Below are 51088 nucleotides of genomic sequence, written 5' to 3'. Positions count from 1 at the left end.
TGATGATGGTAGTTGTAGTAGTAATGATGATGGTAGTTGTAGTAGTAGTCGTAGTAGTAGTAGTAGTTGTAGTAGTAGTCGTAGTAGTAGTTGTAGTAGTAATGATGATGGTAGTTGTAGTAGTAATGATGATGGTAGTTGTAGTAGTAGTGATGATGGTAGTTGTAGTAGTAATGATGATGGTAGTTGTAGTAGTAATGATGATGGTAGTTGTAGTAGTAGTCATAGTAGTAGTAGTAGTTGTAGTAGTAATGATGATGGTAGTTGTAGTAGTAGTGATGATGGTAGTTGTAGTAGTAGTGATGATGGTAGTTGTAGTAGTAATGATGATGGTAGTTGTAGTAGTAATGATGATGGTAGTTGTAGTAGTAATGATGATGGTAGTTGTAGTAGTAGTCGTAGTAGTAGTAGTAGTTGTAGTAGTAATGATGATGGTAGTGGTAGTAGTAGTAGTAGTAGTAGTAGTAGTAGTAATGATGATGGTAGTAGTAGTAGTAGTGATGGTGGTAGTTGTAGTAGTAATGATGGTGGTAGTAGTAGTAATGATGATGGTAGTTGTAGTAGTAATGATGATGGTAGTTGTAGTAGTAATGATGATGGTAGTTGTAGTAGTAGTAATGATGATGGTAGTAGTAGTAGTAGTAATGATGATGGTAGTAGTAGTAGTAGTAATGATGATGGTAGTAGTAGTAGTAGTAATGATGATGGTAGTAGTAGTAGTAGTAGTAGTAGTAGTAGTAGTAGTAGTAGTAGTAGTAGTAGTTGTAGTAGTAATGATGATGGTAGTTGTAGTAGTAGTCATAGTAGTAGTAGTAGTTGTAGTAGTAATGATGATGGTAGTTGTAGTAGTAGTAGTAGTAGTAGTAGTAGTAGTAGTTGTAGTAGTAATGATGATGGTAGTTGTAGTAGTAGTCATAGTAGTAGTAGTAGTTGTAGTAGTAATTATGATGGTAGTAGTAGTAGTAGTAGTAGTAGTAGTAGTAGTAGTAGTAGTAGTAGTAGTAGTAGTAGTAGTAGTAGTAGTAGTAATGATGATGGTAGTAGTAGTAGTAGTAGTAGTAGTAATGATGATGGTAGTTGTAGTGGTAGTCATAGTAGTAGTAGTAGTAGTAGTAGTAGTAGTAATGATGGTGGTAGTTGTAGTAGTAATGATGATGGTAGTTGTAGTAGTAATGATGATGGTAGTTGTAGTAGTAATGATGATGGTAGTTGTAGTAGTAATGATGATGGTAGTTGTAGTAGTAATGATGATGGTAGTTGTAGTAGTAGTCGTAGTAGTAGTAGTAGTTGTAGTAGTAGTCGTAGTAGTTGTAGTAGTAATGATGATGGTAGTTGTAGTAGTAATGATGATGGTAGTTGTAGTAGTAATGATGATGGTAGTTGTAGTAGTAGTCATGGTAGTTGTAGTAGTAGTCATAGTAGTAGTAGTAGTAATGATGATGGTAGTAGTAGTAGTGATGGTGGTAGTTGTAGTAGTAATGATGATGGTAGTTGTAGTAGTAATGATGATGGTAGTAGTAGTAGTGATGGTGGTAGTTGTAGTAGTAATGATGATGGTAGTTGTAGTAGTAGTCATAGTAGTAGTAGTAGTTGTAGTAGTAATGATGATGGTAGTTGTAGTAGTAGTAATGATGATGGTAGTTGTAGTAATGATGATGGTAGTAGTAGTAGTAGTAGTAGTAGTTGTAGTAGTAATGATGATGGTAGTTGTAGTAGTAGTCATAGTAGTAGTAGTAGTTGTAATGATGATGGTAGTTGTAGTAGTAGTAGTAGTAGTAGTAGTAGTAGTAGTAGTAGTAGTTGTAGTAGTAATGATGATGGTAGTTGTAGTAGTAGTAGTAGTAGTAGTAGTAGTAGTAGTAATGATGATGATGGTAGTAGTAGTAGTAGTAGTAGTAGTAGTAGTAATGATGATGGTAGTAGTAGTAGTAGTAGTAGTAGTAATGATGATGGTAGTTGTAGTAGTAGTCATAGTAGTAGTAGTAGTAGTAGTAGTAGTAATGATGGTGGTAGTTGTAGTAGTAATGATGATGGTAGTTGTAGTAGTAATGATGATGGTAGTTGTAGTAGTAATGATGATGGTAGTTGTAGTAGTAATGATGATGGTAGTTGTAGTAGTAATGATGATGGTAGTTGTAGTAGTAATGATGATGGTAGTTGTAGTAGTAATGATGATGGTAGTTGTAGTAGTAATGATGATGGTAGTTGTAGTAGTAATGATGATGGTAGTTGTAGTAGTAGTCGTAGTAGAAGTAGTAGTTGTAGTAGTAGTCGTAGTAGTAGTAGTAGTTGTAGTAGTAATGATGATGGTAGTTGTAGTAGTAATGATGATGGTAGTTGTAGTAGTAGTGATGATGGTAGTTGTAGTAGTAATGATGATGGTAGTTGTAGTAGTAATGATGATGGTAGTTGTAGTAGTAGTCATAGTAGTAGTAGTAGTTGTAGTAGTAATGATGATGGTAGTTGTAGTAGTAGTGATGATGGTAGTTGTAGTAGTAATGATGATGGTAGTTGTAGTAGTAATGATGGTAGTTGTAGTAGTAATGATGATGGTAGTTGTAGTAGTAGTCGTAGTAGTAGTAGTAGTTGTAGTAGTAATGATGATGGTAGTGGTAGTAGTAGTAGTAGTAGTAGTAGTAATGATGATGGTAGTAGTAGTAGTGATGGTGGTAGTTGTAGTAGTAGTAGTAGTCGTAGTAGTAGTAGTAGTAGTAGTAGTAGTAATGATGATGGTAGTGGTAGTAGTAGTAGTAGTAGTAGTAGTAGTAGTAGTAGTAATGATGATGGTAGTAGTAGTAGTGATGGTGGTAGTTGTAGTAGTAATGATGATGGTAGTTGTAGTAGTAATGATGATGGTAGTTGTAGTAGTAATGATGATGGTAGTTGTAGTAGTAGTAGTAATGATGATGGTAGTAGTAGTAGTAGTAGTAGTAGTTGTAGTAGTAATGATGATGGTAGTTGTAGTAGTAGTCATAGTAGTAGTAGTAGTTGTAGTAGTAATGATGATGGTAGTTGTAGTAGTAGTAGTAATGATGATGGTAGTAGTAGTAGTAGTGATGGTGGTAGTTGTAGTAGTAATGATGATGGTAGTTGTAGTAGTAATGATGATGGTAGTTGTAGTAGTAATGATGATGGTAGTTGTAGTAGTAATGATGATGGTAGTTGTAGTAGTAATGATGATGGTAGTAGTAGTAGTAATGATGATGGTAGTAGTAGTAGTAGTAGTGATGGTGGTAGTTGTCGTAGTAATGATGATGGTAGTTGTAGTAGTAATGATGATGGCAGTTGTAGTAGTAATGATGATGGTAGTAGTAGTAGTAATGATGATGGTAGTTGTAGTAGTAGTCGTAGTAGTAGTAGTAGTTGTAGTAGTAATGATGATGGTAGTGGTAGTAGTAGTAGTAGTAGTAGTAGTAGTAGTAATGATGATGGTAGTTGTAGTAGTAGTCGTAGTAGTAGTAGTAATGATGGTGGTAGTTGTAGTAGTAGTAGTAGTAGTAGATGATGTGGTAGTTGTAGTAGTAATGATGATGGTAGTTGTAGTAGGAATGATGATGGTAGTTGTAGTTGTAGTAGTAGTAGTAGTAGTAGTAGTAGTAGTAGTAGTAGTAGTAGTGATGGTGGTAGTTGTAGTAGTAATGATGATGGTAGTAGTAGTAGTAGTAGTGATGATGGTAGTAGTAGTAGTAGTGATGGTGGTAGTTGTAGTAGTAATGATGATGGTAGTAGTTGTAGTAGTAATGATGATGGTAGTTGTAGTAGTAATGATGATGGTAGTTGTAGTACTGATGTAATGGTGAAGATGACAGTTATTTAGTTATAAGTTAGTTATAGATTCATTTTCCATGTTCAGCCTTTTATATTTATTACATTTCTAATATATTGTTGTTATTTTTGTATTTAATTTTGTATCATTATTTACTACCATTTTATATTATTATTTGTTATTGTTAATCATTTTATTACAATGTATATTGTATACAATGTTGCCTTGTTCATGCCAATAAAGCAGATTGAATTTGAGACACCAGTTTATAGTGTGGCGTTGCGTCGTGCCTGAAAACAACCTTAAGACGTTGGCCATATACCACAACCCCTCGTGTCTTTTTGCTTAATTATAAACTGGTTACAGTAGTTAGTGGTTAACCCCAGACGCTACACTATAAAATAATTCTGTCCGTCAACACATCCAGTATGTTCAGCGATGAAGACACAGACACCTCAAAACAGAGGAGGGGGAGGATTTTAAGAGAGCACCCATTAGGAGGAAAGAGACTGTTGGAGGAGGAGACTTACAAGCACACAGCCACCAGGCAGACGGCCGGGTTGGGGTTCCACGCCACGCTCTTCACAGCTCCGCCCACCTCCAGAGTCTTCATGCAGCGCCCTGTGTTGACCTCCCAGAAGCGCACCGTGAAATCGTCTGAGCCTGGAGGGAGAGAGAGGGTCAAAGGTCAGACTACAGGGTTAACATGGGGCCCTTAACAGCACTGTGTGTGTGTGATTGTGTGAGGGAATGTGTGTGTGAGGGAATGTGTATGCGAGCGTGCGTAAGTGTGTGTGCCTGTGTGCATGTGCTCATACATGCATCACAGTCACACTTACGCCAGTCAGTAAGATGGTCAGCTCAGCCCCAGCAGCAGCAGGTGTGGTCTCCGGACACCGCGCGTCATTGAGTTACCACAGCGTGAAAGTCTTAAAGGGGCTCATAAATAAACTGGGAAAGCTCTGAGCTAGCAGGCAGACTAACTGACTGTGCTGCTGCTCCAGTTTCAACTGTTCTGCCTTATTATTATTCGACCATGCTGGTCATTTATGAACATTTGAACATCTTGACCATGTTTTGTTATAATCTCCACCCGGCACAGCCAGAAGAGGACTGGCCACCCCACATAGCCTGGTTCCTCTCTAGGTTTCTTCCTAGGTTTTGGCCTTTCTAGGGAGTTTTTCCTAGCCACCGTGCTTCTACACCTGCATTGCTTGCTGTTTGGGGTTTTAGGCTGGGTTTCTGTACAGCACTTTGAGATATCAGCTGATGTACGAAGGGCTATATAAATAAATTTGATTTGATTTGATTTGACTAACCTCAATGAGAGGGGAGCAGAAACTAAATGGTGGTAGGACGGAGGAGAGTAGAGGAGGAGTGTAGAGGAGGAGGAGAGTAGAGGAGGAGGAGAGTAGAGGAGGAGGAGAGTAGAACAGAGAGGAGAGTAGAACAGAGGAGGAGAGTAGAGGAGGAGGAGAGTAGAGGAGGAGAGTAGAGGATGAGTAGAGTAGAGTAGAGGAGAGGAGGAGAGTAGAGGAGGAGAGTAGAGGAGGAGGAGAGTAGAGGAGGAGAGTAGAACAGAGGAGGAGAGTAGAGGATGAGTAGAGTAGAGTAGAGGAGGAGGAGAGTAGAGGAGGAGAGTAGAGTAGAGGAGTAGAGGAGGAGGATAGTAGAGGAGGAGGAGAAGAGAGGAGGAGAGGGAGTAGAGGAAGAGAGGGAGTAGAGGAGGAGGGGAGTAGAGGAGGAGGGGAGTAGAGGAAGAGAGGGAGTAGAGGAAGAGAGGGAGTAGAGGAAGAGAGGGAGTAGAGGAAGAGGGGAGTAGAGGAGGAGGGGAGTAGAGGAAGAGAGGGAGTAGAGGAAGAGAGGGAGTAGAGGAAGAGAGGGAGTAGAGGAGGAGGGTCGAGGAGGAGGGTAGAGGAGGATGAGGAGAGTAGAGTAGAGGAGAAGGGTAGAGTAGAGGAGGAGGGGAGTAGAGGAGGGGAGTAGAGGAGGGAAGTAGAGGAGGAGGAGGGGAGGAGGAGGGGAGTAGAGGAGGGGAGTAGAGTAGAGGAGGAGGGAAGTAGAGGAGGAGGAGGGGAGTAGAGGAGGGGAGTAGAGGAGGGGAGTAGAGGAGGAGGAGAGTAGAGGAGGAGGAGGAGAAGGGTAGAGTAGAGGAGAAGGGTAGAGTAGAGGAGAAGGGTAGAGTAGAGGAGAAGGGTAGAGTACAGGAGGAGGGGAGTAGAGGAGGAGGGAGAGTAGAGGAGGAGAGTAGAGCAGGAGGGAAGTAGAGGAGGAGGGAAGTAGAGGAGGAGGGAAGTAGAGGAGGAGGGAAGTAGAGGAGGGAAGTAAAGGAGGAGGAGGGGAGTAGGAGAGTAGAGGAGGAGGGGAGTAGAGGAGTAGGAGAGTAGAGGAGGAGGGGAGTAGAGGAGGAGGAGGAAGAGAGTAGAGGAGGAGGAGGGGAGTAGAGGAGGAGGAGGGGAGTAGAGGAGGGGAGTAGAGGAGGAGGAGAGTAGAGGAGGAGGGAGAGTAGCGGAGGAGAGTAGAGCAGGAGGGAAGTAGAGGAGGGGAGTAGAGGAGGAGGGAAGTAGAGGAGGAGGGAAATAGAGGAGGAGGGAAGTAGAGGAGGAGGGAAGTAAAGGAGGAAGAGGGGAGTAGGAGAGTAGAGGAGGAGGGGAGTAGAGGAGTAGGAGGAAGAGAGTAGAGGAGGAGGAGGGGAGTAGAGGAGGGGGAGGAGGAGAGTAGAGGAGAGGAGGGAAGTAGAGGAGGGAAGTAGAGGAGGGGAGTAGAGCAGGAGGGAGGTAGAGCAGGAGGGAAGTAGAGCAGGAGGGAAGTAGAGCAGGAGGGAAGTAGAGCAGGAGGGAAGTAGAGCAGGAGGGGAGTAGAGCAGGAGGGGAGTAGAGCAGGAGGGGAGTAGAGCAGGAGGGGAGTAGAGCAGGAGGGGAGTAGAGCAGGAGGGGAGTAGAGCAGGAGGGAAGTAGAGCAGGAGGGGAGTAGAGCAGGAGGGAAGTAGAGCAGGAGGGAAGTAGAGCAGGAGGGGAGTAGAGCAGGAGGGGAGTAGAGCAGGAGGGAAGTAGAGGAGGAGGAGAGTAGAGAGGAGGAGGAGGGGGTAGAGGAGGGGAGTAGAGGAGGAGGAGAGTAGAGGAGGAGGAGGGGGTAGAGGAGGGGAGTAGAGGAGGAGGAGAGTAGATGAGGAGGGAAGTAGAGGAGGAGGGGAGTAGAGGAGGGGAGTGGAGGAGGGGAGTAGAGGAGGAGGAGAGTAGAGGAGGAGGAGAGTAGAGGAGGGGAGTAGAGGGGGGGAGAGTAGAGGAGGGGGAGAGTAGAGGAGGGGGAGAGTAGAGGAGGGGGAGAGTAGAGGAGGGGGAGAGTAGAGGGGGAGAGTAGAGGGGGAGAGTAGAGGAGGGGAGTAGAGGAGGGGAGTAAAGGAGGAGGGAAGTAGAGGAGGGGAGTAAGAGGAAGGGAGTAAGAGGAGGGGACTAAGAGGAGGGGAGTGGGTCTGGTTGGTGTCACTACTAGACAGGGTTAGTTGATGGGGAGGCTGTGTTGATGAATAATATTGTGATATACAGTAACAGTGGGAAAGAGCAGATAAAACCTAAAGGTAATGTAGCTTATCTTTATCTCTTAAAAAATAGAATATACACCTCTTCACTACATTATCAATACCATGCGTTAAAAGTTATCTGTGTGAGTGTGTATAATACACATCATAAGTAGCCAGACATGACGGGTCGGGACAGATTTCCTGGCCAGCCTACTGCTCATCAGCTGAGTGAAAACAGACGCTCTCTCTGCCTCTCCAACTGTCGGTCACAATGTGAGCATCCCCAAATGGCACCCTATTCCCTATATAGTGAACTAGTTTGGACCATAGGGCCTCGTGGGACACAGCCAATGACACATCACGGGCCTCTCTGCACACACTAACTCACTAATGCTTTCTGGGAGTGCATGCAGTATCACAGACTACTGCCAAAGGATCATTTGCATTTGACAGGCTTCTTCTCTGCCACTATACCTCTACGGGCTCTGTCTACATGTGCCTCCGTCTACACGTGCCTCCGTCTACACGTGCCTCCGTCTACACGTGCCTCCGTCTACACGTGCCTCCGCCTACACGTGCCTCCGCCTACACGTGCCTCCGTCTACACGTGCCTCCGTCTACACGTGCCTCCGTCTACACGTGCCTCCGTCTACACGTGCCTCCGTCTACATGTTATGGACATGGAGAGGTTGTATTTCTAGTAACCTCCTGTATTGGTCTGATTTTGCAGTGTGGTTTGCCATCACAGCTCTATTAGGAGCCATGGCTCAGTGAGATTTCTCAACCTTTCTTTTGGACAATACTTTGGCATGAAAGAACTTTAGCGTCCGTGTCTCTTCCCTTTCCTGTTGAGGTTGGTTTGAGAAAGAAACATTCAGGTCCTAATCAGAACCCCAGGAGCCAATCGCTCCTTACTGCTGGCACACAATACGGACACCTGGGAACTCAGACTCTACGCAAACCAACCACCTTTGATAACACCACCACCGACGCTCAACCGCTCCAACGTCAGAGTGAAATAGTTTTATTTTAACTTCTATACCGGAATACGCTCCATAAATGCAAGGAAAACACGGAGGGAAAAACAGATCCTGGACAGAGGGTGAAATGTAATAACTCAAAAACCATAATCCATTTGAAGTACTGAGCTCTCTGGCAGAAACAGATATAGAACTTGAGGGACAGGCCCGACCCGACCGGGAGGTTGTATCCAGGGCTGCTGGTGGTTTAGAGACAGAGAGAAAGAGTGAGAGTCACATTGAGAGTGAGAGAACCCCGTCCGTCAGGCAGCACAGGCGTTGGAAAGGAATCACTAGTGTATGAGGAGAGGTCTAGAGCCGTGAAACCGCTAAGAAGTCACAACTATGCTGTTCCTTTTCTACTGAGGGACTTCCTTCATTCATTCATTCATTCATTCATTCAACCTCAATGGTTTACTCTGAAACACACCCAGGAGTGTGCTTACTCGCCTACTTGAGAATACGACAAGCAGAATATTTTTATGACAATCTGACATAAATACAAGGCTGTGTCACTGGACAGGATGAGAACATTTAGCAAATGTAGAGAATAAAACTAAAACGGATGCGTGGTTTGTAACCTCAGAGCACAGTTCAAGGCTCAGTTGTCGAGGGCAAACCACAATGTAAGTCAACAGATGGGAGCAGCGCTATTGGTCAGCACGATCAACTGAGGCTCCAGGGGGAGGTACTTTAATGGACTGGGGACTTTCTAGGACACCTTGGATTGAAAGCCCAGGTCGTAACAGCATTACACTCCTCTCCTCTTTCTAGGACACGTTGGTTTGAAAGCCCAGGTCGTAACAGCATTACACTCCTCTCCTCTTTCTAGGACACCTTGGATTGAAAGCCCAGGTCGTAACAGCATTACACTCCTCTCCTCTTTCTAGGACACCTTGGATTGAAAGCCCAGGTCGTAACAGCATTACACTCCTCTCCTCTTTCTAGGACACCTTGGTTTGAAAGCCCAGGTCGTAACAGCATTACACTCCTCTCCTCTTTCTAGGACACCTTGGTTTGAAAGCCCAGGTCGTAACAGCATTACACTCCTCTCCTCTTTCTAGGACACGTTGGTTTGAAAGCCCAGGTCGTAACAGCAATACACTCCTCTCCTCTTTCTAGGACACGTTGGTTTGAAAGCCCAGGTCGTAACAGCATTACACTCCTCTCCTCTTTCTAGGACACCTTGGTTTGAAAGCCCAGGTCGTAACAGCATTACACTCCTCTCCTCTTTCTAGGACACCTTGGTTTGAAAGCCCAGGTCGTAACAGCATTACACTCCTCTCCTCTTTCTAGGACACCTTGGTTTGAAAGCCCAGGTCGTAACAGCATTACACTCCTCTCCTCTTTCTAGGACACCTTGGATTGAAAGCCCAGGTCATAACAGCATTACACTCCTCTCCTCTTTCCTGGACACCTTGGATTGAAAGCCCAGGTCGTAACAGCATTACACTCCTCTCCTCTTTCTAGGACACCTTGGTTTGAAAGCCCAGGTCGTAACAGCATTACACTCCTCTCCTCTTTCTAGGACACCTTGGTTTGAAAGCCCAGGTCGTAACAGCATTACACTCCTCTCCTTTTTCTAGGACACCTTGGTTTGAAAGCCCAGGTCGTAACAGCATTACACTCCTCTCCTCTTTCTAGGACACCTTGGATTGAAAGCCCAGGTCGTAACAGCATTACACTCCTCTCCTCTTTCTAGGACACCTTGGTTTGAAAGCCCAGGTCGTAACAGCATTACACTCCTCTCCTCTTTCTAGGACACGTTGGTTTGAAAGCCCAGGTCGTAACAGCATTACACTCCTCTCCTCTTTCTAGGACACCTTGGTTTGAAAGCCCAGGTCGTAACAGCATTACACTCCTCTCCTCTTTCTAGGACACGTTGGTTTGAAAGCCCAGGTTGTAACAGCATTACACTCCTCTCCTCTTTCTAGGACACCTTGGTTTGAAAGCCCAGGTCATAACAGCATTACACTCCTCTCCTCTTTCTAGGACACCTTGGTTTGAAAGCCCAGGTCGTAACAGCATTACACTCCTCTCCTCTTTCTAGGACACGTTGGTTTGAAAGCCCAGGTCGTAACAGCATTACACTCCTCTCCTCTTTCTAGGACACCTTGGTTTGAAAGCCCAGGTCATAACAGCATTACACTCCTCTCCTCTTTCTAGGACACCTTGGTTTGAAAGCCCAGGTCGTAACAGCATTACACTCCTCTCCTCTTTCTAGCGCCAAACAAAAACAGACCTGCGATTCAATATCCAAATGATGATTGCAGGTTTTGGCCTAAGTATGAACCCTGTAATGGCAGTAGTAGAAGTGGAACACAACACAATGGTGACCATCTGTGTGAGCACCAAATGACACAGCCAACCAGCTGTCACAAAAACATGTCCCTCAGTTAATGGTAGGTAGCCTCTTGGTAGTGTTGTTGCTCTCTGGTTTACAGGGCTGTGTTCTTCCTGTTGTGGAACGAGCGAGACAAAGAAAGAAAGAGAAAAATAAATAAGAGAGCGCGAGAACGAGAGAGAGCGAACGAGATAGAGAGAACGAGAGAGAGAGAGAGCGAGAACGAGAGAGCGAGAGGGAGCAAGAGAGAGAACGAGAAAGAGCGAGAACGAGAGCGAGCGAGAGCGAGCGAGAACGAGCGAGAGCGAGCGAGAACGAGAGAGAGCGAGCGAGAACGAGCGAGAGCGAGCGAGAACGAGCGAGCGAGAACGAGAGAGAGCGAGAACGAGAGAGAGCGAGAACGAGAGAGAGCGAGAACGAGAAAGAGAGAGCGAGAACGAGAGAGCGAGAACGAGAGAGCGAGAACGAGAGAGCGAGAACGAGAGAGCGAGAACGAGAGAGCGAGATTGAGAGAATGAGAGAGAGAACGAGAGAGAGAACGAGAGAGAGAACGAGAAAGAGAGAATGAGAGAGAGAACGAGAAAGAGAGAGCGAGAACGAGATAGAGAGCGAGCGATCGCTAGAGAGAGCGCTAGAGAGAGAGAGAGAGAAAGCAAAAACTAGAGAACAGCTAGTGGAGTTCACCTGTCTGTGATGTCCCAAGTCTGACCCAGTGGGCAACATCTATAAGATCCCTGTTCTGTACTTCCATAAAAAGAATTCCAATCCTGGCCGGCGTGTGGAGCAAAGAATTCCGTCCTTCCCAGTCCTCCCCACCAGGGAAGGGTTAAAGGTTCAGCCCTAGTCAGATTTCAGAGGGAACGCTGCCTGTCAGGGAGGCTGGAGCTGGAGGAGCTGCCACTGCACCACGCAAACTATTGTGGCCACATCATTAGTAGGGAATGTGGAGCCGGGAACACCAGAACCCAAGTTTGTTTACTGCTGGGAGTGTGGGTGTGAATATACCGTACACAGAGTCAAGCCCCAGGGCAACCCAGGATGCTCAGTACAATGTACTGCTTGTGTCCCAAATTGCACCCTATTCCCTACGTAGTGCACTACTTTTGACCAGAGCCCTATGGGTGCCATTGGGTGCCACAAAATGAAAAATAAGCAGCACTATCAAGGCTATGAAACTAATTCCAGTCCTGAGAGAATGCTCTGAGTAGGGTCGGTCATCATCATGTTTTACAGGTTTGGCCGTGCCCAGACAGACAGTCCTCTATCTAGAGACAGGGCGGGTCAAAGTCATTATTAAAAGTCACCACACACTGATATGGAATGAATTATCTGTGAACCCTAACACAATAGGAAAGCAAAGTGAGGGTGGTAGGGGGCGGCGGCTGCAATTCCTAGGAGGTTGTCAACTGCCATTTTTACTGTGGGAAAGAGGGCTTTACGACTGGTTGAATATATTTTACTGCAAGATAAAAGAGTGGCACTGACTGTAGTGATTTTGCATATGGGCCTTAATGAAATCCTTAGTTATGGACAACTTAATAGATATTGACACTAAATCGCTGCCTCGCAGCCTCGCTCACTCATTCCCTCCTTCCTTCCTTCTTCTCCTCTATCTTTCTGTGACTCGCCCACGTCACCTCCTTCCCTTTCCAAGGGCCTGTTACAGCTGTGAACGGAAAATGAATCAAATCAGGTGTAACGGCCAACATTTTGGAATTCTATCAGAAGGCTATTGACCCGCCTTTCGGTGTTTAAATGAAACTACACATCATACAGTATGAATAACAGGACAGTATGTCTCCATGGCTTGGGGAAGAGGATTCACATATTCTGTCGTCGAAGAGTAAGGCCAGGGAACAAAGACTACTTAAAAAAGTTATTGATTGTTATTAAAAGTTATCAAAATTGACGTGACCATTTTACGTGATATATTTTTTGGCGCACAAATGATAAATCCCCTGTGCTCTTTTCATAGTGTACAGTATCTAGAATACTAGAAATAATTCAACCTATTCAGACTACGATAGGCCTTAGTCCTGGTACGGAATAAAGACTTTCCCAGACATACAGTAATACCGCATGCCTGTGGAAAGACACAGCCACCTTAGTTTTATATGAGCAAGGCCTTTACTTCATATCTGACAGTGTGCCCCAGGCCCAGACCATATTAAACTGATGGAAACTATACAACACTGAGTGAGCAATCCACAGACGCTCCTTCCTTAACCTCACCTCCATCTTATTCAATTCACTTCCATGTATATCAAGTTACCGCTTTCAATGGTACATCATTTTCCTGGTAAGAATCTTCAGTCAATGCGATGTGCATAATTACATTGCTTCGGTTTTGCCTGCTACCCTTCATCACAGAAATCCAAACCACAAGGGATGATTTTCTACATAGCACCAACATTAACAACCTAAGTAAAGTCGTAGCCTATTGTTCTCTGCCTGACTGTGGCTGTAGAGAAAAGACAGGCAGCCAGAAGCTATAAAAGACACAAAGACAATTTGCGTCTTGGATGGATGAAGGGAAAGGAGACACACTAGGAGATCTGTGATTGATTTATCATCCTAGACGTGTTCCAGTAAGTATGGCCGCCGAGCTGCAGAGCCTAAATGCATCTGTGCTCATCTCCTGGTCTGTAAACCCTGGATTCTTTCCAGCCTCTCTGATCCAGACAGGCCCAGTACGGGTCACCTGTCTTACGCTACACATCTCAGCACTGCCTGGAGAACAATGACATCATTGCTCAAGTTTTGGGGGATGATGTAAGCAGTCAGTTAGCTACTGACTCAGAAAGAGCAAGACAGTTAGCTACTGACTCAAACAGGCAAAATGAAGAAAAGGTGTGCCAGGGAGACAGTTAGCTACTGACTCAAACAGGCAAAATGAAGAAAAGGTGTGCCAGGGAGAGTTAGCTACTGACTCAAACAGGCAAAATGAAGAAAAGGTGTGCCAGGGAGACAGTTAGCTACTGACTCAAACAGGCAAAATGAAGAAAAGGTGTGCCAGGGAGACAGTTAGCTACTGACTCAAACAGGCAAAATGAAGAAAAGGAGTGCCAGGGAGACAGTTAGCTACTGACTCAAACAGGCAAAATGAAGAAAAGGTGTGCCAGGGAGACAGTTAGCAACAGACTCAAACAGGCAAAATGAAGAAAAGGTGTGCCAGGGAGACAGTTAGCTACTGACTCAAACAGGCAAAATGAAGAAAAGGAGTGCCAGGGAGACAGTTAGCTACTGACTCAAACAGGCAAAATGAAGAAAAGGTGTGCCAGGGAGACAGTTAGCTACTGACTCAAACAGGCAAAATGAAGAAAAGGTGTGCCAGGGAGAGTTAGCTACTGACTCAAACAGGCAAAATGAAGAAAAGGTGTGCCAGGGAGAGTTAGCTACTGACTCAAACAGGCAAAATGAAGAAAAGGTGTGCCAGGGAGAGTTAGCTACTGACTCAAACAGGCAAAATGAAGAAAAGGTGTGCCAGGGAGACAGTTAGCTACTGACTCAAACAGGCAAAATGAAGAAAAGGTGTGCCAGGGAGACAGTTAGCTACTGACTCAAACAGGCAAAATGAAGAAAAGGTGTGCCAGGGAGAGTTAGCTACTGACTCAAACAGGCAAAATGAAGAAAAGGTGTGCCAGGGAGACAGTTAGCTACTGACTCAAACAGGCAAAATGAAGAAAAGGTGTGCCAGGGAGACAGTTAGCTACTGACTCAAACAGGCAAAATGAAGAAAAGGTGTGCCAGGGAGACAGTTAGCAACAGACTCAAACAGGCAAAATGAAGAAAAGGTGTGCCAGGGAGACAGTTAGCTACTGACTCAAACAGGCAAAATGAAGAAAAGGAGTGCCAGGGAGACAGTTAGCTACTGACTCAAACAGGCAAAATGAAGAAAAGGTGTGCCAGGGAGACAGTTAGCTACTGACTCAAACAGGCAAAATGAAGAAAAGGTGTGCCAGGGAGAGTTAGCTACTGACTCAAACAGGCAAAATGAAGAAAAGGTGTGCCAGGGAGAGTTAGCTACTGACTCAAACAGGCAAAATGAAGAAAAGGTGTGCCAGGGAGAGTTAGCTACTGACTCAAACAGGCAAAATGAAGAAAAGGTGTGCCAGGGAGAGTTAGCTACTGACTCAAACAGGCAAAATGAAGAAAAGGTGTGCCAGGGAGACAGTTAGCTACTGACTCAAACAGGCAAAATGAAGAAAAGGTGTGCCAGGGAGACAGTTAGCTACTGACTCAAACAGGCAAAATGAAGAAAAGGTGTGCCAGGGAGAGTTAGCTACTGACTCAAACAGGCAAAATGAAGAAAAGGTGTGCCAGGGAGAGTTAGCTACTGACTCAAACAGGCAAAATGAAGAAAAGGTGTGCCAGGGAGAGTTAGCTACTGACTCAAACAGGCAAAATGAAGAAAAGGTGTGCCAGGGAGAGTTAGCTACTGACTCAAACAGGCAAAATGAAGAAAAGGTGTGCCAGGGAGACAGTTAGCTACTGACTCAAACAGGCAAAATGAAGAAAAGGAGTGCCAGGGAGACAGTTAGCTACTGACTCAAACAGGCAAAATGAAGAAAAGGTGTGCCAGGGAGAGTTAGCTACTGACTCAAACAGGCAAAATGAAGAAAAGGTGTGCCAGGGAGACAGTTAGCAACAGACTCAAAGAGGCAAAATGAAGAAAAGGTGTGCCAGGGAGAGTTAGCTACTGACTCAAACAGGCAAAATGAAGAAAAGGTGTGCCAGGGAGACAGTTAGCTCCTGACTCAAACAGGCAAAATGAAGAAAAGGAGTGCCAGGGAGACAGTTAGCTCCTGACTGAGAAAATTGCCAACTGAAGAGCAAGCCAAACAGAGTCAGAGACGTTACTACATCACATTGATGAATAGTGAGTTAACACATACCTGAGACCAGCCACTGGCCGGTGGGAGACGCACTGATGCAGCGCACCAAACTGGTGTGGCCACGGTACACCTTTTGAGAGGACACATCATTAAGGTCATGATTGGTGCCCACCATGAGGTACATTTCCAATCAAATATCACACACAGAAATTCAGATTCAGTGGCTGACCTACCAGAGACATAGTGGTGGGGAAGGGCTGCAGGTCCTTGGGTTTGGGCAGCTTGGGGATCAGATCTTCTGGATTCACATTCACCTGTGGAGACGAATTGAGATGAATAGAGTTGAGTCACGAGTGGAGAATCCCCTAATTGATCTGACAATATAGAGGTCCTTCTAAATGAGCCACATAGCTTCACTTATGAGTATCTTCAAAACAAATATTTACAGAATGCACACCAACAAAGTCCCTCTATTACAAAAATGATTCCGACAACTGGTTAACTATGAACTATTTAGCTAGACATTCAGACGGGGTCTCTAGTCTCACCCTCATCTTGCGCTGGCGGGGACACAGGTAAAGGTCAAGGCAGCGTTCGAAGCGCTCGTGGATGAAACGGGAGAAGGCGGGCACGGCCCTCAGACAGGAGTGTTTCTGGGGGAGGAACGGGAGCTTCCTGTCTTCTGCATCCTGCTGCTCCCACACCAGTCTCTGACAGGGGGAGGAAGAACCAATGGTTAGCCTAACTGTATACTGATGACTGGTCTGTGTACTGGTTAATGATTGGTCTGTATACTAATGACTGGTCTGTGTACTGGTTAATGATTGGTCTGTATACTAATGACTGGCTGATAAATTATGAATGATTGGTCTTTCTACTGTAGCTAATGAGGGATTAACAAAATGTTTCAGTTGATCTATGCTACTATGCCTACAGTATATAGTGCAAGCCCATTTACTATAGACAAAGTTATGGTATTTCAAGAGTGGCACTTATGTATGATGTACACTACCATTCAAAAGTTTGGGGTCACTTAGAAATGTCCTTGTTTTTGAAAGAAAAGCTCATTCTGTCCATTAAAATAACATAAAATTGATCAGAAACACAATGTAGACTTTGTTAATGTTGTAAATGACTATAATAGTGGGAAACGGCTGATTTTTAATGGAATATCTACATAGGCATTCAGAGGCCCATTATCAGCAACCATCACTCCTGTGTTCCAATGGCACGTTGTGTTAGCTAATCCAAGTTTGACATTTTAAAAGGCTAATTGATCATTAGAAAACTCTTTTACAATTATGTTAGCACATCTGAAAACTATTGTCCTGATTAAAGAAACAATAAAACTGGCCTTCTTTAGTTGAGTATCTGTGAGTTTGATTACAGGCTCAAAATGGCCAGAAACAAATATTTCTTCTGAAACTCATCAATCTTTTCTTGTTCTGAGAAATGAAGGCTATTCCATGCGAGAAATTGCCAAGAAACTGAAGATCTCGTACAATGCTGTGTACTACTCCCTTCACAGAACAGCGCAAACTGGCTCTAACCAGAATAGAAAGAGGAGTGGGAGGCCCCGGTGCACATCTGAGCAAGAGGACAAGTACATTAGAATGTCTAGTTTGAGAAACAGACGCCTCACAAGTCCTTCTTTTGCCCATCTTAATCTTTTATTTTTATTGGCCAGTTTGAGATATGGCTTTTTCTTTGCAACTCTGCCTAGAAGGCCAGCATCCCGGAGTGGCCTCTTCACTGTTCACGTTGAGACTGGTGTTTTGAGGGTACTATTTCATGAAGCTGCCAGTTGCGGACTTGTGAGGAGTCTGTTTCTCAAACTAGACACCAATTATTTTAATGGACAAAACATTTTTGCTTTTCTTTCAAAAACAAGGACATTTCTAAGTGACCCCAAACTTTTGAAAGGTAGTGTATATCAGAGTCATACAGCAAGTAACTGCATGTGTTTCACAATCAGTTAAAATCAATTGATCATGTCATTTCAGATACGTCAGGGTAGCCTCACGATACATCTCAATATTGGCCACCAATATTGGATATTTGAGTGATCTAATAAAAGTGAACTCTACCTGAAAATACCTGAGTGGTTTAGGTTCATTTCCCATGCTTTGTGGGCTCTGCCTGTCAAGCAGCAGAAGGGTACATTTGCCGACGTACTGTTTGCTGATAATGTTTACTTTACAAGCTACCGGTAGAAACTTTGTACAGTTGGCTAAACATAGTGATAAGTACACCTAATGTACTTGATCTACAACCAACGTAGGCATACCTAGCGTTATTAGCTAACATTATCCCATTTCAACATTGTTTTTAACAGTATTTAATCATGATTGCCACTGACAGACATGATAGGATACATTGACTGATGGACCACTTCAAATTGGCTAACTAGCTAATAACAGATCATATCATGGCTAGCTGATATGCTAACTTTCAGGGGATAAACTAGATGGCTTGATTTGCTTGCCATCTATAGTGGTGACAACAGTAGTCCGACAGACAACTTTACCAGGACGAGTACTTGCCGTTGTCAAGCTCTTTCCAAAAGCCTAATCTCTGATGAAGCAAGCTAAATGACACTATCTAGCTACATGTTAATAGCAAGCTAATTCCAAATGGACAGGCTACCCTAAAGTATCTGAAAATACATGATCAATTGATGTTTACTGATCATGAAAAGCATGCAGTTGCTTGCTGTATAACTCTGATAGAGCTAAATGTGGAATAATCTGAAATGTGTAGTTATGACTGATTTTCAAGAAGTGATGATATTAAAACCAAATAGTTGTGATATCTATTGACCCCTCCCTTGAAAAGGGCAGATATTTGTTAATTCGAACACTCTGCACCGTATTGTGCCGTTTTATTGATCACGACTACCATACTATTACAAACACTATGAACATCATGTTATTCACATGAATTAAGCATTTACCTCTTCCTCTGTGAGCAGGTACTCAGGCGGAGGGTTGTAGGACTCCTCGTGTCCGGGCAGCCTCATCTTGGGGGCGGGGACGTGCATCTTGTGGCGCCCCAGTATGGCGTTGGGGTCCTCCTTGGCCCACAGGTCATAGTACTGAGGGGTGGTCTCTTTGGGTTTACGGGGCTTGATCCAACCCATCTTTATGGCATGGACCAGCTTCGAAACCTGGGAGAGAGAGAGGACAACAGTAGCGGTGAAACGTAAGTGTGTGTGTGTGTGTGTGTGTGTGTGTGTGTGTGTTTGCGTAAACACGTCTAAAACGAACGTACAAAAATTCAATCACACAGTTTTAAAATGGGGGAGAATGTGCTCTGCTTCGTAAAATATAAAAGACTAACTTGATTAATGAGTGGAATAAAATCAAACCGACATTAATAGAAAGTATTGCTGGGCTAATAAAGCTACGGTTTCTATATTTTTATTGTTGAGGGTTTGGGAGGGGTGGGTCTCTAAGCCTCCAATTTCAGAACCCCCATTATAACACAATTTCACCTCCACTTCCACTATGCAGGGATCATTACATTGTAACACGTGTGAGCAGTTTGGATTCAAACTGGTGGTAACGCCTGCTATATATTTATTGTAAATATATATTAGCAGCATAAAACATGAAGCTTTTGAGTAAGCAGAGAGAAACAGAGAGAACGAGAGGAAAATAGAGAGTTTGAGAGGTAGACAGAGATGGTGTGTAAGAAAGAAAGATACCTACCTTCTCCTTCTCTATGAGTGAGGGGATGAAGCTGCGTTTGTCCTGGGGCCTGTTGGTCACCGGATGGATCATGACCTCGTTGGTGAAGAAGTCCACGGACGGCTAAAAGATAAACACAGCATTTATCAGCGAGAAAAAGAGATCGTTTATTGGTAGCGTACACAGTCGGCAGATGTTATCGCAGGTGCAGCAAAACACTTATGTTATTTAGCGCCAACAGTGCAGTAATACCTAGCAATACAAAACAAGACACACAATAATAAATAAAAAAATTACAAATATATATCAGAATGAGCTAAATACATTTGGGACACAGCCTGAAGTAAACAAAGTCAGCTAGGATTGAAGACAGACCCTTCTGAAACAAACGTCTGGGAAGCCCTAGATTAATAGACAGCCCAATTACTGTGGACTGGAATCATTGGACCACCAAAATCCAAGGCAGGTAGCTGATGACGACATCAGAGTTAGCCTGGTATTTTCTTATTTTACAGTCCTGGTGTTAAAAGTTTAAAAACACTTGTTTTTGCCCCTGACAAATGAGTTTATATGCCTCTGTAATAACTCTGGCATTAACAAGACTCCATGATAGCCATGACGCCATCTAGATTCTAGACACTACAGCAGTGGCTTCTCAATTCAACACTATTCATTTAAAACCTCTCCCGCAAACCCTGTTAACTGTAGCACAGGAGAACTCGCTCCTCTCCAGACGTGGGTTCAACTACTATATGAAATCTGGCAAATACTTTGAGCGTTTGCTCCAGTCTGCCTGCAGTGCCAGTTGGCCGGGTTTGCAATTGTTGGACATTTCTACTGGTTCCATTGCAACATGCAACTCAATCAAATCACAGCTAAAGAATCTGAAATGATTTCCGATTGTATTTGAACCCAGGTCTGCTTTCGGCTGACTTGCTCTAAGTGACGAGGAGTGGAGTGCAGACGAGGTTTGGGTTATGTGGAGAACATAAGTGGATGGGCTAATGAACTGAGGTCTAGTTTGCTCTAATGGCTGCTATGCTTTAGCCATTATCTGCTCAGTCATTTAACAAAACAGAGCTGCCAGCCGTCAACACAGTCAAACCTGGGTCGTACTCACTAGGCACAAAAAATCTAAATAAAAATGGACTGAAACAGAGAAGGAGTAGCAGAGTTGGTCCAATAAGAAACACTTGTTTTTCTTATTTTGTTGCAAAGCGTGTTGCTACGTTTGGCCCTAATGAATAGGACCCCGATACAGGCAGTGAGAGAGCAGTCATAAAGGTCTTTACCTCGTACTCGTTGAAGTTGACGTCGCCAAATTGACCCTTCTGGAGGCGGTGCACCAGGTCCACCTGCTCGTCTGTCAGACGAATGTCTGAGGCTGTCGTCTTGTCATGAACCGTACGCCTGGTGGAGGGGAGATGGAGGGAGAGAGACCAGATGTCAAAACAGGTTCACAGATACTCTTCTCCCAGAACAAAAGCACAGAGAAAGAAGAGGGAGCGTGCGTTAGAGAGAGGGTGTTCGAGAGAGAGAGAGAGAGAGAGAGAGAGAGAGAGGTAATCTGCTCCTTGTCATCTCACCAGTAGTCTGGGTTCTCCATCTTGTCCAGGAACTCATCCAGCTCGTCTTTGTTCCTGATGGGCTTAAAGATCTTCTTCCCGTCCAGGTTATAGCCGATGTGAGGGTAGTCCTGGTACCACTCCATGGGAACGTTGCCCACCGTGTTACGAATGTCCTGGGAGAGAAAGGAGAGAGGAAGAGAAAGACATGTTCAATAACGTTGTTTAACAACACTTGAGGACAAGGTGTTTGTCTTCCGCTTAGATTGCTTGCTCAGGGCTGTTGCAGTCCTTCATATCACTCTGGGCGAGTGGAATAAATAGCGGATTATACTGTTATGGGAGTAGAGTACAGTTTTTCTGGCCTGGAAACACTCACCCTCATCATACTTGTCCCATTTTCCTACATTTATGAATACCTTTGGCTGGATGAGGCCTGGGGGGGGGGGGGGGGGGTAAAGGTGGGTGGTGGTGGGGTACAGGTGCAGGCCTGGCCTGGTAAAAATACCTCGGCTCATTCTACATCCCGTTCTCATTCACAAACTGGCGGTAGGACTGGAAACCTGTTCTTAGACGATAGGACTTATTAAACCAAAATGGGTACAGTCTGAAAAAATAAATTTCTTTGTCTGAGAAATAACACACACACACACACACACACACACACACACACACACACAACAGCTGAAAGCTCTCAGAAGTAGTGAGCCACTTTAAAGTGGGGCTGCACCTGTGAGTGATTTCAATAAAAACACCCCTACCAGATCCAATTAGGAGGGAGTGGGCAGCCGTGTCACGCTTTTTCTCACAGCCAGCTGGGTAGACCCCTCCCACACACACACAGTGCCCATCCTCAAAGCCCCCACTCATTACACACACACTGAATGGGCATTGGCCCTGCTCTATAGAACTACCTCTGAGTGAGGTGGAGGAGGTGGTGTCTCGTGTGATAAGGGTCAGGCCAACATCAGCCTATTCCAGACTGTGAACAAGCACGGACACGTCAATTGTGCTAGCAGTATCTCTTCTTTGCAAGTTAGTGGATTTGTTGGCCCACAGTGTTGAAGTTCATGCAAGTATTACTGCACATAACCAAGGGAGCCAGAAGAACAGAAACAGGAGAAAAACTAATGTGACACTTCCTTGTCTGGGAACACATTGTCTAACAGGCTGGTTGTTAATGGGGGACCTCTATAAAGGTCACCCTCGCTGGTTGGTTGCTGAGACCAAATCTCTAGTGAGCTATCAGCCTATGGCGACAACTACATGCTACTGCAAGAACAAAACATGTAGGCAATGATATAGCCGGCAGATTGTCAATGGTTCCGTACGGTGGTTTGCTAACCCTACGCCTAACCTTAGCCCTTGACGTAACATTTAACCAAACCTACTATCCCCAACCCTACCCTTAACCAGGCCGTTCCATCTCTAGGCATAACCATACATTTAGATCTACCGGTCCAATAACCACATCCAAAGAAGTATGCAGCTAACTGCATCTCTCGCATTGATGTAGCCTGGTCTGCACATTAATACGGCCTATTCTATTGCAAGACAAAGCACCTGAACTTGGACTTGCAGTACACTCACAACAAGCTACACTGTACTAGGCCCAGGCCCTTCACAACAAGCTACACTGTACTAGGCCCAGGCCCTTCACAACAAGCTACACTGTACTAGGCCCAGGCCCTTCACAACAAGCTACACTGTACTAGACCCAGGCCCTTCACAACAAGCTACACTGTACTAGGCCCAGGCCCTTCACAACAAGCTACACTGTACTAGGCCCAGGCCCTTCACAACAAGCTACACTGTACTAGACCCAGGCCCTTCACAACAAGCTACACTGTACTAGGCCCAGGCCCTTCACAACAAGCTACACTGTACTAGGCCCAGGCCCTTCACAACAAGCTACACTGTACTAGGCCCAGGCCCTTCACAACAAGCTACACTGTACTAGACCCAGGCCCTTCACAACAAGCTACATTGTACTAGACCCAGGCCCTTCACAGCAAGCTACACTGTACTAGGCCCTTCACAACAAGCTACATTGTACTAGGCCCAGGCCCTTCACAACAAGCTACACTGTACTAGGCCCTTCACAACAAGCTACACTGTACTAGGCCCTTCACAACAAGCTACACTATACTAGGCCCTTCACAACAAGCTACACTGTACTAGGCCCAGGCCCTTCACTTAAAGCTACAGTAAACTACTAAACAGAGGAGAATCACTCAGAAGAGAAGGATCAGCCAGCCCCCCACCAGGACAGCCTTGTGTTGCTCAGCCTGGGTGATGACACCCCCCTGGCCTGCCTCTCACACCACTGCCTTTCTGCTTCTCTGGGGCCTGGAGAACTGGAGGAGAGAGAGCGGAACAGGGCCAACGACAGACAAATGTTCCATTTCGCGAGCTCCAGTATTCACACAGACGACTTCTGGGCAAGCGATAGTTTTGGTCCGCAGGATCGAGTTTCACCAGCGAGTTGGCTCTCACCTCCTTCCAATGCGCCGAGGGAGGAAGCGAGCGAAGCAAATGAGATTCAACGAGATGGGTTAAAATAGTGATTTATGGATTATTGTTCCGATGTGTCACCAGAATGTTGACTCCTGGTTTTCTTAATCTGACATTTCGAACGCAACCATTTATTTTTTTTACTACGGTAAGGATGACTCCAATACACACAATAATTATATAACAGAAACTAGCAGGCCCATATGACAACCCAATAGGATTCAGCCCGAGATAATATACTTCAAATAGACTAAGAACAATAGTGTCGAATCCCAGAGTTGACAAGCGCCAGCGGGAGTTAAAGCCTATTTATGGTTGATCCGAAATGTGGTCGGAGACGCCGTATGGAGGGTGTGAGGCAAATGTGGTCGGAGACGCCGTATGGAGGGTGTGAGGCAAATGTGGTCGGAGACGCCGTACAGAGGGTTTGAGGCAAATGTGGTCGGAGACGCCGTACGGAGGAGGGTGTGAGGCAAATGTGGTCGGAGACGCCGTACGGAGGGTGTGAGGCAATTGCAGAGCCTCTGGAGGCCGTATTGACCTCCGTACCACATTTCTGTGCGCCTCTCAAATTTTGTAACAATGCGGAGGGCTCTGCATAGCTCCGCATTGACATGATTGGTTGACGGTAGGATGGGGTGGGAGGTCCTGTATAAACACAAAATCACTTCCTTGACAACAGCTCTGCGCTGCTCGCGAAACGCAAGAAGTATGAATGCCCTGACATTTACTTTCACCGGAAATGCTGCACGGCCAAAACCAGAAGAACAAAGACTGCTTACTCATACTCTACCATCACACAGTCATGATGCCAAGACCACTCTGTCCATTCATCATAGCCCATTCATCCTGAATGGGAAGGAAAACGTACAGTAGGGCTATTCTTATATTGACCCGTAGTGTATTAGCTGGCTTTACCCAATGTTTTTTCAGCACTTACAAAAGGCTGCTTGTTGTTGCCTGGCTGGTTGCTGTTAAGCTGGTATGTCAGGACTAAGTGTCAGGCTGTGACTGCAGGGAGTGACTGCTGGACTGGTCAATGCGACTGTCAAGTCCAACACACTCATAACTGGACATTCTGTTTGTGTGTGTGTGTGTGTGCGCGCGCACGCGTCCCTCGTCTGTATGTGCACGCGTATGTGTGCGTGTGTCTCAACCGGGACAGCACAGATAGGGATAGGGACACACAAGACTCCGTACAGAGAGAGTAGAGACTGCAGCGCACCACCTGCTTTCAATCGGCCAGGCAAACACGGGGCTTTATTAAGTGTCAGTCAGCCAGGCTGGGTTCTGTCAGGGTGAGGAGACTTCCACGGAAAATGTCATTAGATTGGATAGAGAGGCCTGCTTTGAATGGACCTCAATGCACAAAATGGTGCTTTGGTAGAGGGACAGAGTGGGAAGGGAGGAGAGGACCAGAGCCTGTATTTATAAAGCCTCTCACAGTAGGAGTGCTGATATAGGATCAGGTCCCCCTCCTGTCCAAGTAACTATGTTTAACCGTATTCATCCCAGATCAACAGGTTCGGCTGAGGGTGGTATCCAGTACAGATGGAGGTGGTGGTTTAAATGGAGGGTGTTGGTGGTCTAATATTGATTAAAACTTTTCCCCTCTCGGGTAGGTTCTTTCTTTACAATGTTTCAGCTGGTGTGTCCCAGCCAGCACACCCAATGCAGTGTCTTAACGAGATGACAACATCAAACAGACACCACTGCGTTCTCACAGATCTTACAGCGGGCGGAGTGCAACGTGACACCTCTCGTTTTCAGCAGGACCCACTCTTAAAAAAGCCCCCTCTGACCCCCTTCACTCCCAGTGTGTGTGTGTGTGTGACCCCCTCCCTCCTCAACACTGGGGCCACACCGTGGGTCTAACTGGCTGGCCATTGAGTAACACTACACTGTGATAAGTCAACCAGCCTGATCACTGTACAGTCCTGTCATCACTATTATCAAGTCATTTATCATGTGAGAATTGAGAATGCTTAGCCACCTATTTCTCTTAAAGTGTAAGGAAATCACTTCTCACAGGCCTATGGGGAGAGACAACATGAGGACGGGTGATGACACCATGAAATTAGATAGGACCAATGAGCCATTCATAACTGAATCATGACTTCTATGGTACTTGGTTCAGCTCCCAGTAAGTATTTAAAGTGCTTGAAAACCAGACAAAATTATACACCAAATAAATCTGTTAAGCCAAATTGTTGTGAGAACAATACGTTTGAAGAATGCAGAACTGCCATGCATCTGTGTTGTATGGCATTTGGTTTGGCACCGGCCTCAGGAGTGGAAGGAAAACCATGGCAAACACATGCCAATGGGACAGCAGGTCCAATTAGTATAGCATTCCAGGCGTGCCTTCATCCATACCTCTGATTATGCCAACCAGGATGCCCATCCGCCAGGGCGTGTAGCTGGCATGAGGTGGCGCTCAGCCTGCCATAGACAGGCCAACCAACTCTACCAGGTCCCAAAACTTCAGAACTCTCAACTAAAACAATCAATAACACTGAGGGAAGGAGCGAATAAAATGAGTAATTAACTACAATGACCATACTCCATTGCGCCGGGTTCTTTCCAGCTCGGACAGAGATGTTTTTATTTAACCAGGTAGACCAGTTGAGAACAAGTTTTCATTTATAACTGCAACCTGGCCAAGATAAAGCAAAGCAGTGCGACAAAAACAACACATAGTTACACATAAACAAACATACAGTCAAACACATAATAAAAAAATATATGTACAGTGTGTGCAAATGTAGACGAGTAAAGAGGTATGTAATAAATGGGCCACAGAGGCGATATAATTACAATTTAGCATTAACACTGAAGTGGTAGATGTGCAGAAGATGATGTGCAAGTAGAGATACTGGGGTGCAAAAATGCAAAAATGGGGATGAGGTAGGTGGGTGTGCTATTTAGAGATTGGCTGTGTACAGGTACAGTGATCGGTAAGCTGCTCTGACAACTGATGCTTAAAGTTAGTGAGGGAGATATAAGACTCCAGCTCCAGTGATTTTTGCAATTCGTTCCAGTCATTGGCAGCAGAGAACTGGAAGGAAAGGCGGCCAAAGAAAGTTTTGGCTTTGGGGATGACCAGTGAAATATACCTGCTGGAGCGTGTGCTATGGGTGGGTGTTGCTATGGTGACCAGTGAGCTGAGATACGGCAGGGATTTACGTAGCAAAGACTTATAGATGACCTGGGGCCAGTGGGTTTGGCGACAAATATGTAGTGAGGGCCAGTCAACGAGAGCATACAGGTCGCAGTGGTGGGTAGTATTTGGGGCTTTGGTGACAGAACGGATGGCACTGTGATAGACTGCATCCACTTTGCTGAGTAGAGTGTTGGAGGCTATTTTGTAAATTATATTGGGGAAATCAAGGATCGGTAGGATAGTCAGTTTTACGATGGTATGTTTGGCAGCATGAGTGAAGGATGCTTGTTGCAAAATAGGAAGCAGATTCTAGATTTAATTTTGGATTGGAGATGCGAGTCTGGAAGGAGAATGTACAGTCTACCCAGACACCTAGGTATTTGAAGTTGTCCACATATTCTAGGTCAGAACCGTCCAGAGTAGTGATGCTAGTCGGTTGGGAGGGTGCGGGCAGCAATCGTTTGAAGAGCATGCACTGGGAGGAGGTGCTCTTATTCTCCATGGACTTTACAGTGTCCCAAAACCTTTTGGAATTAGTGCTACAGGAAGCAAATTTCTCTTTGAAAAAGTTAGCCTTAGCTTTCCTAACTGACTGAGTATATTGGTTCCTAACTTCCCTGAAAAGTTGCATATCGCAGGATGTTTTTGTGCTGGTTAAGGGCATTCAAGGGCTATATCTGTTCTTAGTTTTAAATTATTTATTTTTTTGAGTGGGCCATGCTTATTTAACCTCTCTTGGGTAGGGGGCAGTATTTTCACATCTGGATGAAAAGCGTGCCCAAAGTAAACTGCCTGTTACTCAGGCCCAGAAGCTAGGATATGCATATAATTGGTAGATCTGGATAGACAACACTAAGTTTCTAAAACTATTAAAATTATGTTAGTGAGTATAACATAACTGAAATTGCAGGCGAAACCCCAAGGACAAACCATCCCCCCCCTGCCCCCAAAATGTCAGCCTACCACTGTTTTCAATGGCTGTCACTTTTATTATAAAGGCAAAATCCTCCCAGATTGCAGTTCCTAGGGCTTCCACTAGATGTCAACCGTCTTTAGAAAGAGTTTCAGGCTGGTTTTTGGAAGAATGAGCCATAAAATTGTAGTTTTTCTTGGTGGCTCCCATTTTGGTGGCTCCCATTAAACTGAGTTTGAATGGATATAAAGAAGGACATTATCGAACAAAAGGACCATTTGTGATGTAACTGGGATCTTTTGGAGTGCCAACAGAAGATCATCAAAGGTAAGGCATTTATTATTTCGCTTTAAGAAGTTTTAAGAAGTCTACTGACACGATCAATATCAGGTCAATATCCTTCCAGGATACCCGGGCCAGGTTGATTAGAAAGGTCTGCTCGCTGAAGTGTTTTTGGGAGCATTTGACAGTGATGAGGGGTGGTCGTTTGACCACAGACCCATTACGCACGCAGGCAATGAGGCAGTGATCGCTGAGATCCTGGTTGAAGACAGCAGAGGTGTATTTAGAGGGCAAGTTGGTCAGGATGATATCTAAGAGGGTGCCCATGGTTACGGATTTAGGGTTGTACCTGGTGGGTTCATTGATCATTTGTGTGAGATTTAGGGAATATAGCTGAGATTGTAGGACAGCAGGGGTGTTAAGCATGTCCCAGTTTAGGTCACCTAACAGTACAAACTCTGAGGATAGATGGGGGGCAATCAATTCACATATGGTGTCCAGGGCACAGCTGGGGGCTAAAGGGGTCTATAACAATCGGCAACGGTGAGACTGGTTTCTGAAAAGGTGGATTTTTAAAAGTAGAAGCTCGAATTGTTTGGCTCTCTGCAGTAGATTGCAAATCCGCCCCCTTTGGCAGTTCTATCTTGTCAGAAAATGTTATAGTTTGGGATGGAAGCATCAGGACTTTTGATGGCCTTCCTAAGCCAGGATTAATGTTAACATGCATGAAACCAAGGCTTTTATGGTTACAGAAGTCAACAACTGAGAGCGCCTGGGGAATGGGAGTGATACTAGGGGCTGCAGGGCCTGGGTTAACCTCTACATCACCAGAGGAACAGAGGAGAAGTAGGATAAGGGTACGGCTAAAGGCTATAAGAACTGGTCGTCTAGTGTGTTCGGAACAGAGTAAAAGGAGCAGATTTCTGTACGCGGAAGAATAGATTCAAGGCATAATGTACAGACAAGGGTATGGTAGGATGTGAGTACAGTGGAGGTAACCTAGGCATTGAGTGACGATGAGAGAGGTTGTCTCTAGAGGCACCATTTAAGCCAGGTGAGGTCACCGCATGTGTGTGTGTGTGTGTGTGAGGGGGGGGGGGACAAAAGGGCTAGCTAAAGGCATATTGAGCAGGGCTGGAGGCTCTACAGTGAAATAGGACAAAAATCACTAACCAAAACAACAATAGACAAGACATATTGACATTAGGGAGAGGCATGTGTAGCCGAGCGATCATAGGGTCCAGTGAGTAGCTAGGCGAGCTGGAGACACTGTGATTCAGACAGCTTGCAGGCCGGGGCTAGCAGATGGGCCACAGGGGGATGTAGCAACAGAAGAGCCTGTTGAAACCCCCTCGGACGGTTACGTCGGCAGACCAGTCGTGATGGATCGGCCGAACTCCGTGTCGGCAGCAAAGGGTCCAGTCCAATTTGCAAAAGAGGTATTGAAGCCCAGGAATTGTCTGATAGATCACTCCGGCTAGCCGGGAGATGGGCCTAGCTCGAGGCTAGCTCCAGGCTAACTGGTGCTTGCTTCGGGACAGAGACGTTAGCCAGGAGTAGCCACTCAGATAGCAGCTAGCTAGCTGTGATGATCCAGTGTAAAAGGTTCAGAGCTTGCGGTAGGATTCCGGAGATGTGGTAGAGAAAAAGCATTCCGATATGCTCTGGGTTGAAATCGCACTATGTAGACTGGCAGGAATTGACCGGGCTGAGGCTGGCTGATGTCCGAGTTAACGGTGATGACCGCTAGCAGTGGCTAACTGACTACTAGCTAGTTAGCTGCTGATCGGGGTTGCGGTTCTAAAGTATAAAAAATAGCAGAAGCATACGACATTAGGTGAGGCCGGTTGCAGGAGAGTATGTTCAGTCCGTAGATGGAAATTGAGATAAAAAAATATTACAAATATATACGAAGAAAACTATATATACACGGGTGGGGACGCACGCCATCTTGGAATCATCTTGATGAATATACTTTTACGCCGGCTACTTTAGGTTAGATACACACTGATCGCATGAGAACGAGGAATGTACACAACACAATGATGAGAGGGATAGAGATAGTTCGTGAAAGTATGCCTTATCTACTTTGAAAAACTAGTACAATGATTTTGTCAGACAGCGCTGCAGCATGCTTACACAGGCAAGCTAAATAGGATGATGAATGAAGACAGTACAATATGGGGATCACAGAGATAACAGTGTGTGTCTGGCTGCTACTGCCTGAGGAGAGATTAGATGACTGCAATTGTGTTATTTCACTGTTGGTCTATTGATGTCTACCCAATGTGGACCTGACAAAGACAACAGAAAATATTCCATGTTTTGGCAAATAAAATGTTCACTATTTTGGGGTTGGGGAATTTCCATTAAACGTAATGTTATTTAAATGCATTCTGAAAACCCTGACTATATAACTGATAATGCCCTAGAAGCTGGTGTTTAGAGTATACATTGGTGCGGGTGTTGAAGTCAAGGGCAGGCAAACCATGCCAATTTTTCCTCCAAACACAGGCTTCGAGGGCATTATCACCTTCATACAACAGTTTACCAACATATTAAATTAACGATTGACATATTTTCATTAAAAACATTGTTTTGCTGAATTTATTCATACTATTTCATCCTTCCACAAGATACAGTCCTGACACAGATCTAGGGTTGCTAGCCAAGCCCGCTGGTCGGTCGTTCGTTCTATCGGTTCAGTTGCCAGAGACGCAACCCAGTTGTTAAGTATTTTTGTTCTAAATCTATGGACGTGTTTGTTCTAAATGTTCCATTCTTATTCCTTGTTTGCTAGCTAGCCAACTTCAGCTAATTCAGTCACATCAAACACTGCAGCCAGAATAACAGCAACGTAGCTGCATTTGACGTCAAACTGGGGCTAGATTGACAGCAAACTATCTGTATTTTGTAGTTTTCTATTGGCACTTCTTTGTTTGTGTCACCGGCCTACATACAATACCCCATAATGTAAAAGGGGAATTATCTTTACATTTTAATAAAAAATGAAAAGCTGAAATGTCTTGAGTCAATAAGTTAACAAGTTAACAAGTCACGTAATAAGTTGCATGGACTTTTTTTTACGACTACCTCAACTCTATACCCCACACATACAATTATATGTACGGTCCTCTCAGTCAAGCAGTGGACTTCAGATTCAACCACAAAGACCAGGGAGGTTTTCCAACGCATCGCAAAGAAGGGCACCTATTGGTAGATGGGTAGAAGAAAAAACAGACATTGAATATCCCTTTGAGCATGGTGAAGATAATTACACTTTGGATGGTGTATCAATACACAGTCACTACAAAGATACAGGCGTCCTTCCTAACTCTGTTGCTGAATGGTGACTTTAAAACTGTTTGAGTATAATTGCTGTGATAGGAAAAAACTGGGGATGGATCAACAACAATACTAACTAAATGACAGAGTGACAAGGAAGGTACAGAATAAAAATATTCCAAACCATGCATCCTGTTTGCAATAAGCCACTAGTGTCTAACTGCAAAACATGTGGAACACAAATGACATTAGTTATGTCCTGAATACAAGGCGTCATGTTCGGGGAAAACAACACATTACTGAGTACCACTTCATATTTTCAAGAAATTCCACAAATGTATTTTTAACAAGGCACACTTGTTAATTGAAATGCATTCCAGTTGACTACCTTAAGAAGCTGGTTGAGAGAAAGCTTTGCACCCTCTTGGGAGTCATCAAGGCAAACGGTGGCTATTTGAAGAATCTCAAATATATTTTGATTAGTTTAACACTTTTTTGGTTCCTACATGATTCCATATGTTATTTCATAGTTTATGTCTTCATTTTTATTCTACAATGTAGAAAATAGTAAAAGCAAAGAAAAACCATTGAATGAAAAGGTGTTCTAAAACTTTTGACCAGTAGTGTACACACACACACACACACTTCATCTAGGTCACAACAATAGACAAACAGTCCGCTTATACTAACAACACACAAACAATTATAAATTTTCATGTTCTTACAGTTACAGCAATATTCTTGTAATGTTTGATGTGAACGGATCTCTTGAGGTTATGCCACAGCATCTCAATCGGGTTGAGGTCAGGACTACAGAAGGAGTATTTTCATCTGTTGAAGCCATTCTGTTGTTGATTTACTTCTGTGTTTTGGGTCGTTGTCCTGTTGCATCAACCAACACACACACACACACACGATTCTTCAAAGTCGCCACCTTTTGACTTGATAAGAGCTTTGCACAGTGACCCTGACATAAGAGCCAGTTTCCTTATGGTGCTTGATGGTTTTTGGTTTTTCCGGATTGACTGACCATCATACATTTAGCTGATGGTACCCGTTATAACCTAAACGAAACCGAACCGACCTCGGAAAGCACTAATTGGTCAGCACTAGCCCCTAGCCTACAGCTCTGGTTAAGGGCCACAGACTACAGTTTTGGTTAGGGCCCCCAGACTACAGTTTTGGTTAGGGCCCCCAGACTACAGTTTTGGTTAGGGCCCCCAGACTACAGTTTTGGTTGGGCCAGGAGGTAGGAGGGGTTAAATTAAGATGGTAACGCTGAGAGAGCAGACCAGCAGGAAGGAGGGAGCTCGCCTCACTTTTTCCACTCCGCTGACCTCTTCCTCCTCACAGTGGCTGGAATGCCTTGGCTGCAGGAATAACAGGAGGATTGCAGCATGGAATTTGGGGAAGAAGATGACTTAATTTTTCTTTGCAAAAAAATATGATTTTGTCATTTTTTATGGGCAAGAACACTAATAATTAGGCAACCAAGAGTCACATGTGAGAATGATAAATTCTCTCCCTTCCCTTTTCCTTGTTATCCTAGAGGTGATATAGCCTAGTGTAGTGGGTGTGCATTTGTAGGGCATTGGTTGATAGTAGGCTACATATCAACACAGATGTGAACACAGAGGACGGACAAAAAACAACTGAAACTGAAAGCAAAGTAATATCACTGCAGTCAGGAACTAGCCAATAACTAAGAATATTCCAATATTGGTGGAATAGCCTAATACAGCCAAGTCCGGATCAAATAATATTTTTTTTGGAACAGCCGGGCCTCAATCCCTGGTATCATATGAACACACTTAAGACCTGTCAAAATTGCAGGAAATTTGCTTTAAAACTGAAACATTTTAAAACAGTTTGGGGTTGTGAGGTGGGGGTTTGTTACTATGCCGATCAATGACAATACCCATCCGGACCTTTGCCACCTAGGAAATGTGTATGACCGAACCTTCTCAAATAGTACTTTAGTACCCGTGGCCTAATTGAAGAAACATTAAGGTGAGCACATAACGTTACTATTTTATCAGTCTCGGGAGTTAGACAAAGTGACATCCAATAGCCTATTGCAGGGTTTCCTAAACTGCCTTAGCACTACACAGCTGATTCAAATAACCATCTCATTATCAATCTTTGATGATTTGAATCAGCTGTGTAGCGCTAGGGCAGAAACCAAACATGCACCCAGGGGGTGCCCCAGGATGGAGTTTGGTAAACCCTGCCCTATTGCTTCAAGATGAGAAGAATGAGAAAGGGGGCATCCAAACAAAGAAAACAGTCTGCATTAGGACCAACACATGGTGGGACAGACACAAACTATTTATATAACAGCACCCAGGCTTCCTCCCAGATGATAAACAAGAACACATTTGGTTTGTATCCCTTTTGACAACTTAATGGAGGGCTCATTCCTACCATCACCATTTTTCAGTTGGGCAAAAACAAAGTGTGGGAGATGACTGATTTAAATTAATACTAGAGAAGGAGAGGTGTGTGTGTGTGTGTGTGTGTGTACGCATGGTGATTGATTTAGGATTAACACTAGCGAAGCAGAAGAGGTGTGTGTGTGTCTGATTTAGATTAACGTCAGCGGAATAGGATACTTTTCTATGCATTCTAGACTAAATCCCAGGGTTCCTTTCCCTTAGTCAGACAGAAATGACATCACTAATATACCCATTACTCCACTTGACTGAGAGAAATGCCATCACTAATGTACCCACTATTCCACTAGGCAGAGAGAAATGCCATCACTAATGTTCTCATTATTCCACTAGGCAGAGAGAAATGCCATCACTAAATGTACCCACTATTCCACTAGGAAAATATAAATGCCATCACTAATGTACCCATTACTCCACTTGACAGAGAGAAATGCCATCACTAATGTACCCACTATTCCACTAGGCAGAGAGAAATGCCATCACTAATGTACCCATTATTCCACTAGGCAGAGAGAAATGCCATCACTAATGTACCCATTATTCCACTAGGCAGAGAGAAATGCCATCACTAATGTACCCATTACTCCACTTGACAGAGAGAAATGCCATCACTAATGTACCCATTACTCCACTTGACAGAGATAAATGCCATCACTAATGTACCCACTATTCCACTAGGCAGAGAGAAATGCCATCACTAATGTACCCATTATTCCACTAGGCAGAGAGAAATGCCATCACTAATGTACACATTATTCCACTAGGCAGAGAGAAATGCCATCACTAATGTACACATTATTCCACTAGGCAGAGAGAATAAACAGAAATCCCCTCCATAATGCTCACTCACAGCCCCTTACTGTATTTAAAATGGACTATAACCTGAGCAGGGGACCAGACTGCCTCATTGATCCCAAACGCATCAAAGTGCTCAAATAAGCCTCTTCTCTTACAGCCTGCTAGTGCTTTCCACAGTGAAGCTGAAAGAACATTAAAAATCAAATAAAAAATCAAATAAAAAATAGTTTGGAGTTTATAGAGTTATCACAATGTGGGCCAAAACCAAGTGTCATCATTAAAAGCAGCAACCTTGTGGCTAGTAGAGCGCTAGAGGACAGCCAGACTAGTAGAGCCCTAGAGGACAGCCAGACTAGTAGAGCGCTAGAGGACAGCCAGACTAGTAGAGCCCTAGAGGACAGCCAGACTAGTAGAGCCCTAGAGGACAGCCAGACTAGTAGAGCCCTAGAGGACAGCCAGACTAGTAGAGCCCTAGAGGACAGCCAGACTAGTAGAGCGCTAGAGGACAGCCAGACTAGTAGAGCCCTAGAGGACAGCCAGACTAGTAGAGCCCTAGAGGACAGCCAGACTAGTAGAGCCCTAGAGGACAGCCAGACTAGTAGAGCGCTAGAGGACAGCCAGACTAGTAGAGCCCTAGAGGACAGCCAGACTAGTAGAGCGCTAGAGGACAGCCAGACTAGTAGAGCGCTAGAGGACAGCCAGACTAGTAGAGCGCTAGAGGATAGCCAGACTAGTAGAGCGCTAGAAGACAGCCAGACTAGTAGAGCGCTAGAGGACAGCCAGACTAGTAGAGCCCTAGAGGACAGCCAGACTAGTAGAGCCCTAGAGGACAGCCAGACTAGTAGAGCCCTAGAGGACAGCCAGACTAGTAGAGCGCTAGAGGACAGCCAGACTAGTAGAGCCCCAGAGGACAGCCAGACTAGTAGAGCGCTAGAGGACAGCCAGACTAGTAGAGCCCTAGAGGACAGCCAGACTAGTAGACCCCTAGAGGACAGCCAGACTAGTAGAGCCCTAGAGGACAGCCAGACTAGTAGAGCGCTAGAGGACAGCCAGACTAGTAGAGCCCTAGACAGCCAGACTAGTAGAGCCCTAGAGGACAGCCAGACTAGTAGAGCCCTAGAGGACAGCCAGACTAGTAGAGCCCTAGAGGACAGCCAGACTAGTAGAGCGCTAGAGGACAGCCAGACTAGTAGAGCGCTAGAGGACAGCCAGACTAGTAGAGCGCTAGAGGACAGCCAGACTAGTGGAGCGCTAGAGGACAGCCAGACTAGTGGAGCGCTAGAGGACAGTCAGACTGGTAGAGCGCTAGAGGACAGCCAGACTAGTAGAGCGCTAGAGGACAGCAAGACTAGTAGACCAACATGACCATGAGCTGTACCTTCTGTAGTCTGAGCTTTATTTATTTAGCTTTATTTATCCTTTGGAGGGAATTAAGTGGTGCCATCCTGAATCAGACAGAGGTGATGATGTTAGAGTGGTGGTCATTACCAGAGGTCGACCGATTATGATTTTTCAACGCCGATACCAATTATTGGAGGACAAAAACAGGTGAAGTCGGAAGTTTTACATACAGCCAAATACATTTAAACTCAGTTTTTCACAATTCCTGACATTTCATCCCAGTAAAAGCTCAGGTCAGTTTGGATCACCACTTTATTTTAAGAATGTGAAATGTCAGAATAATAGTAGAAAGAATGATTTAAGCTTTTATTTCTTTCATCACATTCCCAGTGGGTCAGACGTTTACATACACTCAATTAGTATTTGGTAGCATTGCCTTTTAAATTGTTTAACTTGAGTTAAATGTTTATTGTAGCCTTCCACAAGCTTCCCACAATAAGTTGGGTGAATTCTGGCCCATTCCTCCTGACAGAGCTGGTGTAACTGAGTCAGGTTTGTAGGCCTCCTTGCTCGCACACAGTTTTTCAGTTCTGCCCACAAATGTTCTATAGGACTGAAGTCAGGGCTTTGTGATGGCCACTCCAATGCCTTGACTTTGTTGTCCCTAAGCCATTTTCCCACAACTCTGGAAGTATGCTTGGGGTCATTGTCCATTTGGATGACCCATTTGTGACCAAGCTTTAACTGATGTCTTTAGATGTTGCTTAAATATACCTACATAATTCGCCGTCCTCATGATGCCATCTATTTTGCGAAGTGCACCAGTCCCTCCTGCAGCAACGCCTATGGTGTTTATACTTGCGTACTATTGTTTGTACAGATGAAAGTGGTACTTTCAGGCATTTGAAAATTGCTCCCAAGGATGAACCAGACTTGTGGAGGTCTACAATTATTTTTCTTTTAGGTCTTGGCTGATTTCTTGATGTTCCCATGATGTCAAGCAAAGAGGCACTGCATTTGAAGGTAGGCCTTGAAATACATCCACAGGTACCTCCAATTGACTCAAATTATGTCAATTAGCCTATCAGAAGCCATGACATCGTTTTCTGGAATTTTCCAAGCTGTTTAAAGGCACAGTCAACTTAGTGTATGTAAACTTCTGACCCACTGGAATTGTGATACAGTGAATTTTAAGTGCAATAATCTGTCTGTTAACAAATGTTGGAAAAATTACTTGTGTCATGCACAAAGTAGATGTCCTAACCGACTTGCCAAAACTATAGTTTGGTAACAAGAAATGTTTGGAGTGGTTGAAAAACTAGTTTAATGACTCCAACCTAAGTGTATGTAAACTTCAACTGTGTATATATATATATATGTAATAATGACAACTACAATAATACTGAATGAACCCTTTTATTTTAACTAATATAATACATAAATAAAATCTATTTAGTCTCAAATAACTATTGAAACACGTTCAATTTGGTTTAAATAATGCAAAACCAGTTTGAGAAGAAAGTAAAAGTGCAATATGTGCCATGTAAAAAAACGAACGTTTCAGTTCCTTGATCAGAACATGAGAACATATGAAAGCTGGTGGTTCAATATTCCCAGTTCTTCAATATTCCCAGTTAAGAAGTTTTAGGTTAGTTATTATAGGAATTATGACGCGTCGAAGATTTCTCTCCATACCATTTCTATTTCATATACCTTTGACTATTGGATGTTCTTATGGGCACTTTAGTATTGCCAGCTTAATCTCAGGAGTTGATATGCTTGAAGTCATTAACAGCGCTGTGCTTCAAGAATTGCTAAGAGCTGTTCGCAAAGTGCTGTTTGAATGAATGCTTACGAGCCTGCTGCTGCTGCCTACCACTTTCAGTGAAATACGGAACCATTACGTATTTTGTCGAATGGGTGGCAACCCTAAGTCTACATATTGCTGTTACAATGCACAACCTTCAATGTTGTGTCATAATTATGTACAATTCTGGAAAATTAATTACGGTCTTTGTTAGGAAGAAACACAGTTCGCAACAAGCCGGGCGGCCCAAACTTTTGCATATACCTTGACTCTGCTTGCACTGAACGCAAGAGAAGTTAGTTAATATTGCCTGCTAAAATGCATTTGAATTTATTTGAACTAAATATGCAGGTTTATAAAAATATACTTCTGTGTATTGATTTTAAGAAAAGGCATTGATGTCTATGGTTAGGTACATTTGTGCAACGATAGTGCTTTTTTTCACGAATGCGCTTCTGTTAAATCATCACCCGTTTGGCGCAGTTGAAGTACATGTAGGCTGTGATTCGATGATAAATTAACAGGCACCACATTGATTACATACAACGCAGGACAAGCTAGTTAACCTAGTAATATCATCAACCATGTGTAGTTAACTAGTGATTATGTGAAGATTGATTGATTTTTATGATATAAGTTTAATGCTAGCTAGTAACTTTCATTGGCTCCTTCCAGCCACAAGGTCCTTTTGACAATGCACTCGCGTAGCCACGCAGTTTCCTCATGGATTGCAATGTAATCGGCATCCAAAAAAAAGCAGATTACCGATTGTTATGAGAACTTGAAATCGTCCCTAATTAAAATTGGCCATGCTGATTAATCGATCAACCTCCAGTCATTACCTTTAGGCTCTCTCCCTCCGTCTGCGATGGAAAGACACTAGCCCATCACTCTCAGTCTGAGATGGAAAGACACTCACTAGTGTCAGAGTGACTTTGATCTCCAGGAAAGAAGGAATGATGCTCTCAGGTCACAGGGATGACTGAAGGCTCAGTCCAGTCAGTCCTCCCTCCACTCCACTGTGTGTCACAGGGAATGAATCAGTCCCATACCTAATGACTCAGTGGAATCAGCAAACCATGAACACATGTCTGTGACTGTCCGTTATAAATATCTCTCAGTCTGAAGACCGTCATTGAACGTCTACTGTTCAGTGTAGCTCAGGTTGCAAAATGTCCAGGTTTTCAGGAAGTCCTGGTTGGGAGGAAGTCCTTATTCCCCCCTGATTCCAGGAATCTTCTGACCAGGATTTTAGGGGATATGTACCAGAATTCTGGAACTCTGTCTCTAGCCTACTTACTACTGAAGACCAAAGGTCTATCCATGTCTACTGAAGACCAAAAGGTCTACAGTATGTCCATCTATGAGACAGAGATCAGAGGGATAACGTCTCTGTGTGCAACAGAGCCACATAACTACACTGAAGAGATTACCCAAACCAACACAACTCTTTAGCAACCCACCCTCCTTCCCTCCCTCGCCAGGCTGCCAATCACTCAACCACTAGTCTGGAAGTTGTTTTTGGACCAGAAGCAGCATTCCTGGAAGTGCAGCATTCCCGGCTCTCCGGCAAGTCTAAATCCTGGAAGGTAACAATTTTGTTGTTGCAAATTCTCGAAACTAGTTCCCTAATAATAAAGTGATTGAACTGTGGGTCATTGAGAGACGAACTGGTAAACAAACTCTGGCTGGGCACAATAGTTCCCACTTGAGATCACCTCTACCCAACAACCCACCTAAGTAAAGCCCATTTCTCCCTTCAGATCATAAAGGATGTAGCTGAGCCTGCTCACTAGAGGGGAAACGATACACATATTCTCCAGAACCGTTCAGTACAGGGACTTTGGTTCAGTCCGTATTGTGAACAACACACTAGGCCTATAGGCTATGCCTATGATGTGTTGTATGCCTCGAGTGAATCTGAGCTGAAAACATTTCAGGCTATTACATTGAAACAACTAGAACCTGTACACATGTTGAAATGGTGAAGGCGCATAAAGATGGAGGAATTGTTATACGACGTCATTGTTTTTAGCACTACCCATAGAGTTCTTAAACTATGGTGCACAACATCATTCAATATGCCAATAAATCAGCACAATCAACTTTTTCATAAAAACAAAATAAAAAGTGTCCGTCTTGGAGCTAGAATTGGGATCATGTATACTGTACTAACGCCGATACAACAGAAGAATAAGAGAGCGATGTACAATATGGCGAACTTTACAAACAAGCCATTTGTGGTAATTACATGGCTGGGGACATATTTTTGCCATTGCCGCATTTCACACTGTCCTTTTGAGGTGCAGCCGGGAACTAGTTCTGTACGATGGTGAGTGGTGGGATCGATAAACCAGGAGGATTCAACATCGTTTTACATTTCCAGTTTGAGAACATTTTGGTCTTCCTAGTCGATTTCAACAGCGAAGAACAGAAAGAGTACGTGGCCACTGCTCAACGAGAATAGCCTATGCAGCTGCCAACACCTCAAACATGTTGACACATTTACGCCGACATCACCCCAGTATTCCTACCCCTCAGAGCAAGATGGAAACAAAAAACCACAACGGTCTCCCATCTGCATTCAAGCAGCCCTTCACAGCCGATTCTGACCGGGCCAAAGACACGAGAAGCGCAACAGGTTCGTTTATAGTGGTTGAGAAAAATAGGGGGTTTCAGCACCTCGTGGAAGTGCTCGAGCCACGTTACGAACTTTGCCCCCTCTCGCACAGGTAGTACCCGCTCTATATAAGCAAGTTAAAGTCAATGTAATCAATGAATTGGCCAACGCCCCCTGTGATGCACTTATAACAGACGGATGGACCTCCAGGGAGACAGAAAGCTACTTAACATTGACAGCCCATCACATTACCCTGGAGTGGAAATGGAGAGTAGCGTGCTACAGACATGCCCCCTTTATGAGTCACACTCTGTAAGAACATATAGCTAGGGCCTATACACCATCTGAGCCATGTTTGCATATTGATTTCACACACAATGCACTTTATTTTTGTGTTGTTGTTGAGTCATTTAAGTAAACACAAAGATATTTCTCATCTGGTATTATATAACTCATAATCATATGGAATCACGAAAACCAACACTTTACATTTTCTTAAATAAATATAAATGAACTACAGTAACGGTTGGCAATTAATTTCACCGCTGTACCAAAACATGACCCCAAAACCGCAATACGTACCTAGACGTGGTGAACCATTACACCCCTACTGCTCAGTATAATAGAGTGGAGGAGCCTGGATTTAAGAAATCGTACCACATGAGAGCCGGTTCTGCTGGTCCCTGGTGAAAACTCTAGGGATTCTCCCAGGGGGGGTGGATGTCCCATCCCCTCACCCCTTTACACCCTCCCAAGTCTCCCCCTGACAGGATGTAGCAGTGTAGCCACAGCAGGTTTAGCCATAAGCTCTGCTCTACTCTGAGTTGTTTCCTCTGCCATGGTCAAAGCCCTCCGGAATGTTGTCCGTCTGTCTGCCATGGTCAAAGCCCTCCGGAATGTTGTCCGTCTGTCTGCTCTGTCTCAGAGACACACAGGAGTACACGTCTGTCTGCTCCGTCTCAGGGACACACAGGAGTACACGTCTGTCTGCTCCGTCTCAGGGACACACGTCTGTCTGCTCTGTCTCAGAGACACACAGGAGTACACGTCTGTCTGCTCCGTCTCAGGGACACACAGGAGTACACGTCTGTCTGGTCCGTCTCAGGGACACACGTCTGTCTGCTCCGTCTCAGGGACACACAGGAGTACACGTCTGTCTGGTCCGTCTCAGGGACACACAGGAGTACACGTCTGTCTGGTCCGTCTCAGGGACACACAGGAGTACACGTCTGTCTGCTCCGTCTCAGGGACACACAGGAGTACACGTCTGTCTGCTCCGTCTCAGGGACACACAGGAGTACACGTCTGTCTGCTCCGTCTCAGGGACACACAGGAGTACACGTCTGTCTGCTCCGTCTCAGGGACACACAGGAGTACACGTCTGTCTGCTCTGTCTCAGGGACACACAGGAGTACACGTCTGTCTGCTCCGTCTCAGGGACACACAGGAGTACACGTCTGTCTGCTCCGTCTCAGGGACACACAGGAGTACACGTCTGTCTGCTCCGTCTCAGGGACACACAGGAGTACACGTCTGGACAGGGCCGCACACTGCTGCTTCACTGTAACAGGTCTGTTTGATGTATCTGTCCACATGATAAATCACTAAGTGATTTCAGACCCGCCTCAAAGTTACTGTACAACACAGTGATGCTATTCAGATAACTTATTAGCAATAATAAACACCCCAAAAATAACTCAGCTAGTGGATCTATTAGCCTAGTGGATACATTCACCAAACAGTTGTCAATTATAGCAGTACTGGTTCAGCGACCAAAAAGTTATGCTAACTACAATAGAACCTGTTTCTCTGGCCAGTCTCTCTGTGCTGGGAAAAACAATTGGACCTGACGTCATGGTTCTGGACCAAGTGACGTCACGGTTCCCCAAACACGACAGGGGGACATAATGATAACCCTGGTATGATTGATGTGCTGAAAACTAAATTATCCCATGACAGTTTGTCAAACTAAGCAGCTTTCCTGAATTAACACGTTTTAAGAAAGGGACGGGCGTGGTGCCGGGGCCCATATGAAAGACAAGAGGAATCGGGACCAGACCCCAAGCTAGCTAATGCATTCACCAGCTGAGCTGACGAGGGGGTGGAAGGTGGTGGGCGGATGTGCCGGTTGGTGCTGCAGATTTTGCGGTCCAGGTTCCTTGGTCCCAGTACAACCACAGAGGTCAATTAGCAAAGTGTGTTTGATATTTCAGACGTTTATGGATGCGTCTGCCCACCGCAAGCATCACACACACACACACACACACACACACACACACACACACACACGTCAGTGTCCCTGTCTACCTCTGAGGCTGAGAAGGGGAGACCCTCCTGGGAACAGGAGAAGGAGACCCTCCTGGGAACAGGAGAAGGAGACCCTCCTGGGAACAGGAGAAGGAGACCCTCCTGGGAACAGGAGAAGGAGAAGGAGACCCTCCTGGGAACAGGAGAGGAGAAGGAGACCCTCCTGGGAACAGGAGAAGGAGACCCTCCTGGGAACAGGAGAAGGAGACCCTCCTGGGAACAGGAGAAGGAGACCCTCCTGGGAACAGGAGAAGGAGACCCTCCTGGGAACAGGAGAAGGAGACCCTCCTGGGAAGAGCTGCTGTCTCACTGTTGTCAAGTGCCAGACAACCAGTTACTGTTAAAGACAGAGCATGTTCAAAGAACAACAGATATCCAGAGGATAGCAGGTCAACAGCATTAATCACATCCATATTGTCCTACTAGGCAGAAGTGTCTTGGTTTTAGAAAAAATAAACAAAAAACAATCATTTATAGAGCAAGTATTATGAATGCCAAGTCTAGTCTGTAGTTATACTATATCGGCCCTAAAAAAAAAAATCTGTGAGGTGATCTTGTTCATGTCCATAGTTTCAGGTTTGAGTAGTCGTACCTACAGGATACACATGGGAGACACTGTCCAACAAAATGCTTACTTGCAGGTTCCTTCAACAATTCAACTACAATAATAGATAATAAAAGTCAAATGTTTCTGTAGAAAATAAGTGCCATCTGCCTGTCCCCATCTCCATCAGATCTGGTCACACCCCCTGCTCTGCAACACCCCCTGCTCTGCAACACCCCCTGCTCTGCAACACCCCCTGCTCTGCAACACTAGTTGGCCTGATGGAAAACCAACCACATTTCAGCTCATTTTCTTTTCCATGACAGACAATTTTAAAGACACTATGACGGGATGATTTTTTTCTTCAACCCCAAATGGTCACAAATGTCCCTTTTTTATTTAAACACACATGTCAAAAAAAGAGGGGGAGGAGGGACATCGTCAACTTCTATCTTTAGGTTTCCGACCGGACTCCTGTGGCTTTCTGATGACAACCATGTCCCTACCATGTCTGTTACCATGTTACCCAAGTGTTGGTGATAAACTGGACTGGCCTTGAATACCATCTCCACGTGTTGGTGTCTCCTCATCTGCCTGTGTGTTCTGTCATTAATATGCTTAACAACCAACATCTGAGGCTGTCATGACCACGTTGCATTTTCATTTGTATTGCCTATTGTGAATAACAGCCAGTAGCCTAGGCTGCAGTCACACACGCTAGCGTTACTGACTGCCGTGTCCGTAATATAAAGAAAGCCCTGTATGAGCAACTTTGAGTAGGGAATGGATGCATTAGAGCGTAACTAGTGAGGGGGTTTGAACTTCGAAAATTGCTTTGCTTGCTTGGCACGGTTCGGACATCTTATTCACAAGAACAAGTGAAATGAATCTGTGGGTGCTACTTTCAACGGTTTATTGTGGGAAATTATACTGTAGTATATAGGAATAAGCAGAGTGCAGAGCTTCTAAGTCTAAAAAGTGTTAGAAAACGTTTGCTGAAGTGAAGTGGGCCTAATTATACTGCCACTGCCAGACTGGTTTGGTTTGGGCAGTTCCCCTTGACGTCAGCAGCTGTCTATGGAAATGCATTGCTTCAAGCGGGTTTAGGCTACTCGGCTACTTGGAGACATGGCTGGTTTTGGGCCGGGACACAGATGAAGCCTACTGCTGGACTAGAAAGCAATGGAAAAGCTCCGTTAAAAGTAGACTTAAGTGAGTAGCAGTTGGAGCCAGGCTACTTTAGATGGATGCTTTCTGAAGCCTATTCCTCACTGTATAGATAGATATACTTACTGGGCACAGGCATGTGAGTGACGCGCCATGTGCAGACACAGCAGCCTGCCTCAGCCTCCTCCCTCTCTCTCTCTCTCCACAAATGTAGCTTTGCATTTCCCTCTAATGGGATCATTTATAATCCCAGTAATCTTTACCCCACTAAAGGAATCCAGCCACCCCTACATTTTCCACTCAGCCAATCCAAAACAGAATATGCGCCTGCTGAAAGAATGTGTGCAAACACATGCTTTAGTGTGTGTGTCTGTGTATTATATAGCGTGTGTTGTGTGAGCGCCGAGTGAGAAAGCGCGTGTGTGTGAGAGCAAGCATGTGTGTGGCTTCCATGAGTGGCAGCAGCACGCAGCCCATTAGAGTTGCCTCTTACAGCCACCACTAACAGCCTGGTGGAAAAATGAAATTGGAAAATGACCATGGAATAATATCCAAAACCCAAGAAGCCTGCATGAATAATACGTGAAAATCAACACAGGCACCGAAAAGATTTTCACATTACTACTACTTCAGGTCCATTTAAGGGTCTGGTGCTGCAGCAAGCAAGATCCTTCTGGTAAGATATATTATGTTGCAGTTTGGACAGAACAACGGTAAGGCTACAGGAATCACGGGAGAGAAAAAAATAATCTCCCAAAAGACGATAGGGAGTTTTTAATGACTAATCCATGACAGCCATTTGGCTGAGCTTTGCGTGTTTGTTTCAATTAACTATTGAACAGCGACATGTATTCATGGATACCAGGGGAAGCTAGGCTAAAACATTTACCAACAAATTGTGTTCTATAAATGTCTTTCAATTTGCAAGAGGCTACTAAATGGATCTCACCAGAGAAAGCAATTAAACAGCACCCTCTGTCTCAGTATGTGTTGCATATCTATCTGATGCTGTCTGGTCAGAAAGAGTATGGCATTTTTGCCCCCGTAGCATTGAATGCAAGGGAAGCCAGCGAGCATTTGGCCTCCCTTGATAATTAAAACCATTTAATAATAGCCTATCAGCGTTGAACTAAACTGAGTGAGCTCTGCTGCAAACGGTCTGGCCCATCCAAAAAGAGTTAAGGGAAGCAAAACCTGCTTCAAACCAATCACATCACAAGCCAAAAGTTATTATTGAAAGTAAAAAATAATAATAAATCGTTGCATCTTGTTGGGCTGCTGTCCTCCATTGGCTAGCTAGCTAGCTAAAATCATCCTTTTCCTAAATTAGCCATGGATGGAGATAGGGATTTGGACTTTTACTAGTTTGTAGTTTTACTTAGTTCTCCGTACTGGCCAATGATAATAACAGTGAATCTGATCCAACCATTAATTCATACATCGTTGTGCCCCTGTCCGGACAGGACGGAAGTTAAACATGTAGCTAGATGTAGTATGCTAATGTTAACTAGCTGTATGACAGTCATATACCGTTTAGGCAACATGAAAGAGGAGGATGGCATTGGCGTTTCTATACAAGTAGGGTGACACACACACGTACCATGGACAGCCACATCATATATAGCTTACGTTGATTGAACTAAATCATTTTTGGGTATATTTTAGTTGTCACTTTAGACTAAGCAGAAGTGATTTGAGGATGTTGGAATGTTGTAGTTGAAATGGTGCTGAAATAGTGGCGGCAGCTCCTGTTTTCTTTGTGACTTGCGGTAACTCTCCATGGTTTTAAATCAATAGTTGTTTAGTAGTCTAAAAATGTTGGAAACATTGACCCTGTTGTAGGTCATGTAACTGTTTGTTACATGCAATATGTTTTGTGGACTTCACCAGACAGATGTTGCTCTCTGGTTTTGTGATGAAACAAAGGTGTGGCTGAATTTATTCTGTGTTTATTCACTGTGTCTTCTTATTGTCTCGGCCTTAGGCCTATATATAATGACGTCAAGGCGCATGAACTAACAGGTTATAGAACAAACAACGCAATTATCACAACACATAGGTTGTAATATGGATTTTTACTCCCTGGATTGGCTTCCCTTATGATTTTACCCACGCACCACCACTACTGCTCTTGAGAGCTCCACAAGAAATTCTGCAGATAAATTAATTAATTGAATGAATTTACTTCCTGTGAGAAAAATAATTTAATAATTAAAAAGGTTGGGGGTCTCAAAACCAGCCGAAGCCTCAGGTTTTAGATTAAAACTACCTGACCAAAACTGTCACAGTGTTCCATGGGTGACTGGACAAAACAGATGATCAGGGCCAAATGTGGTCCCCTTCTCCAGCTCTCACTCTTATTATTATTAGACCCCTGAACCGACAGAACTGAGCAGCCTGTTTATATGCTTAATGCATTGTAAATGTACCCGAGAGAAAACACACCATAAAAAAAGGGAAACGGGTAAGAAAGGAACACTTTAACGACGGAAAAGCCGGAGTGAGCAATTTCCAACTCAAGAACAAAAGGTCCAAGCTAATTGCATTTTTTGCTCTTTTTTTGGAAGGGGGGGATTAAACTTACCTCCTCCCCATTGAATAAATTAATTTAAGTCATGGTTTGTTGTGAGCCTAACAGGTTCTCCACCGTCCCACTCTGTACTTTGTTTTATAAGCGCAGCTGCTCTCACCGCTATGTCGTCTGGGTTGCATTAGGAGCAGTACTGAGCCTGAGCATTTCTCAGCCCTGGCCCGTCCAGGCCAGGCCAGAAACGCCCCCAGGTCCGCATGACAGACAGAGCGAGAACGCGCGAGAGAGAACGAGAGGGGGCGAGAACATGCGGGGGGGAGCGAGAGGGCGAGAACGAGAAAGAACGAGGGAGCGAGAGGGTGAGAACGAGAAAGAACAAGGGAGCGAGAGATCTCGCGCGAGGGAGTGAGAGAGCGCGAGGGAGCGATAGGGAGTGGGAGAGCGCGCGAGGGAGTGGGAGAGCGCGCGGGAGTGGGAGAACGTGCGAGGGAGAAATTGAGGCAGTGAGAGAGAGCGAGGGAGGGAGAGCGGAGCGAGAGAGAGCGGAGCGAGAGAGGGAGGGAGAGCGGAGCGAGAGAGGGAGAGAGCGGACCGAGAGAGGGGGAGGGAGAGAGAGCAGAGCGAGAGAGGGGGAGAGCGGAGCGAGAGAGGGATGGAGAGCGGAGTGAGAGAGGGACGGAGAGCGGAGCAAGAGAGGGAGGGAGAGCGGAGCGATAGGGAGGGAGAGCGGAGTGAAGGAGAGAGGGAGAGCGGAGCGAGGGAGAGCGGAGTGAATGAGAGAGAGAGGGAGCGAGGGAATGAGAGAGGGAGTGAGAGGGAGCGAGTGAGAGCGCGAGGGAGTGAGAGGGATGAGAGGGAGAGAGCGAGAGGGAAAGAGAGCGCGAGGGAGCGAGAGGGAAAGAGAGCGCGAGAGAGAAAGAGCACGAGGGAGTGAGAGAGAGAGTGCGGGAGTGGGAGAGCGAGGGAGCGAGAGAAAGAGCACGAGGGAGCGAGAGAGAGAGTGCGGGAGTGGGAGAGCGAGGGAGCGAGAGAGAGAGTGCGGGAGTGGGAGAGCGAGGGAGCGAGAGAGAAAGTGCGGGAGTGGGAGAGCGAGAGTGCGGGAGTGGGAGAGCGAGGGAGCGAGAGAGTGCGGGAGTGGGAGAGCGAGGGAGGGAGAGCGGAGCGAGCGAGGGAGGGAGAGCAGAGCGAGAGAGGGAGAGCAGAGCGAGAGGGGGAGAGCAGAGCGAGAGGGGGAGAGCAGAGCGAGAGGGGGGGGGGCAGAGCGAGAGGGGGAGAGCAGAGCGAGAGGGGGAGGGCAGAGCGAGAGGGGGGGGCAGAGCGAGAGGGGGAGGGCAGAGCGAGAGGGGGGGGCAGAGCGAGAGGGGGGGAGCAGAGCGAGACGGGGGGAGCAGAGCGAGACGGGGGGAGCAGAGCGAGACGGGGGGAGCAGAGCGAGAGGGGGGGAGCGGAGCGAGAGGGGGGGAGCGGAGCGAGAGGGGGGGAGCGGAGCGAGAGGGGGGGAGCGGAGCGAGAGAGCGGAGTGAGAGAGCGAGGGAGAGCGGAGCGAGAGAGCGAGGGAGAGCGGAGCGAGAGAGGAGGAGCAGAGGGAGGGAGAGCGGAGCGAGAGAGGGGGGAGAGCGGAGCTAGAGAGCGAGGGAGTGCGAGAGAGAGAGCGAGGGAGTGCGAGAGAGAGAGAGCGAGGGAATGCGAGAGAGAGAGAGAGCGAGGGAGTGCGAGAGAGAGAGCGAGGGAGTGCGAGAGAGAGAGCGAGGGAGTGCGAGAGAGAGAGCGAGGGAGTGCGAGAGAGAGAGCGAGGGAGTGCGAGAGAGAGAGCGAGGGAGTGCGAGAGAGAGAGCGAGGGAGTGCGAGAGAGCGAGGGAGTGAGAACGGAGCGAGAGAGGGAGGGAGAACGGAGCGAGAGAGGGAGGGAGAGCGGAGCGATAGGGAGGGAGAGCGGAGCGATAGGGAGGGAGAGCGGCGTGAAGGAGAGAGAGGGAGAGCGGAGCGAGGGAGAGCGGAGTGAAGGAGAGAGAGAGGGAGCGAGGGAATGAGAGGGAGTGAGAGGGAGCGAGTGAGAGCGCGAGGGAGTGAGAGGGATGAGAGGGATGAGAGCGAGAGGGAAAGAGAGCGCGAGGGAGCGAGAGGGAAAGAGAGCGCGAGAGAGAAAGAGCTCGAGGGAGTGAGAGAGAGAGTGCGGGAGTGGGAGAGCGAGGGAGCGAGAGAGAAAGAGCACGAGGGAGCGAGAGAGAGAGAGTGCGGGAGTGGGAGAGCGAGGGAGCGTGAGAGAAAGTGCGGGAGTGGGAGAGCGAGGGAGCGAGAGAGAGAGTGCAGGAGTGGGAGAGCGAGGGAGCGAGAGAGAAAGTGCGGGAGTGGGAGAGCGAGGGAGCGAGAGAGAAAGTGCGGGAGTGGGAGAGCGAGGGAGCGAGAGAGAGAGTGCGGGAGTGGGAGAGCGAGGGAGCGAGAGAGAGAGTGCGGGAGTGGGAGAGCGAGGGAGCGAGAGAGAAAGTGCGGGAGTGGGAGAGCGAGAGTGGGAGAGCGAGGGAGCGAGAGAGTGCGGGAGTGGGAGAGCGAGGGAGGGAGAGCGGAGCGAGCGAGGGAGGGAGAGCAGAGCGAGAGAGGGAGAGCAGAGCGAGAGGGGGAGAGCAGAGCGAGAGGGGGAGAGCAGAGCGAGAGGGGGAGAGCAGAGCGAGAGGGGGAGAGCAGAGCGAGAGGGGGAGAGCAGAGCGAGAGGGGGAGAGCAGAGCGAGAGGGGGAGAGCAGAGCGAGAGGGGGAGGGCAGAGCGAGAGGGGGGGGCAGAGCGAGAGGGGGGGAGCAGAGCGAGACGGGGGGAGCAGAGCGAGACGGGGGGAGCGGAGCGAGAGAGCGAGGGAGAGCGGAGCGAGAGGGGGGGAGCGGAGCGAGAGGGGGGGAGCGGAGCGAGAGGGGGGAGCGGAGCGAGAGGGGGGGAGCGGAGCGAGAGGGGGGGAGCGGAGCGAGAGAGCGGAGCGAGAGAGCGAGGGAGAGCGGAGCGAGAGAGCGAGGGAGAGCGGAGCGAGAGAGGAGGAGCAGAGGGAGGGAGAGCGGAGCGAGAGAGGGGGGAGAGCGGAGCGAGAGAGGGGGGGAGAGCGGAGCTAGAGAGCGAGGGAGTGCGAGAGAGAGAGCGAGGGAGTGCGAGAGAGAGAGAGCGAGGGAATGCGAGAGAGAGAGAGAGCGAGGGAGTGCGAGAGAGAGAGCGAGGGAGTGCGAGAGAGAGAGCGAGGGAGTGCGAGAGAGAGAGCGAGGGAGTGCGAGAGAGCGAGGGAGTGAGAACGGAGCGAGAGAGGGAGGGAGAACGGAGCGAGAGAGGGAGGGAGAGCGGAGCGATAGGGAGGGAGAGCGGAGCGATAGGGAGGGAGAGCGGCGTGAAGGAGAGAGAGGGAGAGCGGAGCGAGGGAGAGCGGAGTGAAGGAGAGAGAGAGGGAGCGAGGGAATGAGAGGGAGTGAGAGGGAGCGAGTGAGAGCGCGAGGGAGTGAGAGGGATGAGAGGGATGAGAGCGAGAGGGAAAGAGAGCACGAGGGAGCGAGAGGGAAAGAGAGCGCGAGAGAGAAAGAGCTCGAGGGAGTAAGAGAGAGTGCGGGAGTGGGAGAGCGAGGGAGCGAGAGAGAAAGAGCACGAGGGAGCGAGAGAGAGAGAGTGCGGGAGTGGGAGAGCGAGGGAGCGTGAGAGAAAGTGCGGGAGTGGGAGAGCGAGGGAGCGAGAGAGAGAGTGCAGGAGTGGGAGAGCGAGGGAGCGAGAGAGAAAGTGCGGGAGTGGGAGAGCGAGGGAGCGAGAGAGAAAGTGCGGGAGTGGGAGAGCGAGGGAGCGAGAGAGAGAGTGCGGGAGTGGGAGAGCGAGGGAGCGAGAGAGAGAGTGCGGGAGTGGGAGAGCGAGGGAGTGGGAGAGAGCGGGAGAGAGCGAGGGAGGAAGAGCGGAGCGAGCGAGGGAGAGGAGAGGGAGGGAGAGCAGAGCGAGAGGGGGGGAGCAGAGCGAGAGGGGGGGAGCAGAGCGAGAGGGGGGGAGCAGAGCGAGAGGGGGGGAGCAGAGCGAGAGGGGGGAGCAGGGCGAGAGAGGGAGGGAGAGCGGAGCGAGAGAGGGAGGGAGAGCAGAGCGAGAGAGGGAGGGAGAGCAGAGCGAGAGAGGGAGGGAGAGCAGAGCGAGAGAGGGAGGGAGAGCAGAGCGAGAGAGGGAGGGAGAGCAGAGCGAGAGAGGGAGGGAGAGCAGAGCGAGAGAGGGAGGGAGAGCAGAGCGAGAGAGCGGAGCGAGAGCGGAGCGAGAGAGGGAGAGCGGAGCGAGAGAGGGGGAGCGGAGTGAAGAAGAGAGAGAGAGAGAGGCAGCGAGGGAATGAGAGAGGCAGCGAGGGAGAGAGAGCGAGCGAGGGAGCGAGAGCGAGCGAGCAAGAGAGAGCGGAGCGAGAGAGGGGGAGCGGAGTGAAGAAGAGAGAGAGAGAGAGAGAGAGGCAGCGAGGGAGTGAGAGAGGCAGCGAGGGAGCGAGAGGCAGCGAGGGAGCGAGAGGGAGCGAGAGGGAGATGGAGAGAGCGAGGGAGAGATGGAGAGAGAGAGAGCGAGGGAGAGAGCGATGGAGTGAGAGATAGTGAGAGAGCAAGGCAGGGAGAGAGCGAGGGAGAGAGCGATGGAGTGAGAGATAGTG

General features: G+C 46.3%; 1 protein-coding gene across 1 annotated transcript; it reads right to left on the bottom strand.

Annotated features, from left to right (window-relative positions):
• Positions 1–4181: 4181 nt before the first annotated feature.
• LOC139398814 (ribosome biogenesis protein bop1-like) lies at positions 4182–40523 on the bottom strand. The gene is made up of 9 exons (XM_071144593.1): positions 40497–40523; positions 20760–20914; positions 20466–20583; positions 19195–19296; positions 18438–18650; positions 16033–16194; positions 15718–15798; positions 15545–15614; positions 4182–4429 (listed from the first exon to the last, which is right to left on the bottom strand). The coding sequence occupies exons 2-9, from the start codon at positions 20882–20884 to the stop codon at positions 4293–4295; spliced, it is 1008 nt and encodes a 335-aa protein (XP_071000694.1). The 5' UTR covers positions 20885–20914; positions 40497–40523; the 3' UTR covers positions 4182–4292.
• Between the last annotated feature and the right edge of the window lie 10565 nt (positions 40524–51088).

The sequence above is a fragment of the Oncorhynchus clarkii genome, unplaced genomic scaffold (genome assembly GCF_045791955.1).
Source record: "Oncorhynchus clarkii lewisi isolate Uvic-CL-2024 unplaced genomic scaffold, UVic_Ocla_1.0 unplaced_contig_9521_pilon_pilon, whole genome shotgun sequence".
Lineage (NCBI taxonomy): Eukaryota > Metazoa > Chordata > Actinopteri > Salmoniformes > Salmonidae > Oncorhynchus > Oncorhynchus clarkii.
Note: the sequence above shows the minus strand (reverse complement) of the source record. Positions and strands in the feature narration are given on the sequence as shown.

Excerpts from the sequence above, each read along its gene's own strand:
- LOC139398814 (XM_071144593.1), bottom strand. The coding sequence starts at position 20,884 with ATGGAGTGGTACCAGGACTACCCTCACATCGGCTATAACCTGGACGGG. Across the intron at positions 16,195-18,437 it reads ACCTGCTCACAGAGGAAGAG|AGACTGGTGTGGGAGCAGCA; the intron begins GTAAATGCTTAA and ends TCCCCCTGTCAG. Across the intron at positions 15,799-16,032 it reads CCCGCCAGCGCAAGATGAGG|GTGAATGTGAATCCAGAAGA; the intron begins GTGAGACTAGAG and ends TCGTCTCCACAG.